This window comes from Taudactylus pleione, unplaced genomic scaffold (genome assembly GCF_031769625.1).
Source record: "Taudactylus pleione unplaced genomic scaffold, aTauple2 ptg000258l, whole genome shotgun sequence".
Taxonomy (NCBI): Eukaryota; Metazoa; Chordata; class Amphibia; order Anura; family Myobatrachidae; genus Taudactylus; species Taudactylus pleione.
The window spans coordinates 697,158-769,246 of NW_028284660.1; the positions used below are offsets into that span (position 1 = coordinate 697,158).

The window sequence follows — 72,089 nt, forward strand, 5'->3', positions numbered from 1 at the left end:
TGCGGCTGAATCCGAAGTACTACGACGCAGCGGCCACACTTTCACGCCAAGTTGCGTTGTGCTTCGTATGCAGATAAACAAGTGTCGCGTATCAAATCAATCTGCAGTCTCGTGAAGTGGTTTTGTCAGATCACGACTAAGATGTACATAACGCATGGAAGAGACACTAAACCGCTCGGTGCGGATTCACCTGGTGTGTCTTGCACCGCATGGCGTATTGAGGCTAGTTGTATAAAGACACATCTGTACCTTAAGTAAGACCAAAGACAATCACATCACACATAAGAAAATAAATAAATCAGTGGTGATCTGAAACATATCGGTGGACGAAAGTCTAATGGAAAAATCGGTTTCTGATCATGATCTGAGTGTATTTTTTTTAGGGCAGTAATCATCCCATTAGCTCTAATGGGTAACACCGTTTTATTGCTGCCCCAATGTTTGTAATATCTCCCATTATGTTGGGAGATGTTGAAAAGTGATGTAGACCTGGGGTAAGCAATCTGTGGCACTGCACATCCCAGCATGCCCTGCATAGTTTTGCTGTTAAGGTTGGCTAAAACTGTGGCAGGCATGATGGGATGTTTAGTTCCACAGCAGCTGGTGTGCCGGAGGTTGCTCACCCCGGATGTAGAATACGCATTAAACCAGGGTGAGGCAATAAGCGTGCCCCCAGCTGTTGTATAACTACACATCCCTGCATTTGCTGCCATAGTTATGCCATGCTAGAACTGTTGTAATGCATGCTGGGATGTGTAGTTCAACAGCAGCTGGAGTGCCACTTATTGCCCACCCCTGCAAAAACGCATCCGATCTGCAGTTTACATTGTAAGAAAGGTTGGTATCTGGAAATAAATCTGCCCATCTCTCATCCTTGTACACGGACCTCGTAATATCAGCATAGGATTCATTCGGGACCCTCCCTTATTCCCGGATACTTAAATATATACCAGACTAGTGTTCATTCTAGTACCCTACACCGGTCACAACTTGTGCAGTTCCTCTTTCCTGCATGGGGTCACTCTATGCTCTGGTGCTTCTAGCACACTCAGCTGATGCAACAAACTGCTGAGATACAGACCAGAGTGCGCTAGAAGCACCAGAGCAAAGCAACTCCCCAGGCAGGAAAGAGGAACTGCACGGGTTGTGACAGGTGCAGGGTGCTAGAATGGACACTACCAGACATCTACACACAGAATGAGGCAGTCATTTTGTAAAATGGATCAATATTCCCAAGAATGCAGAATATCCATTAGGAATTAATGACATCAATGGGGCCATGAGGCAGGTTGGCTGGTTCTGCCCACAAAATGGCGATCTTCACTATACAACTATATTCAACATAAGAGGAGCCAAATGCAGGCCTACATTTGCAATAACGGAGTACAATCTCCCCGACATGGACCAAGGCACCATACAGAACTCAGGAAGAGTCTCAGTTAGTATTTTTGTGTTTTATTATACGACAACGCGTTCTGTATTAAAAAGAATGGAGGTAGGGTGTCTGTCCTGGGTGACACCCCTCCTGCCCCCCTCGGGCAGTGTGAGGGGATTGGAGCAAATAAAATTAAAGACAAAACAAAAAAAAAAAGTATTTCCTTCTGATTCCAGGATGCAATTTGCTCCTGTGCACAGGGTGAGTTTCTGGCCTTTGGGGTACTCGATGTGACCCTGAACCCCCCCGATGGAGGGGCGGACCTCATTATGAAGCAGCAGCACCATAGGATCATCCTTCACTCTTTTGAGGTCACAGCGACACCTTGCAGGATTCCCGTGACCCCACAAATAATGTTCCGGGAGTGCGGTTTCCACTCTGCCGAGTCTTTTCCCTGGATGTTGTACGGTGCCCTTCCCTGGGCCCTCTGCGCTTACTTGGGAATGTTTGGGGTGGGTGGATGCTTTGTCCTCCTGACCAGAGGAGGGGGATTGTTATTGCTGAGCCAACTGCTGAAAAAAAAAAGAGAAAAACTTTGTTAGACAGATGCCTGGTAATAGGAGCGTCCAACTGAACCACCAGCATTTTGTATTTAAAGTACTATTACAAGGATTTGGTAGGAACTCACCTGCTGGGGTTGGGGTTCACCTCCTCGGCTTGCCAGTCGGCTCAATATGTTCCGCTCTGACATCTGGAGTCGAACAGCCACGGGTGGAATTCGGGCGATGGTAGCTGGGAGACGGGTGACATCTGCTTTCATATCACTCAACAGTTCTTCCAACTGCTTAAGTACTGCGGGGATAGATGGAATGATACAGTTAAAAAAGCAGACGTGATAGAAAAGGAGATCTAGCCTACTTACACTAAGGGATGAAATCAGGTCCTACTTAAAAACAAACAAATAAAAACAACGATCCTCAGAAACTCACTAACATCTCCCATGTTTCATCAGAACAACATTTTGGCGTTTCAGGTTTATTTACAAAGGAAGCCTGGTATCCGGATGGAAGATCTCAAGTGTCTAGGTAGACCGTCAATAGGTTGACACCAAATGGTCAACATGTTTGTTCAGGATTATTTTAGGTTATGGTTAAGTACTAGGGGGGAGGGTTACAGTTAAAATGATAAAAAAAAGCGTCAACCTTTTTCTGTGTCGACCATTTGACTCGACCATCAGGTGTTGACCGACTGAATGTCTACCAGGGGTGGGCAATAAGCTCCCCTGCAGCTGTTGAACTACAAATCCCAGCATGCCCTGCAACAGTTTTAGCATGGCCAAAATGTGGCAGGGCATGCTGGGATGTGTAGTTCTACAACAGCTGGAGGTGGCCCCTAATTTCTAGATACTGTCAATTCTTTTATACCACACCCAGGTAGCATAGGAGGGCATAAGAATGCAGGGAACAGAGCGCTAATCTCAGAGCATGCGCCAGCTTTACACGCAAGCAGCTCAGTATGTAACACAAAACATTGGCTCTCTACCCCTTCAATGACTCATGTGTAGGAGGAGGAGGAGGGTGGAGTTAATGGAAACAAGACCTGTAGATACAGTCACTACCTTTGTGTAGAACGGCATTTGCTGGCTTGTTCCCTGCCATAGACTCTTTAGATAAGTGCTGGTGACTTTCTGCCAAACACTCCACCTCTGCGAATCTCGTGTTCAGAGCCATGGACGGGTGGGAGGGGTCTTCGGACATGTTGAGATAAGCAGCTCGTCTCAGCTGTTCCTCTATGACAAGTGCCTGTTCAAGGAGCTGTGTGGGAAAGATCAGACCGAGAATCAGCAAGTTGTACCCATAGGAAGGGAGGTTATCCAGCATACTCATAGGAGAGTGTGGGGAGGTGTAGGCTGCTCATTGCTATACAGAAAGAGCAGGGTGACTATCGGCAGCATCTTCCCAGGGGGAAGGAACGTAGGCTCAGCAGTCCCTCTGCGTACAGTACGAGGATTACACTATGGCTGGAAGGTCAGAGGGAAGCACGCCCTGCCTCCCTGCTGATGGAACGTAACTCTGGAGTGTGGCCCAGGATTGCTAAAAAGGAGGAGAAAGCAACAATATAATTGTGCGGCAGAAATGCCGGACTTACTTTAAACCGCCGGGCTAGAAACTTGTTTTTGATCTCCAGGAAGTTGCCCCGATTTACTTCCCCTTTGAAGGGTTCGTTGAGGATGGCATATCGCACGTCGTTCTGGATGTCCTGCCAGCGTGCATAGCCGTGACTGAGAGAGCGCCGCTCAGGAAATCTAACACAATGCATAATGCCCACAGATACGCTTTTCATTTATAGCGCATATTATACGGTCTGTTTGCCTCACCACAAACACCAGGCCAGTTTACCGAATAGAGTACCAGACTGTGCTATCAATGCAAAATATACTGGAAAAAACTAAAAAAAACAAAAAAAAAAACAAAAACTAAATCTAAAAATGTTCTGAAAAAGGTAAAAAACAGAAAACAATGGCTCAAGAAGCAGCATAAGAGGCAATAAAAGAGACTCACAAATCCATACAATATAAAGCATGGATCTATCTTATATATGGTAGCCAGGGGTAAAATAGAAGAGAGAAAAAAAAAAAAGTGTAAAGAAAAAGGAGGCGTTCATTCGAATAAATTCTAAAATAAAATTAAACTGGCAGTTGGAAGAAAAAAAAAAAAAAAAAATACAAAAAGTGCACCAACACTTGTAGATCTGCACCTGTATTGTGCGGAGCTCAATGCCTATATAGGAGTACACAAAGCAGGGTCACTGAAGCCCTTTCACAGTAAGGACAAAGGATACTTTATAATACCGGACAAAAGCCAATAATCGTGCCTTCGGTGCCAGATCTCATACGTCTTCTTGGTAACGGTTGCGGCCCTCTCTTCGTTTTGCCATAAGGAATGGAGCTCTGTGGGAGAGAGTGCAAAGAGTGAGTGCCACAATACAGCCATGCGAGTTCTCTAGTTGCTGTGCGGAGGTAAAGTTGAGACTCCTAGCTCCACCAAAACACACTTCTCGGAATGAATGGTCTACATATCCCTCCTTTATTTATGCAAAAGTGTAGATCACCCAGGCCTCCCCCTGCGTTACCTGTGAAGCCACCATCGGCAATGTTGAACATGAATCTTTGTTTGATGGCTGCAGCTTTCCTAATCTTCTCTTCCGTGGCTTCTTTAGGCGTTTCTCCATTCTGTAATGGAACTGGCTGGACCTCATCTAGAAGAAAAAGCGGGTGTGTGAGGAACATGCGCCACAGAATGGAGCACAGGACAGATGCAGAGGACAGGAACATTAACCTTTCTTGTCATCAACAGTGATCACTTCATCCACTTTCTCTGGCTCCGCTGTAAGAGAAGGAAAGAGACTTAGACTGATGCCTGGTGGACCCATAGTAAATATCCATTGCCGTCACCTTATTTCCTCACCTTTCTGTTCAGGCTCCACGGGGGGCTCAGCTGCCGGAGGCTTCTCCTGAGTGGGAGTCTCCGTCTCCTCAGGCTTCACCTCAGTCTGAGCAACCACCGGAGGAGAGCGGGACTCTGGTACAGGTGGGGTGCTCTTGGGAAAGGAAAAAAAAAAAGCAGAGGTAGTTAAGTGGAGTGTTTGAAGGACAGGCAAATGTGTGGAGAGAACAAGCATTTATCTACACTCACCTCATTGTTCTCCTCAGGAGGTTTCACTTCAGGTTCTGCGCTTTCCTCCTTTACCGGCCCTTCTTCAGTTTTCACACCCTCTTCTGTAGAGAAGTAGAAGGAGTATTAAAAACAAGAGATATGGTAAGAACTTACCTTTGTTATCTCTGTTTCTACGAAGTCCATAGGGTCCACAGGGTTGACCTTGGGGGTATAGCTGGATCTGGATCCACGGGCACCACGCAGTTAAAGCTTTGCTGCTCCCAGGATGCACTTGGGTCCGTCCTCCTCTATACCCCGCCCCGGCCACAGGCACCTCAGTTGGTAAGCAGCTAAGGCCGGAGGAGGAGACTAAACAGAGAGAAGGAAGACTGGAACACACAAGAAACCATACTCACAGAAATGGGAGACGGAAAACCGGTGACCAGCCACACAGCCCATTTGAAGCCAGGTGCGTCAGGGCGGGCGCCCTGTGGACCCTATGGACTTCGTAGAAACAGAGATAACAAAGGTAAGTTCTTACCATATCTCTTGTTTTCTACTTCAGGGTCCATAGGGGGTCACAGGGTTGACCTTGGGGATGTCCCAAAGCAGTTCAACTAAGGGCGGGGACGCTCCTGTGCTGAAAGGAGTACCCGGCGCCCAAAGGATGCATCCTGAGAGGCGAATGTGTCAAACGCATAAAACCTCAAAAACGTCTGAATTGAAGACCAAGTAGCCGCCTTACACAGCTGAACAGCGGAGGCGCCACGTCTAGCAGCCCAAGAGGGACCCACAGAACGAGTGGAATGAGCCTTAACAGAGGCTGGCACAGGTAAACCCTCCTGCGCATAAGCCTCACAAATAACTGAACGAAGCCAACGGGCTAACGTTTGCTTGTTGGCAGGCCAACCCCTCTTGTGAAAACCGAAGAGGACAAACAAAGAATCCGACTTCCTAACCGAAGCAGTCCGGTCCACATAGATTCTAAGTGCCCGGACCACATCCAAGGAAGCCTCACCAGCAGAAAGATCAGGTGACTGAAAAGCTGGCACAACAAGTTCCTGATTAATGTGGAACTTTGAAACCACTTTGGGCAAAAACTCAGGACTCGTGCGGAGCACTGCCCTGTCCTGGTGAAAAATCAGAAAAGGAGGGCGACAGGAAAGCGCCCCCAATTCTGAAACCCTCCTGGCCGAAGCAATTGCCAGGAGAAAAATGGTCTTAAACGTCAGCCACTTGAGCTCCACCGACTCAAGCGGCTCAAAAGGAGGACCCTGCAAGACCCTCAGTACCACCGTCAAGTCCCACGGAGCCACCGGAGGCACGAAGGGAGGCTGGATCCTGAGAACACCCTGGAAAAAGGTGTAAACATCTGGCAGTGTAGCAATCCGTCGCTGAAACCACACGGACAAAGCAGACACATGAACCTTCAGAGAGGCCAGGCGTAAGCCGAGGTCCAAACCCGATTGAAGAAATTCCAAGATTCTGGAAACCCGGAACACCTGCGGATCATAGTTTCTGGATTCACACCACTGAAAATAAGTGCGCCACACCCTGTGGTAAATCCGCGCGGAGGCAGGCTTGCGTGCCCTAAGCATGGTACCAATCACTGAACTGGAGAAACCCCTAGACCTCAAGACGGCTGTCTCAAGAGCCACGCCGTCAAAGACAGCCGACCCAGATCCGGGTAAAGGCAGGGCCCCTGAGACAACAGGTCCCGACGCTGAGGAAGAAGGTACGGAGCGTCGATGGAGAGGCACCTCAGATCGGAGTACCAAGGACGTCTGGGCCACGCCGGAGCCACCAGCACGAGCGTGCCGCCGTCCTGCTTGAATTTCCGCAGAACCCGAGGAAGTAAGGATATCGGAGGAAACAGATACGCCAGGTGAAACGTCCATTTCACCGACAGAGCGTCTACCAGACAGGCGCCTGCGTCTCTTGTCCTTGACCCGTAAACGGGCAACTTGTGATTGTGACGGGAGGCCATCAAGTCCAGCTCCGGCAGCCCCCACCTGTCCACGAGTAGCTGAAACACCTCTGGGTGAAGCGACCATTCCCCGGGATGCACATCGTGACGGCTGAGGAAGTCCGCCTCCCAATTGAGGACTCCGGGAATGAAGACTGCCGAGATCGCTGGAACGTGACACTCCGCCCAAGCAAGAATGCGAGACACCTCCGACATTGCTGCCCGACTGCGAGTTCCCCCTTGGTGGTTGATGTACGCCACCGTGGTAGCGTTGTCGGACTGCACCTGAACCGCCCTTCCGTGAAGAGCGGGGCCGGACGACTGCAGGGCCCTGTACACAGCCCGCAGTTCCAGGATGTTGATGGGGAGAAGTGCTTCTTCCGCGGACCAACGACCCTGAAGCGATAATGAGCCGGTCACTGCCCCCCAACCCCGAAGACTGGCATCCGTCGTGAGCAGGACCCAGTCCGGGATCCAAAAGGGGCGCCCCTCGACCAGATGCACCGTCTGAAGCCACCAAGCCAAAGACTGCCGAACCTCCGCGGACAACACCAGCATCTGAGAGCGGATCCGGTGAGGTAACCCGTTCCATTCCGATAGAATCAGCGCCTGCAGGGGCCGGGAATGGAACTGGGCAAATTCCACCATGTCGAATGTCGACACCATGGACCCCAGAACTCTCATAGCTGAATGGACCGACAGGCGGCAACTGCTCAGGCAACTGTGTATCCGCAGCTGCAGGGAGGAGACCTTCTCTGGAGTCAGGAAAATCCGCTGCTGACGAGAATCCAGCAGGGCTCCCAAATGAACCATCCGCTGTGATGGAATCAGGGAGGACTTCTTCCAGTTTATCAACCACCCGTGTGCTTGAAGACAAGCAATGGTCAGGTGGAGATGTCGAAGAAGCACCTCCGGGGAGCTCGCCAGCAGCAGAAGATCGTCCAGGTATGGCAACAGACGTAGACCCCGAAGGTGGGCAGCCATAACCGCCATCACCTTGGTGAACACCCTCGGAGCCGTGGAAAGGCCAAAAGGCAACGCCCGAAATTGGTAGTGATGGTTCAGGATAGCAAACCTCAGATACCGCTGATGTGCCGGTGCTATGGGCACATGGAGATAGGCGTCCTGGATATCGAGGGAGACCATATAATCCCCGGGTTCCATCGCCAGAATGATGGAACGTAACGTTTCCATCCTGAACCTGGGAACTCTGAGGTATCTGTTCAGAGACTTCAAATTCAGGATAGGGCGATGAGAACCATTGGGTTTCTGTACCAGAAACAGAGTAGAATAGTAGCCCGTCCCGCGCTGAGACTGCGGAACGGGAACAATGACCCCTGCTTGTAGCAAGGATTCTATAGCTACCTGAATCTGACCAGCTTTGGTCTTGTCCAGAGAAGGACTCGTACAGAAAAACTGGTGGGGCGGCCTGAACCGAAAAGACAGGGCGTACCCCTGAGAGACTACTTCTCGAACCCAGGCATCCGTGGTGGTATTGTGCCAACACTGGGCGAATTGGAGAAGTCGGCCTCCCACTCTGGGGTCCCCCAGAGAGAGGCCCGTCCCATCAGGCAGCAGGCTTATCCTCCTGCTTGGAAGAAGGGCGTCGAGCACTCCATGCTTGCTTCTTGGGCTTGGGTGCGGCCTTGGTCGCCGAATGTCTCGGGAAGGACTGGCCCTTGGCCTTACCCTGAACCCGAAAGGACCGAAAGGCAGAGCTCCTCACTTTAGCCGGCGCAGAGGCCGAAGGGAGAAAAGCCGACTTGGACTTAGCCAAAGTATCCACTATTCTGTCCAAATCCGGACCAAATAGTAAATCACCATTAAAAGGCAAGGCCTCCAGACCCTTTTTTGAATCTGCATCAGCCCTCCAGGACCTCAGCCACAGGGAGCGCCGAGCAGATACCGCTGCAGCCGACACCCTAGAAGTGAGCAGGCTGGCATCCAAAGACGCTTCCCCAATATAGGAAGCTGCATCCCGCATCTGTCCCACTAACGCTCTCTGGATATCCGGAGCCTCATCAGGAAAGGTATCCTCCAAGGCATTGGCCCATGCCTCAATGGCTTTAGCCACCCAGGAGATAGCCATGGACGGGCGAGCCACCGCCCCGGAAAGAGAATAAATGGACTTTAAACAAGTCTCCACCTTCCTGTCCGTGGGATCCTTCAAAGAGGAGATAGACGGCAATGGCAACGTCGCGCTTTTGATCAAGCGGGTAACGTGGGAATCCACCGCCGGCGGAGTTTCCCATTTCCTGCAATGAGCTTCAGGAAAAGGATAGTTCGCCGCCAACCTCTTCTGTGGATGGAACCTCTTACTAGGTAATTGCCAGGCCGCCGCCATATGATCCGATAATTGATCAGACAGGGGGAACACAGTTGAGGTCACCTTGGCCTTTTTAAAATTAGGAAACTTCGACCTAGGAGCCGGCGCATCATCCTCAACATGTAGGATAGCCCGCACCGCCCTAACTAAGGCTGGAACATTAATGGAAGACTTAGCTTCCACCTCCTGCCCCATGACATCAGAGTCAGAGTCCTCATGGATTTCTCCATCATCTGAGGACACTTCCGAGTCCGACAACTGCGCAGCTAGTGAACTCACAACCGGACGTTTAGACACCCTTGGTGGCACATCACCTTGCAACATGGACTGAAACGCCGAGGATGAAGCCGCCAGACTCTGTACGGAGCTGGATAGAACATCCACCCAAGGCGGAGGCTGCAAAGGCACTACAGACTGACACGACCCTGGGGAAGACTGCACATACACAGGCAGTCCCGAGTAAGGACCCACAGTCTGGGCCCCGGGGGAAGACCGCAACATTTGTGGAACCCTCGGGGAATGGGGGATGGTGGGCTGCGGTAACGCCCTAGAAGGGACCGATAACCGGTCCGCAATAGACGCCAGCACCTGTGAAAACATCGCCCAAGGAGGGTCCTGTGATACAGGGGGGTTGGAGGGGCCCGGTACCAGCTGGCACCGCCCGCACACCTGCCGGGCCGTAGGAGAAGGAAAGGGATAGGTATAAGCTGACAGTAAAGGAGAATAAGTCACAGACAGGCAGCACTAGCAATAGTCACATACAATGCAGAAAAGTTATACTCACTGCACCTTCCGCTACAATCAACCGCCCAGATTCAGTGTCTGGGAGGGCTATAGCGCTGTGTACACTGTCCTTTAGCAGGGGAGAGGTACACAGGGGGACCGGTCCACTTGATACCGCCTGGGAGTCTGCGATGTGCCAGTAAAGATGGCCGCCGGAGACCTCAGAGGAGGAGTGGCCATAAGATAAGAGCAGCTCAGCGACGCCAGACTGCTAGTTGAAAAGCGCGCTGAGCTGAGGGGAGGAGCCGCTAGACAGGGAAGGCTGCCTCCCCTGGCTAGCAATTAACCCCCGGGTTGCCGGTCCCGCTACCAGCCTGATACCCTGGTGGTCTAGCGGACACGCGGGGTATTCCTCAATTGAGGGGGAGCCCGCCGCCGCCGCTAGCGCCTCCGGTCTGTCCCCAGAGACCGGAGGCTCCTGACTGCATTGAAGTATCCGCGGGCCGCCGCACGCGGCGACCCGCGGCTTACCTGATCCCCGTCGCGTCCGGCAGCAGTCAAGGGAGTCCCCAGAGCCCGGCTAGTACAGGCTCTGGGGTCCCGCCGCGATCCCCAGAGCTGTACTGGCGTCGCGGCGCCAGCGGGGAGAAGGAGCGGCAGCGTGGACGTCCTAAAGGACAGTCTGATGCTGCCGCTCTAACAGTGTAAAAAAAGAAGAAAAAAATAAAAAATTTCTCTTTTAAAATAAAGCTTAGGGGCTGCTCCTGCAGCCCCACTGCGACAGGTGACCCGACTCCGGCCGGGCACCAACTAAAACTGAGGTGCCTGTGGCCGGGGTATAGAGGAGGACGGACCCAAGTGCATCCTGGGAGCAGCAAAGCTTTAACTGCGTGGTGCCCGTGGATCCAGATCCAGCTATACCCCCAAGGTCAACCCTGTGGACCCCCTATGGACCCTGAAGTAGAAACAGCGGTACAAGCGCCAGACAAGATTCCCTAATCCAGCTTTACAATGTCCTGTCGAGCCTTTAAGGGAGAGCACTCGTCTGTGTGCAGCCCTCCTAAACAGACAGGCTTACTCTACGTCCAGCCATGGCCCCCCGCACTCATAGGAGGGAAAGGGGGGGCAATCTGTCATATCAGCAGGACGAGAACGGCAGGTCATAAATTCCTATAGAAGCTCTAAAATCCTAGGAGGTGTCCAGTAACGACCACTCTGAGTTAGATTGTGAGATGTTGGCTATGAAACTTACCATTTGCTACAGCTGGAGCTGGGGTATTCGGCTGTGTGTCCCCGGGTGTTGATGGGGTGGGAGTTTTTGGAGAGGGAGAGTCAATGGGAGAGGTTTTCTTGTTCTCCTCAGACTCGGCGAGTTCTGGCATACTCCAACGCCCATTGACATGCTCAAATTCTTGAACCTGGTGAGGACAATCGTGTTGAACAGAGAATACAATTCTGGCTCCTACAACAAAAGTCTGTGCTTCGCTTGTACGTCACACTGACTGGGTACTGCCATCTTATATAGGCAAACACATTCTAATTTATCTTTGTATATAATTGTGTTACTTTAAGTCCTATAACGACAATACATTTTAATCTAGTTTCTGTACTAGTTAGACTGCTTGCAGGCGTTTGCTGTCCAGGAAACATAATAGACCTTTTCTCCGCAATCCCTTTAACTTTCCAGGACTTTCCCTGTCAATCTTATGGCTGTATGATAATCCTCTCACAATACAATAGTCTGAGGAGTGGCCAGGTGGCAAAGACAGGTGTCAAGTCATTGGTGATGTGGTTTATAGAGATTCAAAAAGGGCTGTAAATATATCAGACAGCAGGCAAAAGGTATCGCCCGCCTGATCATAGTCTGTATAGAGAATCTAGAACAGGCCACGGTGCTGAGAAAAACAAGAGATATGGTAAGAACTTACCTTTGTTATCTCTGTTTCTACGAAGTCCATAGGGTCCACAGGGTTGACCTTGGGGTATAGGTTGGGAACCAAATCCGGGCACCACGCAGTTAAAGCTTTTAGCTCCCAGGATGCACTTGGGTCCACTCTCCCTATAACCCCACCCCCAAGCCAGAGGCACCTCAGTTTGTAAGTAGCCAAAGGCCGGAGGAGGAGAGAAAAAGAGAGAGAAAACTGGAACACTCGATAACCATACTCACAGAAATGGGAGACGGAAAACCGGTGACCAGCCACACAGCCCATTCGAAGCCAGGTGCGTCAGGGCGGGCGCCCTGTGGACCCTATGGACTTCGTAGAAACAGAGATAACAAGAGATATGGTAAGAACTTACCTTTGTTTTCTACTTCAGGGTCCATAGGGGGTCCACAGGGTTGACCTTGGGGATGTCCCAAAGCAGTTCAACCAAGGGAGGGGACGCTCCTGTGCTGAGAGGAGAATCCGCCGCCAAAAAGGAAGCATCTGGAGAGGCAAAGGAAACCAATGCCTAGAACCTTAAAAAGGTGTGGACAGAAGACCACGTGGCCATCTAGCAAGGCAAAACAGCCAAGGCGCCACAGCGAGCCACCCACGAGGGTTACATGGCCCGAGAAAAAACAAGCATCAATAACAGAAAGGCCTACCCATGGGTAGGCCCCTGAAGAAGACATACGAGGCCGTCCAGCCAACATTTGGCCATAGGCCGGCCATCCTTTCCTGTTAAAACCAGAAATTTCAGACCACCAACAAGGAGTCCGATTAACGGATCACATAAATCCACAGAGGCCGGACTACAGTCAACGAGGCCACACCAGCCGAGAGGACTGGGGACTGAATGGCCTCACCATAAGTTCCAGAATAATATGGAACCTAAAAATCACTAAGAAGAAACACAGGGTGAGAGCAACTCACACCCTGACAAGATGCCCTCCAGAAGAGGGAGCCACATGAGAACGCTCCCAATTCCGACACTCACCTGGGTGATATAAACTCCCTGAGAGAAAGAGAGAAAGCCAAAGCAATAGACCATGTAATGGCTATCACAACCAGCGGTTCCATCGACTGTCCCCGAAGGGAACGAAGAACCACTACTAACTCCCAAGGAGTCCCTAGGGAGGACAAATGGAGGCATAATCCAGAAAACACTCCAAAGGATGAACTGGATATCAGAGCGGAGCAATTCCATATCTTAATCATACTGACAGTGTAGAGATCCGCACTGTCAGGAAGGCCAGGCCGAGGGTGAAACCCAAGCCAGCCGGAAGGAATGCTCGAATATCTGGAAATCCTGGACCCCAGAGGATCATATCGACAGGTATAATACCATAAGAATTATGGCTGCCACAGTTTGGGGTAGGTCCCAGCAAAAGCTGATCCATGTGCTCTAATCATTCCAACGATGACAAAGCCAGGGAAGCCGTAAGACCACTGTAGGGACGCAGTCAAAGACAAACTACCCAGGTCCAAGGCAAACCCCAGGACCCTGAGACAACAGGTCTGGGCAGTGAAGCATCAGGAATGGAGTATCGATGGAGAGACTCCGAAAAACCAAGTACCCCTGACATCTGGGGCAATCAGGAGCCACCAGCAGGAAAGCATCTCCGTCTCGATTGAAACACTTCCCTCGAGGAAGAATGGAGACCGGAGAACACAGGTACGCAAATTGGAAGAACCACTTCACCGACAAAGAGTCACTGAAGGTTGCTTCAGAATCCCCAGAGTTGGACTGTAACACCATAGTGTGATAGAGTCAGAAGGCCATGAGGGTCACCTCAGGAGGACCCCCCCCCCCCCCTGCTAACCAGGAGATGAAACCTCTCTTGGGGAAGAGACTAGTCCCCTGGATGCACGTCGTGACGGCTGAGGACTCCCGCTTCCCAATGGAGAGCACCTGAAATGAACACTGTCGAGATGGTCGGGAGGAGACCCTTAGACAATGTCCGAATGTATGACATACCTGACATTGCCACCCAACGAACAGTATTGCTAAAAAGAAAGCCACTGTTCTGACCCTGTCGGACTGAACTTTTTCAGGTTCACCGGGAAACAAGGGCTATGCCAGAGTGAAGGCCCAAGACAGGCTAAAGTTCCAACAAGTTAATTGACAGGGTGGAATCGACAGACATCCAACTGCACTGAAATGGATGCGAACCAGACACTGTCCTTAGCAAAGAATAACCTGGACGAGATGGCCATAGTCACCCGAAAAGGGACCGACTTGCCTCCGGGGAGAGCATCATCGTTTGAACAGTGATCAGACAGAAAAAACTTGTTCCATCTGGAGATAAGCCAATTATGGAAAGGCCTGGAATGGAACTAAGCCCATTCCACCCTTCCAAAGGCAGACACTGAATAGTGGACCATGCATCCCAGAGTGTAAAGACATATGTCGACTGCGCAGACATCCATGTACTCCTAATGGAAGAGTGGAGATGCCGTCTTACGCCAGAAGAATTCTCAGATTCTGAGAATCCAGCAGGGCTCCTAGGTGAAGAATACCCAAAAAGGGATGCAGGGAGGACTTTTTCCCCATTGATTAAACGTCTGCACCCTGAAGAAGCCACAGTCAACCTGACCCGGCTGTAAAGTACCCCGGTGATCCTGCTAAGAGCAGGAGGCCATCCAGGTACAGGAGCATTGGGATATACTGAACAGAAGAACTGTGAGAAAATCCAAAACGCTGGTAAACCCCTGTGGGGCTGAGAGCAGTCTCAACAGGCAGAGCCCGAAAAATCCTAAGTGCTGTGATACAGCAAACCTCAGTCCATGCTGAGGTAAGGTCTCTGTAAGTACCCGTAGGCACGCGTCTGTATCTCCAGTGATACCATAAAGTCCCCAGGTTCCAAACATAGTATGATGGAGCATAGGGATTGCCTCCTGAGCCCAGGTAGCTTTAGGAACTGGTTCAGGGAAATGAGACAGAGAATAGGCCAAAGAGGACCATTCAGCCACCGCACCAGAAAGAAAGCAGAACAACCAGTCCCTCGCTGAGAAAGTGGGGATGGCCCAATTAGCTCCGCTTACCGCAACAACTGTATAGCTTTCTGGATTTGTAAGGCCCTGTTCCGAATAAGGGCCTGAGTACCATCACATGGAAATAGGCCGCCTGAGCAAAGAGAGTGCGTACCCTCCTACCCACGTAGCCGCGGCAACTAGACACTAGTACCGGGCAAACTAAGAAAATCGCCATCTCCCAGTGGTAGGCCTGTCTCGTCAGGCTGACGATATATCCGTAGGTTCAGAAGCAGGATCGGCTGGCAGTCCAGGCCTGCTCGGAACTGGATATGTCGGCCCTTGTAAAGGCCGACAGTCTATGAAGAAACAGACCTTTAGGCTGACCCAGAGGACAAAAAGACTTAATAGTCTGAGGCCCTATAGTGAGCATAGCTGAAGGCGGGAAATTTGTACTGCCACTGTCAAGGTCAGGACCCAACAAGATCTACCCTATAGATGGTATCTGCACCTCTGCATTCCCAGAGCGCAGCCATAGGGTATTACGGAGGATACCGTCGCAGCCGGAACTCTGAAAGTTAGGAGCTGGTATCCAATATAGGCATGTCCACCTATGACAACTGCATATATTACGAGAGCGACCAAATACATTTGAACCCCAGACGTGTTGGAGGGGAAAAAACATTACAAATGCATCAGCTCAGTATGTAATAGTATTAACCAACCATGCTATAGCCATGGTAGGATGGGTAACAACCCCTGAAAGCGAGTATACTGATTTCAGGCAGAGTTACCACCTACGGATCAGAAGAATCCGACCACGCAGGAATGGGAGGCGTAGTAACGTCTGTAATCAGACGAGTAACATGCCCATCCACCCCAGGAGGGGCTCATGATGACCCTCAGGGAATTTGGGACAGGAGACCAAACACTGTTGTAATACCTCATATCTGGCAACAGCCAGAGTCCCGCCGTGCGATCCCCCCGCTAGTCAGCAACAGGGAACCAGAAGGCACGCCATACTGAGGGTGTATGATACAGGTGCAGGTCAACATTCACTCTAACCAGAATGGACCTGCCACCAGCCCAAAGCAGGGATAATAATACTTGAGATAGGCTTCCCCCCGTGTAAGAGGGAAAGAGCCCAAAACAGTATCCAGTTCACGGTAGAGCCAAGTGGGAAGTAACCACAGGGCGTCAACCACGCCAATTTGCGTTTCATAGAAAAACGACATCCACCCAGTGTGGCTGTTGTGGTAATCCCTGCAAGGGGCATGACAGACTATTGTGGCACCAGGGGGAATTCATATACTCGAAAAACCCCTGTAGGGAGCGGTAGTCTGTGTCACTGGGGAAGAGTGCAAGAAACTGCGAGATACCCTGAGATGAAAAAGGGGTAGTATGGTGAAGTAACCCCAAGTGAGGTACAACAATGGGGCCCGCCCGGCGATCCGCAATTAAGAGGATCCCGAGAAAACAAACCGCCCAAGGGGGTCGTGAAAGGGGTCGGCACCCGATGACGCCACATACAGAACCCTTTAAGAGTTAAATCCTCCGCACTAACACCTGCAGCACATGGCTTGCAGGATAGTAAAAATGGGTGCAGCATAACGCTCTTGATCAAGCAGCGCTATACTGGTCCTGACTGATACTAAAAATTAGCTGCAGGGACCCATTTTCAGCGTATGCAACACACAGTTCCACTCAAAATATGGCAACGTGCAGCACGCAACAGTATGTGACAAACCTCACAAATATTAACAAGTATATAAATGTGAGGTCTCAGAACCACCCCAAGTACAGCTGTATTAGGGCAGATAAGGAAAGGGATAGATATACACTGACAGGTGAGAGAATACAGACAGTCAGCACTAGCATAAGTCACATACAATGCAGATATATACATATATACATAAACATGTCATATAATATACTATTACACTGCATGCAACTTACCCAGATTCAGTGTCTGGGAAGGCTACAGCGCTGTGTACACTGACCTAGTGGTGAGGTACGCAGGGGGACTGGGCCAACTGCCATCTCCGGAGATTTCTGCTGCACCACAGAGAAATGGCCGCTGGAGACCTCAGAAGAAGCGTGGCTCACGGAGGAAGCAGCTCAGCGACGCCAGACTATAGATACTGAAAGGCGCGCTGAGCTGAGGGGAGGAGCCGCTGTAACAGGGAAAGCTTCCTCCCCTGGCCGGCTATTAACCCCCGGGACGCCGGCTCCCTGCACCGAACACTAAGTCCCTGGTGGTCTAGTGGACACACGGGGTATGGGGGGCCCGCCGCCACTGCCGGCGCCTCCGGTCTGTCCCCAGAGACCGGAGGCACAGGACTGCATTTCAAATGCGCGGATCACCGCAAGCGGTGATCCGCGACCTTACCTGCTCCCCGTGGATCCGGCAGCAGTCCTGGGCGCCCGCAGAGTCCGGCTAGTACAGACTCTGGGGTCCCGCTGAGATCCCCAGATCTGTACTGGCGTCTCAGCGCCAGCGGGGTGACGGAGCGGCAGCTTAGACGTCCTATGGACAGTCTGACGCTGCCGCTCTGAAGAATCCAAAGGAAAAATAAAAAACTCTGTCCTTTAGAAAAAATAAAGCTTAGGGGCTGCTAATCAGCTCCCCACTGCACTAAACGGTGACCCGACTCCGGCCGGGCACAACTTAAACTGAGGTGCCTCTGGCTTGGGGGTGGGGTTATAGGGAGAGTAGACCCAAGTGCATCCTGGGAGCTAAAAGCTTTAACTGCGTGGTGCCCGGATTTGGTTCCCAACCTATACCCCAAGGTCAACCCTGTGGACCCCCTATGGACCCTGAAGTAGAAATATGAGGTTACAGTCTTTTAAGCCCCATTACAGCATTTTACACGCAACATACTGGAAGCGGCAACCTTACCTTCTTGCGGATAAGCGACATCACGCCAATTCTTGTTAATACATGTTGGCGGGAGAGACCTTCTCTTGGGACTCCATCTGCAAATGTCTCCGCCCCGTCTGCACCCGGCTCACATAGATGACGCATGAACAAAGACACATATGCCCTAGAAGATGTAGACAAAACGCGTGACTACACTTGAGGGGACAGCACACTGTCCATTTAAAAAGGTGCTCAGATTCTCTTACTTAAATTCCTTCTCCGATTTGCCACGTAGATCTCGGACGAGCCATTGGGTAGTGAAAGCATCCTGCGGTGGCATGCCGTAACGCATAATGGCGTTCAAGAAAGCCTTTCGCTGCCGGGCATTGAAACCTAGTACCTGAAAGAATGACAGTAGTCAGCTAACAGTCCAGACTGTATTGGTAAAACCACCACTTGCATAGCATACATTTTAATTGAAAACAGACTGCAATGCTGCCCAATATATACACTGCAGAATACAGAAAGGTCCGATGCTGGCGGTCATACAAGGCATCATCTAGCACGAAGGTGCAGAAGAGGACGTCCGTTAACAGAGTATACCAACTCAAGTTTCTATAAACTAGGGAGCCATTACCAGATTCACAGCATCACAATGGTACCCTCCACCTGAAATACCCCAACAGGTTCTACTAATTGTTCATACCTCGATGTTGCCTCCTACACGAGCCAGGAGGGGCGGAAGAGGTTTGTCCTTATCGTTTCTCAAACCTTTTCTGTTGGGCCGACGAGCTGCTGTACAAATAAAAGAGGTAAGACACTTGTGTGCAGCAGCACGGAGTGGGCAGGGAAGTTGCGGGAGTAGGAAACAAAATAAATAAATAAAAAAAGTACATGAAGGGTGCAACAAATACTGACCCTCTGAGCGCTCATCGAAATCTTCATCTCCTTCTTCGGAAGCCACGGAATAATCAGATTGGTTATCGGACTGATCATCCTGCCAGTCTGTGGGTGAAATTGGAAGTCAGTATAGTAGTTCAAATTAGATGGGAGGGACAATTAAATATTTCCTGTGCATGCACAAAGGATTATATATAAATGAAAAAAAAAGAAAAAGACCCTCGCCTCTGTCCTCTTGGCTGCCATCATTGTAGTTGACTTGTTTACGGATTCTCTTTCCTTTGCCCAGGTTCCGGGCCAGGTCTTCCTGTTGCTGTTCGTAGTGGTGGCGGAGAAGCTTCTCCCAGTAGTCAGGATCCACGCTCTCCTCCTGCTTGATGATCTCACGAACCACCTCCTCTTCATCCTAATCAGAAAAACCATGACAAAAACTGCTCTTACCAAGCTTTAACCTCAATTGTGTGCCAACACAGAGAGAATGCAATAAACTGTACTGTAGCACAAAGACTAAACGAGCCCTATTCTTCCGAAGTGTCCAGTCAAGCCTTTAAGGGAGTGCACATTTCTCTGTGTGGCCCTCCTAAACAGACAGGGTTAGTGTACGTCCAGCTGTGGCCCCCATCTAATCATACTGGAGGAAGAGGGGGGGGAACAGTGTTGTGAGAGCTGGACAGAGAAGGCATGTGGTTACACATGAGCAGATCTCTGTATAGACCATAACAGATAACTCATCAGTCCCTCCCAACCAGCCACAGAAAAGCACACGAGTTTGGACACGGCATGTCCAAGTCACTTACGGCCATCTCCTCTTCCCGGACCACGTATTGCGCCACTTTAAAGGAGCTCAGATACTCGTTCATTCCCTGTATTTCGGTGTCTTCTATCTCATCCTGGTTCCTGTCAAGCAGTCTCGATATGGCTTTGTCGTCATAATGAATGACGCTGATGTCCTCACCCTCCTTGTTTTCACCACCTGCGATGACACAGCGTTAAGGGACAGAAGTCACTCACAGGGCATATCTCCAGGGTCTCCACCGTTGGCATTTCAAGCATTACCTACCTTCTGTTGCTTCATCCTTGAAGAGCTCTTCAGTACCAAACTTGAGGATATCATCCAGTTCCTGCTTCGACATGGAGCCCGTTTTGGAGCCGAGACCCGGCCTTACGACTAAATGAGTGAGCATCATCTTCTTCTTGGCTACCTGAGTGATCCTCTCTTCTACCGATGCACGAGTTACAAATCGGTAGATCATGACCTTCTTGTTTTGGCCAATACGGTGAGCTCTACTGAAAGCCTAATGGCGGAAAAAGGCCAAATCAGAGCAGTCCAGAAAGGGAGGGGGGGGGGCGGACGGGGGACACCATCTTCCACAGCCGAGGAAGGTCTTTGCTCCTTACCTGAATATCGTTGTGAGGGTTCCAGTCAGAATCATAGATGATCACAGTATCTGCTGTGGCCAGATTAATCCCCAAACCTCCAGCACGAGTGGACAGGAGGAAACAAAACTGCTGGGCACCAGGAGCTATAGGATAAGAGAAAAATAAACACTTACAGGACCAAGAGAAGGAGGACTCCAATAGGTTAAAATCATTTGATAACCTTACCCCTCCAGAAACCCCCCCAAACATAAACCAATGTTTTCCCCCTAAAAAGGAAGATCCCTATTAAATATTGTGCAGGCGGAGCACTTGGGTCTTGTTGGCTGAACAGATTCCAGATCAGTTAGGCTACATGGACAGATTCTTTCGGTAAACAGACTCCACACGCTGAAAAAGTCATAATTAGCCAATACATGCACCCTGATCCAGGCACAAAACGATACTCACCATTAAATCGATCAATGGCTTCCTGACGCATGTTTCCAGTGATTCCTCCATCTATCCGCTCATATTTATACCCCTCATGCTCAAGGAAGTCTTCCAACAAGTCTAACATTTTGGTCATCTAGACAGAGACGGGAGGTCAAAACAAATCCCTTACAGAACACTTCTACAGGCACTCAAGTAGCGGATGAAAACCACATTTTTCTTTTTTAAGAAACCATTTATCATCACAGGAAGAGGGCAGTGGTACATAAATCAGGAACATACAGTTGCTTTATTTTGGCCAAACTGTCTTTACATTCTCCAAAAATACAGAATGTGCTGAGAATTATGGTACATGTCTGCAGGCCGATCAATACCATCATGGCTATGAAAATCAAATAAGGAAGCAAGTAGTGCTAACCTGGGAGAAGATGAGAACTCTATGTCCATCGTCCTTCAGCTTTCTCAACATCTTCTGTAACAGCAGCAACTTCCCGGCCCCTTTGATAAGGGCGCTACCATCGTACATTCCATTGGGCATCTTGGGCGCTTCCTGCAGAAAATAGTGTGGAATTAAGGTAAAGTGGGCACATGGAATAACAAGGTGTGGGCACATGGAATAACAGTCTCCCCTCTTACCATAGCAGCCACTGGGAAGAGGTACGGGTGGTTGCAGCATTTCTTGAGGTCCATCACTACATTGAGCAGAGACACTTGGTTGCCGCCTCCTCGAGTGTTTAAAGCCTCAAAGTTTCTCGTGAGGATGAACTTGTAATATTTCCTGAAAATAGGAGGGTATTAACAATTTGCACCAAGAACTCAGGGCCTGATTCAGACCCGCTCGCAAGCGCGTCGATGGTGGCCCAGTGTGCACGCGCATGACGGCTCCGTCGTGCGCATGCGCGAGACCCGGATAGCGACGGGGAAGCAGTTGCTCCGGGTCTCGCTACAAAGGGGGCGTGCTGTCGATGTTGAGTGACAGCATGCCCCCTTTAGTGGGCGGGCCGGGGGCGTGTCTGCCCAGACGGAGGCGTTCCCATGGGAACGCCTACCGTCTGGGGCGGCCCCACTGACATCACAAGTGATGTCAGTGGGAGTGCTTTCGGCTCTGATAATGCCAAAAGCACTCTTGGGCTTGCGGCAACGAGACCCTACCGCAAGGGTCTCATCGCAAGCCCGATGGTCTTGACCATCATCATGGATGCTCGCATAAGCTGTGGGTGGTAACATTAAAAAAATAAAAAATAAATAACCTGCACCGATACAGATCATTCAGAGCGTCCGGCTCTGAATCAGGCCCTCAATGCAACAGAGTCAAGAGGACTCCGAAGTCTTCCCACCATTACTCACTTCTGCATGGGGCTGAGCTCCACACGTACAATGAGCTCAGTCTTCGAAGGCATGTTCTTGAAGACATCAGCCTTCAATCTTCTCAACATGTGAGGACCCAACATGTCATGGAGCTTCTTGATTTGATCTTCCTTCGCAATGTCTGCAAATTCCTCCAGGAAACCCTCCAGGTTACTGTAGACAGCAATCAATGGTTACCCCGAAAATAGAAGTTGGGGGGAGAAACAACAACAACAAAAAAAACCAACACCACACCCCTCTAAGAGGTGAGAACAAATAATCTTCATGGTTACGTACTTGAATCGCTCTGGGGTCAAGAAATTGAGCAAGTGGAACAATTCCTCTAAATTGTTTTGCAGGGGGGTTCCAGTCAGAAGCAGCTTGTGCTGAAGACTGTATCCATTCAGGACTCTGAAAAACTTAAATACAAAGAAAAACAAAAAGTTGGCCATGAAAAACAGCGGCACATTCAGCCAAGTGTTTGCCGAACAATGACCTACTGCCTCCTTACTTTGGACTGGTTGTTTTTTAGGCGATGAGCTTCATCAACTACTAGACAAGCCCAATCTATGGATCCCAGGACAGCCATGTCGATGGTAATCAGCTCATAGGAGGTTAGCAGCACATGAAACTTCACAGATGCCTCTTTCTGTAGGATAAATGAAGGTGGTTAAGCCCTCCAAGCTCTCCAACCGAAGAGTAGGTCAGACAGACCGATTGAGTGACATACCTTCATGCGTGAAGCTTTTTTGCCACCACGGATGGCGTTGTCTTCAAATGAAAACTCGTTCTCTCGAATGACCGCACGGCTGTCCTTGTCTCCAACGTATGTGACAACATACATGTCAGGGGCCCACATTTCAAACTCTCGCTCCCAGTTAATGATGGTGGAGAGTGGGGCACTGACCAAGAATGGACCTTTCGAGTGACCCTGGCACAAAAAAAAAAAAAAACCAGTACAATGAGGATCAGGTCAATGGTTGTTAGGTCAGAAAGTAGTGAATTAAGGGTGGAAGGAAAAAACAAAAAGATGGACTATTATAGCAAGACAATGAGTGTGTTGGGATAGTGAGTGCCAGCATCTAAGACTGGCTGATAGAACATTGATGAGGTCCAGACAGACTTGCCTCTTTATAGAGAGAATACAAGAATACTGCGGTCTGAACGGTTTTTCCCAGACCCATTTCGTCTGCAAGGATGGTGTCAGTACCCTGTGCCCATGAGAAACGCAGCCAGTTTAATCCCTCTAGCTGGTAAGGGTGGAGTGTGCCTCCGGTAATGTCCAAGTACTCTGGCTGGCGATCATACTTCACTGTGGGCTGAGAGAGAAGAGACTATGAGCATCAAAGCAGGAAACCACCACAAGACTCCGGGCTTCACAAGACGCGGTAAGAAACTCACATCAACGGTTGGGGTGTCTGGTGGTCGCTCAAGTTTTCTAAGTTTAACTTTCTTCACCTTCTTAACAGGACGCCCTTCATCTCCGCACATCAGCTCCCTAGTCACAGAAAGACGAGATATAGATGGATGCACAAAAGGAATTAGCAGCTAAACGGTTACGGGCACTCATCTTAACCCACCTGTGGTTCCAGTAGCCCTGTTTGTAAATATCAAAATCCTGAATATCTACATCTTCCAACTCCCAGGATGCTTGGTCATATGCAAGGTCCCTCCACTTGATCAGGTAATGGACATTTCCCTTCTTGTCAATACTGAGTAGAAACACAAGAAAAAGAGTTCAGCCACCAATGGCTTTTAAATTTTTTTTTCCAGCTCATTGATTAATTTATTGTAAATGAAAAAAATGGGCAAACAGTCTGAATGGTTATAAACATTTTTTTTTTTTTTTTTTTAAATTTATGTCCTGTGAACTTTCTCACCACTGTCTGCAATCCAAGATGTTAGCAGTGTTAACAGTATCTCTAAACCAGATATGTGCTGCCTGCCTTGCATAGAATACCAAAACGCGAGATCACATGATCATTCATTTCTAAGGGGGTCAACCAGAAGGCCATATATTGGCGAGCCATTTTTAAACCTTTTCGCCCCAGTCAAAGGTGCTTAACAGTCAAGGAGAGATGTCTCTCAGATTATTGTATTTCAAACTTTACGTTGACCGCCAACGCGTTTTTACCTGTGGTTCAAGACTCTATGAATCATCATCCATTCCGGCTTGATGCCATAACGATAGAATTTCTCCTCCATCTCCAGATACTTTGGGTCTTTGTTTTTTCTTTTGCGGCTCTTTTCTTCTTCGTCTACTCCGTAATCCCCAGCTGGAGGCTCGTCCATGTCGTTTTTTCGCTGGTAGTTCCTGAACATAACCTGGCAGTGCAGCTCCAACTATAACCACAGAGGAAGGGCGAGAGTGGAGAGTGAGGAAGATCAAACCGCTTACATACGTTATAGTCCCCCAAAAACATTATGCAACTCCATTTCTACAATGCTAGGTCGTTCTATGAAGCCCCCAAGAAGTAAATGCCATTTACCTGCAGTTCGGTCACCCAAGAGCAGTGCAGATAGGACATCCCCTGCCACTTGACAAAAAACTCTCGCTCTGGTCGCCCTTCCAAAGGCTTTAGAGTAGCTGAAGGATCTGCTAGTTTGTGCGTTGAAGAGGGAGAAGGTGGCTGTCCCCATTTCCAGATCAATATCTTCTGGATTTTACCCTTAAGAGAAGGGCACTAGGGATAAAGAAAGCACACACACCACAATCCATTACACACAGTAATGAGATTACATTTAGAGATCATAAAAGGCGGGCATTGTGAAAGCACTTACGGTGCACCGAGGGCACAGCCATTCTCCATTGGGAATTTCAGGCAGTGGTGGATTTAGACAATGAATATGATAGGAAGAGGGACAAGCGTCACAACAAAGTAGTTCCCCTCCATCTTTGCAGACACGACAAAACTCCATGTGGTGGTCCTCCTCTTCAGGGTCGCCTACAGTCTCATCCAAATCTTCGTCGATTTCAGAGTTATCCTCTTTAGCTTCCCACTGTACCCCCTCTTTCTCCTAGGATATGAGAAAGACTGGTTAGGACTCCTCTACCCCAAGCACATGGTCGCACAGGTAAGCGAAGCACGTCACTTACACAATGGGGGCAGCTCCATTTGCCCTCAGGTGCTTTGTCCATGTCTGGGTCTAGACAGACCATATGGTAAGCTCGGGGACATGTGTCACACAAGATGATCTCTCCCCCTTGCTGGCAAACCTCACAATAGTCCTGGTGGTCTGTCTCGTAGCCATCTATGCTAACAGTTATGGTATCCTCTTCACCTAGGAAAAGTAGAAGACCTCAGTTATTTAATGCTGCCCATTGTGTACATTGCCAAAGTACAAAAGTTTGAGCATTCACCTTTCTTCTTCTTCTTGGCGGCTTTCAGTTTCTTGCGGCTTCGGCTGCTCTTGCTAGTGGATCCGTCAGATACGGACAAGCTGTTCATGCTGCCTTCATCATAGTCTGAGTCTACATCAAGGTCTTCCTCCTCGCTCTGAGAGGGGGGGAATGGGAGCACAAGCCTCAGTTAATTTGTCATACCACAAACCCACAGCCCTGACTTCATCAAAGAAGACCCTTAACCACCCCATCAATAAATACTCACAGAGGAGCGCTTGCGTTTTGAACCAAAGCCCCCGAGTTTGATCTTCAAAGGGGCCACTTTCTTGGCTTTGGTTTTCTTAGTTTCTGGTGGACGGACAATCTTTGGTTTCTTCCTGGCATTGGGTCCTAGAAACCAAAAAAAATATAAAATAAATATAAGCACTATATAAAAGTTTAACTATACACTACTCGCCTACCGATCCGAACATTAATGTTGTTTGCATCACCCTTTGCCGTGGGCTCGGTCCCATTGACAACTCCTCCCGATTCGCCAACCACTAATCCTCCTCCCGTACATGCTCCTCTCAATTACTCCACTTCTCATATTTAATGCTATTCGAAGAGGTTTTTCCATTCACCTTTTCCTTCCTTGGTCTTTGCCTTGCGTAGGGGAACTTCAACTGGTGGCGGAGGTGGGACCAATACCTCAGTAGAAGCCACCATACTTTCAACGACGGCCACAGCAGCAGCAGCCGCAGCAGCCACAGATGCTCCGGAGCTGCCCTTCAGGGGATTGTTGGTACTGAACTCTCTCCACTTAGCTCCTAGAACCATCATCATCTTAGAGACAGCGATTTTAGGGTTCTTTGCTGCTATAAGAGGCCTAAACAAAGGAGGAATGGGCGTCATAACAGGAGTGGTAGAAAATAGGATGGAAAAGCGTAGGGAAGTGAGGCTGTGTGGCCAGATACACAGAGAGAAAAGAAAAGGGCTTACCTGACAAACTGACTGAAAGCCTTGTAGTTAGTCAGCGTTCTGTAGTCATCCTCTGTGAACACATGATCAATATCTTCCATTCCCCAGTCTTCCAAAAGTTGCCCTGAAGACTTTGGTTCCTGGCGGAGGACAGAACATAGTCATGAGCTGCAGCATAACATGGCATGTCCAAAACGTGGCCAAACACTAGTGAGTGGGGGGACAGAAGGCTACTCAGTGCAAGATCTATGGGCAGTTATAAACAGGTGTGGATTAACAGATAGACAGTAAAAAGGTAGACAATGTCTAGATAGACACCAGATGTTAGACAGTCAATAGGTTGACTGGGACAAAGGGTCGACAGGGTCAAATGGTCGACACATGATTTTTTATATCCCTAATCCTAACCGTCGGGGTAGGTGCATGACCCCAACGGTCCCTTCTAGTGCCTTATCCTAACCCTCCCTTCTGGTGACTAACCAAAAAAAAAAATATATCACTTATTGACTATTTTCATGTTGACCTTTTGACCCAGTCGACCATTTGTACCAGCCGACCTTCTTACATGTCGACCTTTAGTGTGTCAACCTTTTGTCCCAGTCGACCTATTGACTGCCTACCATCTGGTGTCTATCTAGACATTGTCTATCTTTTTACTGTCTATCTATAGTCCGACACCCAATTTCTATGCAAGAGTCAGCGAATGATATTCATACAGCCTCCTATCCACCGCAATGGATAATATGTCACAAGTGTTCATAGCCAGACACCAATTCTTACATCAGCCATTTTATTTGAGCCAAAGTTTTATGAAAGTGGTTCTATGCCCTCTAAATGTGCTGCTTTTATTGAATTACAAAAAGGCACAGTATGTCAAAGACCACCAACCAGATTCATAAGAGCGTCAATAGCGCCAAAAGAGACATTATATTAACGCTTTACATCTATACCGCAGCTGTAGGAATGGCAAGAGAACACTGGTATATAACTGTATATTACAGCATGAGAAGGAGAAAGGATACACCTACGCTCAGATCCCCTTACCTTAGAATCATCGTCATCATCTTCCTCCTCATCACGTTTCACCTTTGTTTTCTTTTCCTTCTTCTGCGCCAACTTTTTCTTCTTCTTCTTACCAGGCGTGTAATCACTGCCCTCGCTATCGGAACGAGCGGGGCCACCGTCATCCTCCCCAAAATCATTCCCTTCACCTGAGCTGTCATCTACGTCCTGGAAAGAGAACGAGCAGCATCTCATCAGCTCTGGGACAAGGACCATCATCGCAAATGCAGACCCCCTCCCTCCACTCAGCTGTAGGGGCTACAGGAGGTATACGCGGCCCATAACCTGGGCACCACCAGCGAAAGGTGCAGTCCCTGTACACTCACCTCCTTTTTCTGTCTCTTCCCCTTGGTTGCTTTGGCTTCCCGAGGTTTTTTGGGTTTCTTCTTTTTCTTTACTTTAGGCGTTTCCACGTCAGAGAGATCCTCGTCCAAATCGTCATCATCTGAAAGGAAGGGAGGGTAAATGTTATATACACAGATGTGGACCGGATGGGAGGGGGGAACGGCATCTGTGCTTCTCAAATGCCTTTTCATATTGGGTGTAACTGAGGGGAATTGGGGGGTTTAGGAGCAGCTGAGGAGAGTAGGAGTACCCGGTGTATACACACAAGGGTTGGAGGTCTTAGCACTCACTATTGTACAGGGAGGGTGTGTGGAGGGGTCTGTCTTATTAGTAAATGGGGGGAAGGGAGGAAGTGATGAGTGTAGGGGGTGACGTGGGTGTCTGGGGGAATAGTAGTATGGTGCCTATGCACGAGGGAGGTGCGGAGGGGCCATCCTAGTGGTAATAAATGACCCCCCTCACTAGTACCCATGAAAGCATGATCCACGCATAAGGATATGCCATGTGTCCTAGGGAAGGGAGAAAACAAAGTCACACCTGACCAAACAAAAAGGACTCTCCAGTTTGAGCAATAATTTAAGGTTAGGAATAGCAATAACAGGTCAAAGGGCTACTAAAACAAGAATACAAAATGAGGTGATCGATATAGAATATATATATAAAACTATAATATATCATGATCTGCCAAGGTATAGGGACAGTCACATATTTTTGACTATTATTAACCTCTGCTATAGCTCATCTGACATTCTGTTCAGGTAATGTCCAAAAACTTTATACCCAATTGTGGATGGTATTCCTAGCCCTCATCTGTAAGCAGTCTTGTATTTTAGATATAGAAGTGGACCAGCAGAAGGAGGAATGTGCATTGGAGCACTGGGAGGAGGGATATTAATCCAGTAACACCACACAAGAGGAGTTGCCAAGATGATAAAGGAACACCTCTACATTAGGAAGGAGGGGAGGGGGGGGGGGGGGAGAGCAGAGAGGGGGTGGGGCGGAGGACATGATGACGATAGCATTATGCACACAGAATCTCTTCTGGGACACGAGCAGAGGCAGATCAGACAGATTTAGCAGCCTACGCTGCCACTGGTCAGGAACGGGAAGACATCCAGGACACACGTAGAGAAAGGGGCCATTCCTTGCAGTGCTGCAGCCATTTTGTTTATGTGATTTGCTAGATCCAGCTGTGCTGACCTGGCAGGAAGCGCTGGCGCAGATGGCATATGAGCAGAGCTGCACCACGCATTATCAGCCTACTTCTAGGAGACAGAGAGGCCCCATACCGTGTATCAGTATACAGTCATTCCTCTCACCGTCTCTGTATGAATATGGGTTACTCCTTATTGTGACAATGAACCCAGCCAGAGCGTAGTTTTACACCTGCAGAGATCAATGCCCAAGGCCTCATACCCACCGTCATCAGTAGCGTGCGTTGTACGGGTGTTTAACAACAGCTCCAGGAACGGAAATGGGTCTGAAAACAGAAACAGTTGTTTCCGATGGCCTCATCCCATCTTGCGTCGTAACTCAGCTTTTCCTGACTTCTGCTAACCTTGTCTGCACCATTTGCTGGCACCAACCGCAAGCGAACAATTGGGAAAACGTTGGCAATATTCAGTTAGCTCCTGAGTAAAAAACGCAATTACCAACTACGTCCAACCTGGGTTAAACACCAGTGAGTAGGAGGCCTTAGAGAATGGGCATCTGCGGGTAATAATGACATCTCATATAAACCGTGACTGCATCTATCCACACGTCACAGCTCTCCACAACCAATCGCTCGGCTTCTGTGGTCTACCAGAAACACACCTAACTAGAGTGACCGGTTACGGACAAAGATTGGGAAGAATGGTTGTTTCTTCAGGAAACTACAGAATACTCCCCTACATCCCTGTCACTGGGTCTCATTCAGAGCCGCTCGTAAGCGGCCGTTCGCTCGTTCCGAGCGATGTTCGCACATCTGCGCATGCATACGGTTTGTAATACGCATGCGCGAACCAGTCAGTGCGGCCGAAAATCGTTTGTTCGCTATATAGCGAATGCCTGCTATTTTGAGTGACAGAGGGAGGCGTATGTGTGTGGTAACAGGGGAAGGTGCTTGAAAACGGGGAGTGGAATTCAGAACGCAGGCGTGCCTAAAGGTCAAAACGGGCGTTTTAAGGGTGTGCATAATTAAAACAGCAGCGTCATTGACCACGTCACTTGGCTGTTTTATAGTCAGAACTGCTCGCAATATAGCTGTAGGAAAAACCAGCCACAAGAATTGCGAGCAGTTCATACCCTGTTCGATGTACTCGATTAATCTTTTAAATAGCGGACATGACGTATGATGCGAGCGGCCAGGGGGCGCATTTGTCAAAATTACGACCACAAGTTTTGTTCGCTCGTTCAGACTTATAGGCGTGAACAGACCGCAAAGAGCGAACGGTTCATTTGAATAGTCACCCCCTTTTCCTGAACGAGCGAGCGCAAATAGCGTCCGGCTCTGAATCAGACCCACTGTTCTTTTGTTACTTATAACCACAGTATGTGGTTTTCCCTTTCTCCTCGGATTATAAAATACTCCTCCATGTATGCTGTATAGCACCTCATACCATTTGTAAGCATTGCATTCCAGGTATAGTTAAGCTGGGCACTGGTCACAACGTTTGCACTATATTTTACGGTGTCTAATAAAAAGGACTTCTCTAAACATATCCAAAGAAGAGACATGACGTACTGGTATTTGTAATGTACCGGTTATCACAAGTGGGCATTGAAAGACTAGTCATTTGCAGCAGGTCTAATCACACGCGAGCAGGCAAATGGGCATACACACTGCACGATATACCAGATTTGTCATTCAGATTTTCCCAGAAACGACAAATCAGGCTGATATCGTGCAAGTGTGTACCCGGCCGTAGTAATGCAGCAGTTCATCCCCTAGCAACAGACACGCTGCAGAATTCTGTAGTCAGATGATCGGTCTCATGCATACCATGTCACATGACCGCGTTCAGGAGCAGTTAGGGACACCTGCATATTCATTAACCTGATGTCTGACCACTCACACCGGGGTCCAATAACCAGGTGTACCCTGCGAGAGACCACTCACACCAGGGTCCAATAACCAGGTGTACCCTGCAAGAGACCACTCACACCAGGGTCCAATAACCAGGTGTACCCTGCGAGAGACCACTCACACCAGGGTCCAATAACCAGGTGTACCCTGCGAGAGACCACTCACACAGGGGTCCAATAACCAGGTGTACCCTGCGAGAGACCACTCACACAGGGGTCCTTATGCAGGCGTAACCAGCCAGAAACCACTCACATCAGTCTCCATTATAAAGTCCATATAGGTGAGAAACCAGTCACATCAGATGAGTCCACTGACCGATATATTGTCCTTTCCATTGTGTGGGTGTGTACGGACAATATGTCTTAACGCCATCATTCACAGATATATCACATTTGCCCTGCAGCACAGCAGATGCCGATATATCCTGCAGATCTATCAGCACTTCTTGGTGTGTGTGTAAAGGTGACCAGTCGACCACCCATGCCCTTGCTTCAGGTTCTGCACTAGGATCACAACTGGACGGGGTTTCCCCACTGGTGGATATGTCAACTGCCGGCTGGGAAATCTAAAAGCCCATCCAGTTGAGATCTCAGTGCAGACACATCGGTCAAACGAATGGCAAGTGTGTATGCACTTCATAGGTCGGCAACACGGCCGCCACGTCGGCCTGGTGTGTACCCAGCTTTATAATTTAGCCAGTAAGACACTAGACACAGTCTGCGTCTTAATCCAGGAGTAAATGGCGACAGTAACATGCTTGTATTACTCTAGCTGTATATGATGAGTGTCACACTGCATACACAGAGACAGTTATATTACAGTCCTATCCAAGGAGGAAATTACAAGTTATACAGTTTTATCCTATGTGTATATAGTGAGACAGTCACCCTGGGTATATTTCTAGGTGTATATGGTGTGACAGTCACTCTGCAGTATATTTCTAAATGTACATGGAGAGACAATCACTCTGCGTAATCAGTCTTATTTCAAGCGTACCCAGCACAATACCAGTCACATACTATAGGTGTGCCCAGTGAGACCGCAGTCACATCAGCCTTATATTATAGGTGTACACAGTACCTCATACTATAGGTGTACCCAGCGAGCCAGTCACATACTATAGGTGTGCCCAGCGAGACCCCAGTCACATCAGCCTTATATTATAGGTGTACACAGTACCTCATACTATAGGTGTACCCAGCGAGCCAGTCACATACTATAGGTGTACCCAGCGAGCCAGTCACATACTATAGGTGTACCCAGCGAGACCCCAGTCACATCAGCCTTATATTATAGGTGTACACAGTACCTCATACTATAGGTGTACCCAGCGAGCCAGTCACATACTATAGGTGTACCCAGCGAGCCAGTCACATACTATAGGTGTACCCAGCGAGACCCCAGTCACATCAGCCTTATACAGAGTCTTATTCCAGGTGTACCTAGAGTGACACCATTCACATAAATGTGGTATCTTCTTAGAGGTTCGGGCTGAAGGACTTAAAAGGCCAATATTATATTAAATGAAGAAGTCTATTGCATTTAATATTATTGCCATTTTAAATCCCACACCAAAGCTGTTAACAGCTTAGTAAATATACCTCAGCATCTGACAATAAGTACACCCAGCGCAATACCAGTCACATCAGTGTATTCCAGGCGTAAATGGCGACAGTCAAAAGGCCATTTATTCTAGGTTAAATGGCTAGATGGTCACACTGCTGTATTATTCTAGTGAGAACAGTCATATAATGGTCCTATCCAAAATGTAAATGGTGACAAACATGATCATACTAAGTGTATATGGTGAGACCATCACCTCGCCATATAATACTGCAGGGTAACTATCTCTCCATATATACCTAGGATTATAACGGGTGTATATAGCAAGACAGTCCCCCTGCAGATTCATAGGCTTTGTCCAGGTGTACCTAGTGATAAATAGTCACATCACCATCTTATTATAGGTGTAAGTGAGCACTGCCACCGTGCAATGTACTTCTAGGGGGATATGGGGGGTGGGGGCAATTTCATTGTTTTTTTTAAAGGCGTGCTAATTAACGTGCGCCCAATGTTGCAAATAAATTGCTTTGGGCACCCATTACTGCGCATGTTGCAGACAATTAGACCAGGTTTAGCCACATAAAACGGCTAAACCCATCTAACGTCCTGGTTAGAGCGCCCAAACCAGACTTTTCGCACATTTCTGCCGCCTCCTCAGGATGGGGAGAGCAGGAATGTCGGCACCTTTTCGAGGCCAAACAATGCAATAATTGAATTGCCCCGTGTGTCTATGGAGAGCCACCGTGCAGTATTATTCTAGGTGTATATGGTGAGACAGCCACAGTGCAGTGTTATTGTAGGTCTATGTCTCCCCATATACACCTAGAATAACACTGCACAGTGGCTGTCTCCCCATATATACCTACAATAACACTGCACTGTGGCTGTCTCCCCATATACACCTACGATAACACTGCACTGTGGCTGTCTCCCCATATACACCTAGGATAACACTGCACTGTGGCTGTCTCCCCATATACACCTACAATAACACTGCACGGAATGGGTATGATATACCGACGGCTAAATAGCTGTTCTAATCCCGATGCTGGAAGCTCAAAAGTAGAAGATCCCGACAGGGGAGATAATTGGCTATTCCTAACCCTTCCTGTTTGGTGCCTAACCCTTCCCCTAGTGACTAAACCTAAACCCCCCCCCTTACCCGGGGACAGAGCTGTCTGGACATTTGGCATTCCCACGTACGGTATATGCCGAAACTGGTATCCGGATGTCCTCCGGGATATCGGCGGCGGGATGCTTGCGACAGCATTTTGTCGGCCGGCATTCCGTCCGCCGCCCATTAACTACATCCCCACCACACAGTGGCTGTCTCTCTATATACACCTAGAATAACACTGCACTGTGGCTATGGGGAGACAGCCACAGTGCAGTGTTATCGTAGGTGTATATGGGGAGACAGCCACAGTGCAGTGTTATCGTAGGTATATATGGGGAGACAGCCACAGTGCAGTGTTATCCTAGGTGTATATGGGGAGACAGCCACAGTGCAGTTTTATCCTAGGTGTATATGGGGAGACAGCCACAGTGCAGTTATTGAAGGTGTATATGGGGAGACAGCCACAGTGCAGTTATTGAAGGTGTATATGGGGAGACAGCCACAGTGCAGTTATTGAAGGTGTATATGGGGAGACAGCCACAGTGCAGTTATTGAAGGTGTATATGGGGAGACAGCCACTGTGCAGTTATTGAAGGTGTATATGAGGAGACAGCCACTGTGCAGTTATTGAAGGTGTATATGAGGAGACAGCCACTGTGCAGTGTTAAGGTCCCCATGCACGGGGCGATTTTTCACACGATCTGGCAGCTTTAGACTGATCGGAACGACCAATCGTGTGAAAAATAGGTTTTCCCATAGACTATTCCGATGCGCGTCCCCGGCGTCGTGTATCAGCATTGTAGATCAGATGGTTTTGCAGAAAGATTTCAAAGGAACAGTACGATGTGACACATGTTAATACATCGGATCGTATGGTCGTTTGTAGAATCGAACCATTTCTAAATACAAATCGTACAGAATGTCAAGGGAATCGTATGCGAGATTGGATATGGGGGCCTTTATTCTAGGTGTATAGAGAGACAGCAATGTCAGCGCCTTTTCGCGGCAAAACAATGCAATAATTGAATTGCTCTGTTGGGCGCCCACACTGACAGCTACGTGGCACTAACAATTGGATTGTCCCCTATGTGTCTATGGAGAGCCACCATACAGTATTATTCTAGGTGTATATGGGGAGACAGCCACAGTGCAGTGTTATCCTAGGTGTATATGGGGAGACAGCCACAGTGCAGTGTTATCCTAGGTGTATATGGGGAGACAGCCACAGTGCAGTGTTATCCTAGGTGTATATGGGGAGACAGCCACAGTGCAGTGTTATCCTAGGTGTATATGGGGAGACAGCCACAGTGCAGTGTTATCCTAGGTGTATATGGGGAGACAGCCACGGTGCAGTATTTGGGTACACACTTTTACGATTGCAGGCTGATCGGGTAAAACTGTCCTGATCGGCCGTGCAGTCTGTCCCCAGTGTGACCCCCTGTCCGCCGCGTACACACGGTGCAGACATAGCTCAGTGTGTACGGGCTTCTATGGGATCGGGAGATCGGACAGACGAATATTAAAAACTGTACATAAGATGCGACCTCCCGAACGTTGGAGGGGTGTTAATAGCCGTTTATCGGCTAACTTTCCTGTAACGGGACAGGGTACACACCTATACAATCCAATGGCCGTTCTCTCGATATTAGATGAACGGCCCGATGATTGTATAGGTGTGTACCAAGCTTAAGTCTATGTGTATATACACAGACAGTCACCAAGCAGTTTTTAGTCTAGGTGTATAGATTGTAAGCTCCTCTGGTACATAGACTTATGTGAATGACTGACATTCTCTGTAAAGCACTGCGGAATATGTGCAAGCTGTATAAATGTTAATATATTGTGAGACCATCACATGACAGTATTATTCTGGGTGTACATAGCGAACCATCCACACTGCAGTATTATTCTAGGTGCATATTGAGAGTCGGTCACATGGCAGTATTATTCTAGGTGTATATGGTGAGAATACCACACTGCAGTATTATTCTAGGTGCATATTGAGAGTCTGTCACATGGCAGTATTATTCTAGGTGTATATGGCGAGAATACCACAGTGCAGTATCATTCTAGGTGCATATGGAGAGTCGGTCACATGGCAGTATTATTCCATGTGTATATGGTGAGCCAGCCACACTGCAGTATTATTCTAGGTGCATATGGAGAGTCGGTCACATGGCAGTATTATTCCATGTGTATATGGTGAGCCAGCCACACTGCAGTATTATTCTAGGTGCATATGGAGAGTCGGTCACATGGCAGTATTATTCTAGGTGCATATTGAGAGTCGGTCACATGGCAGTATTATTCTAGGTGTATATGGCGAGAATACCACAGTGCAGTATTATTCTAGGTGCATATGGAGAGTCGGTCACATGGCAGTATTATTCCATGTGTATATGGTGAGCCAGCCACACTGCAGTATTATTCTAGGTGCATATGGAGAGTCGGTCACATGGCAGTATTATTCTAGGTGTATATGGAGAGTCGGTCACATGGCAGTATTATTCTAGGTGTATATGGAGAGTCGGTCACATGGCAGTATTATTCTAGGTGTATATGGAGAGTCGGTCACATGGCAGTATTATTCCATGTGTATATGGTGAGCCAGCCACACTGCAGTATTATTCTAGGTGCATATGGAGAGTCGGTCACATGGCAGTATTATTCTATGTGTATATGGTGAGAATGCCACAGTGCAGTATTATTCTATGTGTATATGGTGAGAATGCCACACTGCAGTATTATTCTAGGTGCATATGGAGAGTCGGTCACATGGCAGTATTATTCTATGTGTATATGGTGAGAATGCCACAGTGCAGTATTATTCTATGTGTATATGGTGAGAATGCCACACTGCAGTATTATTCTAGGTGCATATGGAGAGTCGGTCACATGGCAGTATTATTCTATGTGTATATGGTGAGAATGCCACAGTGCAGTATTATTCTATGTGTATATGGTGAGAATGCCACACTGCAGTATTATTCTAGGTGCATATGGAGAGTCGGTCACATGGCAGTATTATTCTATGTGTATATGGTGAGAATGCCACACTGCAGTATTATTCTAGGTGTATATGGTGAGCCAGCCACACTGCAGTATTATTCTAGGTGCATATGTAGAGTCGGTCACATGGCAGTATTATTCTAGGTGTATATGGTGAGCCAGCCACACTGCAGTATTATTCTAGGTGCATATGGAGGGTCGGTCACATGGCAGTATTATTCTATGTGTATATGGTGAGACAGCCACACTGCAGTATTATTCTAGGTGCATATGGAGGGTCGGTCACATGGCAGTATTATTCTATGTGTATATGGTGAGACAGCCACACTGCAGTATTATTCTAGGTGCATATGGAGGGTCGGTCACATGGCAGTATTATTCTATGTGTATATGGTGAGACAGCCACACTGCAGTATTATTCTAGGTGCATATGGAGGGTCGGTCACATGGCAGTATTATTCTATGTGTATATGGTGACAATACCACACTGCAGTATTATTCTAGGTGCATATGGTGAAACAGTCACATGTGACAACCCCTCAGGTCACTGTGCAGTTGCTGGGTAGGAGAACAAAAGCCCGGGAAAGGCAGGGACAGCAGCTCACATATGGGGGAGGGGGGAGGACAGGAGGAGGAGACAGGGACAGATACCGGAGGAAAAGGTATATGCAGAGCAGTTCCTTTAGGAGAATAGGGCAGAAAGACACTGAGCCGGAGAACAGGCCGATATCAAGGCCTGCGGCCCAGTGTTCCTCTGTGAGAGGAGATGCAGAAAGGCACATGCAGAGGGGAGGTGGGGGCTTCCCCTTGTCTGACAGCCCCCTCCCGCCCATACTGCACACGCAGCTCTGTAAGGGGGAGGGGGGGGTTAGCTTTTGTTTCTTTAGGACAGGACAGTTAATGGCTGCTTTACTTTCCTACTTTGACAAGATGGCAGCACCCCAAAACCATCCGCACCACAGCTGTACCTCAAATTCGCCAAACTCTGGAAGTTTGCGTGAATTTAGGAACCTCAGACACCTCCAATAATATTACAATATCACCTCAACAACCAGGTTGTAAATAGATTGAAGGTATGATTTGTAAGTCCTTCATGCGATTGATTATAAATGCATAACGTTCTTATAATCTCCTCAATATACAATTAATGGATCACGGAAATGGATCATTCACCCAAAGAGATAATAAAATACAATGTAAGAATACTTATTAAAATGTGTCCAATACTGCATCTCTTTCAGACTTGTGTGTGTTTATATTTCAGAGCCAACCCATATACACACACGTAAACATTAATATGGTGTATTTATATAGTGCCACCCATTTTCTAAGCGCTGTACAGAGAATATAAACACACTGAAATAGCAGCAATTACTAACAGGCCTGGCAAATTCAATATTCACAAACCAGGCTAAAGTACATAGCCAAGACATCCAAATAGACAAACATCGTACATCATCCCACACACCCAATCCACAGCATCAGGACCCTGTATACAGACAGAACGGTATACACAGAATAGAGAGATGACAACTTCTTCCACCAAACAGGATACTGGACAACACTCAAGCCACAAAATAAACAGCATTTTCTGGGCAAATGTGTTATCACATGTTATGGGGATACAGTCTTTATCCCAGCGGCCGCGATGCCGGCACCGGAATCCCGACGCCGACATCCTGACCGCTGGGATACCAAAGGTAAGTAGCGGGGTGGGGAGGGGGAAGTGTTAGGGGGTTAGGCACTAAGGGGGAGTGTTAGATTCAGGCACCAAAGAGGGAGGGGGGTTAGCATACCAAACAAGTGTCGGTATGCTAGCCCTGTCGGGATGCCGGTGTCGGTATCCCGACAGCCGGCATCCCATATAGATTCCTGGGGAGGATCCAAAATGGTCTCCACTGACCGAGTAACTACATCTAGTCATAACACTGAACCAATGAAAACCAACATGAAGAATTGGAGAGGTCCATGAATAGTCTCATGGACCAATTAATACAATCGCTGAATTTCCAAGCAGGCAAATGCCACTTGTTTTAGCTCGCACCCCATATAAATATGAGCAAACTACAAGCAAGATTAAGGGACAGAAATCTGCACAGCTGCAGAACCGCACGCTGAACTGAAGAGGCACCCCAAAGAGGAGATTCCAGATTCATGGCTGAATATTACACGCTAGGGTTATGTGGGATATTACATAACCATGCACAGATTTATAATGAAAGCAAAAACAAAGCCTCCATCTCCACTTGACAGCAAATGTTTGCCTGCATTATAGTTTGAGTCTAACTGACAAGGTCGCAACTACAGGTCATGATGTGACAGACCTTTGTTTATTGCCGCCACAAACTGGGAATGGCCGATCGGTGGTCTTATATCGATCTTCTACTACATCGATTCGATATTATGCACAAATGGAGGAGACCGGACTCATCACGCATACACAGTTATGGGGGGGGTTTGAAGAAAAAATTTCACATATGCGCCATGGAGGAGAAGACGCTGGGGAACAAGTGAACAGATCCCCGTCAGGATCACGAATTTAGGATCGATCCTGTTGATACATCACACCTCAGCGGGAATTCGAGCTGACAGTTATAAAAGTTTGAGCATCGATGCCCATCCCTACCACTGACTGGCATTAGTTAAAAATTAAGGTTGAATATTAGTAATAGTGAATATTTGTTCTACAAAATATATATTTCCAGTTCTCTAGGTGTTCTCAGTTAGCCTGAAGTAGAAGACTTCAATGTACTGAAGGATCCACTGTGGACCACTCTCTCCTTAGAAATTCAATAGGGAATCCCTCACCTGACACAAAGCCCAGGGCTGAACAGCTTCTCAACAGACAGTCGAGGTTTTAGTGCTGGAGGACTGGAGACACTCTAGGCCAATCATTCAGTGATCAATACCACCTCATCTCCGTTCCTGTCCTCCAACGCTCAAAAGTCTCTCCCGGATTCCCAGCAACCTCTCGGGATGCAACTACGAGGGGCGAGGGGGTTCCCTGACTTGCATCAAAGACTTTCAGGTATCTGCAGAAGTTGCATTCTGATCCAAACCCCATTACACTGCACACTATTGGCGCATCAGGCGCACATCCCTACCTTGATGGAGGCCGCTGTTCAGCATCACTTCTATTTCACCTTCACTGCCCGGGGAGGAGGGTCCCAGTCCGGAAGCCATCGAGGAGAATTAATGGCACAATGAAGCAGAAATTAATATCCAAGGGGTACCGGAGAGATCACTGCCTGGCACATGAGAGGAGGCTGCAATGGAGACAACAGTCTGTAAATGGCAACACTTACAAAGATACAGAGCTTAAGCAACGCAGAACCATGGATGGACAACTGAGAGCAAGAGGTTCCAGGGAAAGAAACGCACCATGTTATTTCAATTATTGAGAAAATAAGTATAATTTTTTTTATTTTACCACACACACATATAGGATCTTCAGTTACACTCTATCACTCTAAGCCCAGGCCCCATGTAATGAACCCTGAGCCTATAAGCCTCCACAGTTCAGACAATAAGAGAAAATGACATTTAAGAAACTTAACACAAAACCCCCTATATTGCTGGGAGTGTGACGGAGGCGCATCCCTATGTCCCAGGCTCAGGCCATCACTAATGGGGACATGAGACGCTGCTGCCGGTGGCGAGGCCATGAAAGGCAGCTCCTGGGGTCCTTTGTCAGGCCAGCTGGGGGTAGTAGTCCTCCTGGCCAGCAGCACAATAGCTGTAACTCTCAGGAAGGGACACAATGGTGAGAACTTTCAGTGCATAGTGCAGGACACATACTACTGGGAGCGCAGAGCTAAGAAGTTACATCGAGAAACAATGTATCACTTTGTGGGGAATTCTCTAACCGGGATCTCACCCACACTATGGAAGCAAGGACACCTATATACACAGTCATGCGATAGATCTATAACATGCCCCCAATGAGAGATATATATATATATATACACACACACGCACACATACATACATACACTGCTCTGTCCGCCCCCCTCCCCCCCAGGACATATAGAAGTCCATAGGCGCGCACACAATAGGCCGGTGTACAGAGACCCCCCCTATAGTATCCATTCCAGCCCCTCTGCACCATACCTATATGTGCACTTCCCGTTCCCGGGCAAAGTCTCACCTCGGCCCGGTATATTACAGTGTACGGAAAGCCACACGCTCCCTCCTGACGGTATACACTCCCGCTCCCTCTCCTCCTGTGCACCGGCAATGATGGTGAAGGCCCCGCCCCTTCCCTCGTCCCGCCCCGTTACCATGGCGACCACCGCGTTGCCCTTAGAGATGGGCGGCCTGCTGACATCCCATAATAACGTGACTTGGTCTGACATCCCATAATAGTCCGTGCTGAGGCATCCCATAATAAGCCCAGGGAGCCTGGCATCCCATAATAGTCTCTCTCTCCCTCATCATCACACAGCACAGGCCATAGTAACAGGAGGGAATCTGGCATCCCATAATAAGTCAGCCCTGGCATCCCATAATAAACTGAGGGAGATTGACATCCCATAATAGTCCACTGACATCCCATAATAACTTCAGGGAGCCTGACATCCCATAATAAGTGTGGGGGGGGGGGGGGGGGGAGAGCCTGACATCCCATAATATGCTCTCATCCCTGGCATCCCATAATAACAAGGCATCCCTGTCACACTGTCACACAGTGCCAGGTGTCCCTCAGTGCCAAGCCCCTGGGACCTGGCCACAGTCACTGCCACAGTACTACATCCCTTACTACCTGCCTGGCACCTACCTGTACCTGGGGCAGATAGTAGTAGTACCTCACTTCTGCATCCTTCATTACTACCTGGGATATTGCTGCTATACCTGCTACTACTACTACTATATGCTATAGCTACTTCCCCTAGTAATGTGCTTCTGTATAGCTAGAACTGAATATTGCTACCTGCTTCCCTATCTCTGTTGTTTAAGTAACCAGGTCCTGAATCTAGTTATGTATAGGTGCTGCTCTCAGTAACCGGTACCTGAGTCTCATAGTAACTGGGGAGACATTGTTATGTATAGGTGCTGCTCTCAGCAACCAGGACCATAGTCTTATAGTACCTGGAAGCGACATTGATATGTATAGTATAGGTGCTGCTCTCAGTAACCAGGACCTGCGTCTCATGGTAACTGGCAGAGATATTGTTATGTATAGGTGCTGCTCTCAGAAACCTGGACCTGAGTCTCATAGTAACTGGGTAGACAGTGCTATGTATAAGCGTTTCTCTCAGTAACCAGGACCTGAGACTTATAGTAACTGGGGAGACATTGCTATGTGTAGGCGCTTCTCTCAGTAAGCAGGACCTGAGCCTTATAGTAACTTTGGAGACATTGCTATGTAAAGGCGCTTCTCTCAGTAACCAGGACCTGAGCATTATAGTAACTGGGGAGACATTGCTATGTATAGGCGGTTCTCTCAGTAAAAAGGACCTGAGCCTTATAGTAACTGGGAAGACATTGTTATGTGTAGGCGCTTCTCTCAGTAACCAGGACCTGAGTCTCATAGTAACTGGGGAGACATTGCTATGTATAGGCGCTTCTCTCAGTAACCAGGACCTGAGTCTCATAGTAACTGGGAAGACATTGCTATATGTATGTGCTTCTCTTAGTAACCAGGACCTGAGCCTTATAGTAACTGGGGAGACTTTGCTATGTGTAGGCGCTTCTCTTAGTAACCAGGAGCCTTGCCTTATAGTAACTGGGCAGACATTGTTATGTATAGGCGCTTCTCTTAGTAACCAGGACCTGAGTCTCATAGTAACTGGGAAGACATTGTTATGTGTACGCGCTTCTCTTAGTAACCAGGACCTGAGCCTTATAGTAACTTTGGAGACATTGCTATGTGTAGGCGCTTCTCTTAGTAACCAGGAGCATTGCCTTATAGTAACTGGGAAGACATTGTTATGTATAGGCACTGCTTTCAGTAACTAGGACCTGAGCCTTATAGTAACTGGGGAGACATTGTTATGTGTAGGCGCTTCTCTCAGTAACCAGGACCTGAGTCTCATAGTAACTGGGGAGACATTGCTATGTGTAGGCGCTTCTCTTAGTAACCAGGACCTGTGCCTTATAGTAACTGGAGAGACTTTGCTATGTGTAGGCGCTTCTCTCAGTAAACTGGACCTGAGCATTATAGTAACTAGGGAGACATTGCTATGTATAAGCACTGATATCAGTAACCAGGACCTGAGCCTTATAGTAACTGGGGAGACTTTGCTATGTATAGGCACTTCTCTTAGTAAACAGGACCTGAGCCGTATCGTAACTGGAGAGACATTGCTATGTATAGGCGCTTCTCACAGTAAACAGGACCTGAGCCTTATAGTAACTGGGTAGACATTGTTATGTGTACGCGCTTCTCTTAGTAACCAGGACCTGAGTCTCACAGTAACTGGGAAGACATTCTTATGTGTACGCGCTTCTCTTAGTAACCAGGACCTGAGCCGTATCGTAACTGCAGAGACATTGCTATGTATAGGCGCTTCTCACAGTAAACAGGACCTGAATCTAGTTATGTATAGGTGCTGCTCTCAGTAACCGGGACCTGGGTCTCATAGTAACTGGGGAGACATTGTTATGTATAGGTGCTGCTCTCAGCAACCAGGACCATAGTCTTATAGTACCTGGAAGCGACATTGATATGTATAGTATAGGTGCTGCTCTCAGTAACCAGGACCTGCGTCTCATGGTAACTGGCAGAGATATTGTTATGTATAGGTGCTGCTCTCAGAAACCTGGACCTGAGTCTCATAGTAACTGGGTAGACAGTGCTATGTATAAGCGTTTCTCTCAGTAACCAGGACCTGAGACTTATAGTAACTGGGGAGACATTGCTATGTGTAGGCGCTTCTCTCAGTAAGCAGGACCTGAGCCTTATAGTAACTTTGGAGACATTGCTATGTAAAGGCGCTTCTCTCAGTAACCAGGACCTGAGCATTATAGTAACTGGGGAGACATTGCTATGTATAGGCGGTTCTCTCAGTAAAAAGGACCTGAGCCTTATAGTAACTGGGAAGACATTGTTATGTGTAGGCTCTTCTCTCAGTAACCAGGACCTGAGTCTCATAGTAACTGGGGAGACATTGCTATGTATAGGCGCTTCTCTCAGTAACCAGGACCTGAGTCTCATAGTAACTGGGAAGACATTGCTATATGTATGTGCTTCTCTTAGTAACCAGGACCTGAGCCTTATAGTAACTGGGGAGACTTTGCTATGTGTAGGCGCTTCTCTTAGTAACCAGGAGCCTTGCCTTATAGTAACTGGGCAGACATTGTTATGTATAGGCGCTTCTCTTAGTAACCAGGACCTGAGTCTCATAGTAACTGGGAAGACATTGTTATGTGTACGCGCTTCTCTTAGTAACCAGGACCTGAGCCTTATAGTAACTGGGGAGACATTGCTATGTGTAGGCGCTTCTCTTAGTAACCAGGAGCCTTGCCTTATAGTAACTGGGAAGACATTGTTATGTATAGGCACTGCTTTCAGTAACTAGGACCTGAGCCTTATAGTAACTGGGGAGACATTGTTATGTGTAGGCGCTTCTCTCAGTAACCAGGACCTGAGTCTCATAGTAACTGGGGAGACATTGCTATGTGTAGGCGCTTCTCTTAGTAACCAGGACCTGTGCCTTATAGTAACTGGAGAGACTTTGCTATGTGTAGGCGCTTCTCTCAGTAAACTGGACCTGAGCATTATAGTAACTAGGGAGACATTGCTATGTATAAGCACTGATATCAGTAACCAGGACCTGAGCCTTATAGTAACTGGGGAGACTTTGCTATGTATAGGCACTTCTCTTAGTAAACAGGACCTGAGCCGTATCGTAACTGGAGAGACATTGCTATGTATAGGCGCTTCTCACAGTAAACAGGACCTGAGCCTTATAGTAACTGGGTAGACATTGTTATGTGTACGCGCTTCTCTTAGTAACCAGGACCTGAGTCTCACAGTAACTGGGAAGACATTCTTATGTGTACGCGCTTCTCTTAGTAACCAGGACCTGAGCCGTATCGTAACTGCAGAGACATTGCTATGTATAGGCGCTTCTCACAGTAAACAGGACCTGAGCCTTATAGTAACTGGGGAGACTTTGCTATGTATAGGCACTTCTCTCAGTAACCAGGACCTGAGCCTTATCGTAACTGGGGAGACTTTGCTATGTATAGGCGCTTCTCTCAGTAACCAGGACCTGAGCCTTATCGCAACTGGGGAGACTTTGCTATGTATAGGCGTTTCTCTCAGTAACCAGGACCTGAGCCGTATAGTAACTGGGGAGACATTGCTATGTGTAGGCGCTTCTCTCAGTAACCAGGACCTCAGCCTTATAGTAACTGGGGAGACATTGCTATGTGTAGGCGCTTCTCTCAGTAACCAGGACCTGAGCCTTATAGTAACTGGGGAGACATTGCTATGTGTAGGCGCTTCTCTCAGTAACCAGGACCTGAGCCTTATAGTAACTGGGGAGACATTGCTATGTGTAGGCGCTTCTCTCAGTAACCAGGACCTGAGCCTTATAGTATCTGGGGAGACATTGCTATGTGTAGGCACTTCTCTCAGTAACCAGGACCTGAGCCTTATAGTAACTGGGGAGACATTGCTATGTGTAGGCGCTTCTCTCAGTAACCAGGACCTGAGCCTTATAGTATCTGGGGAGACATTGCTATGTGTAGGCAAGTGTTTCCCAACCTCAGTCCTCAAGGCACGCTAACAGTCCAGGTTTCAGTGATATCCATGCCTGAGCACAGATAGTTAAATCAAAATAACTGAGGTACTTATTAAGACACCTGTGCTGAAGTATAGCTACCCTTACAACATGGACTGTTAGTGTGCCTTGAGGACCGTGGTTGGGAACTCCTGCCCTAGAGGATAAGCATTTTTTTTCACAGCACCCCTAGGCCAAAAGTTTGTTATTGAGAAGTTCAGCTAAAATTATTAACTTAAGTAAATTCTGCTTACCAGTCATCCCTAGGTCCAGTTATGTGGTGGTGGACAGTGTTTCACTTCTGTTTGTACACGTATTATATAATTGGCAGCCTCCAGCATTGGTTTTGCCTATCACTTAGACCATAAAAATTTTTTAGTTGATCCAAGACCACCAACCATCCCTCAATTGCCCCATGGCACTTGTAGGGGTGCCAGGGCACACAGTTTGGGAGCCGCTGTATTATACTATATTTGCAAAACTTTATATAGTGCAATCCAGGTGTAAACCAAAGAATAAGTGAACCCAGTGCTACCACCAAGTTTGAGGATACTGGGATAATGTTTGCTAAGCCTTGGATGTCACAGGCAGTGTTTGAAAAATGACAGTTAGGAGCTGGTTGGCTAGCACATAATCTCCGTGGATTTTTTTTACATTTTTAAATCGAGTAATTTTTATTAACATTTGTTGAATACACACCCAACAAAAAATAATAGTAATAATAATAACAAAAGTGACAAGCATGGAATGAAAAAAAAAAATTCAGAGACGGATGCACTGAAAGAGCGCTCGCTCTGCATCAGGGCGTTTTTATTTTTTTTTGGAGCGGCCTCCCGGCCGCTCGCATAGCTGTGGGTGACCACCCACAGCTATAGCGAGCGGCCAGGTTGATGGTCAAGACCATCGCGACCATCTGGCTTTGTGACGAGACCCTTGCGGTAGGGTCTCGTGGCCGCTAGCCCCAGAGACCTTCTGGCTCTAATAGAGCCGGAAGCTCTCCCACTGACATCACTGGTGATGTCAGTGGGGCCGCCCACAAACGGCAGGCGTTCGCTTGGGAACGCCTCCGTTTGTGAAGCCACCCCCCAGCCACGCCTACCAAATGGGACGAGGTGTCAATCACCATCGACAGCTCGCCCCCTTTGGTGCGAGACCTGGAGCGACGGAGCACCCGTCGCTAGCCGGGTCTCGCGCATGCGCTTGACGGAGCCGGCTCCGTCGTGCGCATGCCCAGTGGGCAAACATCGACCCGGTTGCGAGCACTCAGCGCTCACGACCGCGTCTGAATCAGGCCCAGCGTACAGTTTAAAGGCATAATATCTAAATCAGGATATACAGTATCCTGTATATAGTAAGAGAGCATACCAAGAACCCGAAGGCACCACTCAAGTCCCTGGAAACATGGGAAGTCTCACTCAGTTATCCCACCAGAAAAGATTCTAAATAAAAGCCACATATCAGGTCATTACTGTTTTAGTTTACTTTTCTATTTTTTCCTCAAAATAATAATAATAATAATAATAATAATAAAAAGATAAAAAAAAAATATATATAAAAAAATAATAATAATAAAAAAAGGTAACCATGACTGTCGGAATAGCAGATCTTAAACAAAACAAATACACCCAAAGTAAACCTTCCCTATAACCCCCCACCCTGTATAACCTAACCCCAACTCGGGTATACCTTGAGCCCACAATGCCCACCCTCCCTAACTACACTAACCTAACCCAAACAACTCCCCCCCCCATATAGAGGATAAATAAATGTCGGAAAAATGACTGAGGCTATTTAAATGGCCAAATATAACATGGATCAGCCCCAACTCCCCATGCAAAAAAACAGTTATGGAGCACCCTCCAAATACAAAATCTAGCTCTCCTGCACTATACAAAACTGTAGCTCCCGCCATAGAGAAGCAACAACATTTCTCAGGTTTAAATAAAACACAAAGGATATGAGTAAAAATAAAAAAAGAGAAAAACAGGATACAAAAAAATACACATCAAAAATGACAATCAGTAAGAACTAATAATGGGCTGCAAATCATTAGTCCGGCCAGGCCTCGGCCCCATGAAAGGATGGAATTAAAGGAACAGTCCCGTCCCAGCTGACTCGAAGAAAAACAGGAAAGCACATAACATACTTAGATAATAAATCCCACAATCTCAGTGGACCGTATAGGAGTATAGAATGAATCTTCAGAAGGCCCATATGTAGGTCGAATAAATCCAGGACACAGGTGGTCATGGCTACTGTGAGGACTGTAAAATCAGAAATCAAGTGAGTATCCGGATTAGCCTTGTCATAAAACTTCCGAGGGGTACAACAGGGAGAAATTATATCCATTGGCATAGTATCAAGCTTATTGAGAAGTCTCTGTGTAGAGACATTGATAGCCTGGAGGATTAGTTGCAAGGATCTATTCATGTTGAAAATATAAAGCCACGGGTAACTATAGATTGACTGTAGACCAGTGTTGGCTAACCTTGACACTCCAGCTGTTATGGAACTATATATCCCAGCATGCCCTGCCACAGTTTTAGCATGCCCTAATAGCAAAACTGTAGCAGTGCATGCTGGGTTATGTAGTTCCATAACAGCTGGAGTGTCAAGGTTAGCCAACACTGCTGTAGACAGATGTAATATTTTGGATGTACCACAAGGTCCAGCAATCCAGCAGCAGTGAATGTCCCAGTGTAGGATTTCAGCACAGCAGGGAAATCAAAAGAGCAGCTGTGAGGAAGCCCCTGTGGAAAGATGGCGGCGGCTAGCACACCACCACGAGCTCACCAGCAGAAGCCACAAAGGAGACAGACAAGTGAAAGTCACCAGGCTGCAGGTGTGCTGGGGAATCACCAGATGTAAACACTGAATGGCCTCCGAATCAGGAGATATTGAAGCAGGGCCGCCACAGCACCAGCGCAGGTATGTAAGCAGAAGAGCACAGGATACATCCACGAAGCAGACCCAAAATGGCGGCCGCGGACATCAGTCTCATCCCATGCCCCCCCGGACAATCCAGTCGAGAGCAGAAGAGCAAGGGACACGAGGAACGTGACCCGACCAATGGAGATCACTGCCAAGGACCGAGAGAGCAGAGAGAGGTCAGCCGGAAACAACACCGAAGGACAGTCAACGAAGGCAGGAGCACCACAGCACGGGACCCGGCCGGAGAGAGATCACCAGCCCACAGAGGACGGCACACCAGAGTACCTCTGGAAGTGCAGGAGAGAGTACCCCACCGATAAACCGAAATTGGAGAGGGTACTTCCACGGATGCAGGATAATTAACCAGGATTTAGCGGGAGAGCTGGCAAGAAGCATCCTACACCATGCTACTCCAGGCCACATCTCCGTTGATTTTATCTCCATCCAAGGCTTAGTAAATAGACCCCTAAATATTTTGTCACTGCCAGTTGACTGGACTGTCTGTAGGTCTGAGCTATGTGTCGCTTCCTGGCCTTCCCCGGGGCCTCACCATGATTTAACACAATCTCCAGGGCAAATACTGGATGAAAGACACACCCCTTTATTGTATAACAAAAAGACACAACACGAAACGATAGCATAAAAGCCACAAATACCAATGCATACCTCCCAACATTACCCTCTCCAGGAGGGACACAATGCTCTTATCCTGGACATCCCTGGTAAGAGGTGGGTCTGCAGCGCAATTCAAAATTCAAATAGGGGAGCCTCACCAACTGTCATTTCAACCACTGCCAAACATCACTGGCTGGGACTCACTGGCAGTTGGTGTGACTCCCCTATTTGAATTTTGGACTATACTGCAGCTCCACCTCTGGAGCCTCCAACAATCATAAATTACCAGGGAAGTCCAGGACCAGAGCATTGTGTCCCTCCTGGAGAGGGTCACGTTGGGAGGTATGAAAATGTGTCCACCAGACTGCACATTACACACCCTCCTGTCCAGGGCCAGCAACAGAACTATCGGGGCCTGGAACACTGATGTTTCTGGAGGCCCCACCTTCTCACCACCACCCCCGATCCCGCACATCCCTCCCCTGCATGTGTAATATATGAAGCATGATACTGTTAACTGAAAGATATGCCAGCCCTTAAATAAAAATACACTATGGACCTCATTCAGAGCCGCTCGCAAAATGCAAGCGCTCGCTCTGAATGAGGGCGGCCGCTTCTATGAACTCTGGCTTCCGGCTCTCACAGTGGGCACTATGGGAGAGACATCATGACATTTCTCCCATAGTTCCGAGGAGCGGTCGGACGGGACAGCAGGGGACCCAGGAACAGGGCTTAAGGTAAGTATTGTATTTTAATTGTATTTTTTTTGTGTAGGAGGCACTACTACTGGGCAGGGCCGGCTCCAGGGTTCTGAGCACCCTGTGCCGGCTCTTGAGAGAGCGCCCGAATTTGGGGGCGTGGCCTGATTACCATACACCACGTCCCCTGTGTGACGTTATTTGGAGGCGAGCCTGCATGGCACGCCTCCAAATAACGTCAGGCTGGGGGTAAAGCCCAGCACTCCGTCACTGGCTGGGCATCCATTCACTCTCTGGGGGTCCGGCAGCCTGCTGATTTGACCACCTGCAGGCCACTTCGGCCCGCGGGTGGAACAGCGGGATAGTGCTGTCCCGCTGAAATCGGGTTGCTGGGGAGGGGTGCCGCCCTCTACGGGTGGCGCCCCTGTGCGACCGCACTGGTCGAACACCCCTAGAGCCGGCCCTGCTACTGGGGGCACTACTAATGGGGGCATTGCAAAGGGGGCACTGCATAAGGGGCACCATTACTGTGGGCACTGCATAAGGGGCACCACTACTGGGGCACTGCATAAGGGGCACCACTACAGTGGGCATTGCATAAGGGACACTACTGCTGTGGGCATTATGTGTAAGGGGCACACATGTGGGCATTTGTATAAATGGCACTACTGCTGTGGGCATTATGTGTATTAGGGGCACTGGCACTGTGGGCATTGTGTATTAGGGGCACTAATGTGGGCATTGTGTAAAAGGGGCACTACTGTGTGTCATAACATGAATAAGGGACACTACTATGTGGTGTAAAGTGAATCAGGGGCACTATGGGCCTGATTCAGAGGCGCGCTATTTGTGTGTGCTCGCTCTGAATCAGGGCGTCCCTATTTTTTTTTTTGACCGGCCTCCAGGCCGCTCACACAGCTGTGGGTGACCTAACCTACCCCAAGCACTGCGAGCAGTTCAGGCTAAAAAACAACCAAGTCACGTTTGCAATGATGCTACTTTGCTAATTATGCACACCCATTAAACGCCGTTCTGATGGTCAGACACGCCTGCGTTTGCACATCCACACCCCTGTTCACAAGCACCTTCCCGTTACCACCCACAAACGGCACTATCTGTCACTCAAAGCAGCGACCTGAAAGTGGCTTGCGAGCTACCAAAATCAGATCGCAACGAATTAGTTGTGCACGCGCACTGTGAATTATACGAATGCGCAGATGTGCGATTATCGCTCCCAGCGAGCGTGCCCTAGCGAGAGACTCTGAATGAGGTCCCATGTCCCTTTTTTACGGCGTGCGTTGTCCCATTATTAAAAAAGTGCCAATGACGGGGGAAGGGAGGAAGTTCCACCACGTCTCTAGAACCACTTTAAGCACTGGTGCAAACCACTGATGTTCGCCATTGATGGTTATTGTGCCATAGATGGCAATCACAGATGGACCCACAGATGGCCATCCCCAGTGTTAATCGGCTTCTCATGGAGTGGAACCAAGAGTCCAAGGTGAGGTGAGACGGCCATATGCATAGGCATGTGGAATACAAACAGGGCATCCAAGTAGCAAAACAGATGCTTTGATTGTGCCCAGCTGCGAAGATCACGGTGACCTCACCACATTACTACCTAGGCCCCTTATGGCTATGGGACTGGCTGCTACTGCATCAGGACCGGTATCATGGAGTATATACTGGGTGCAACCATCCAGTTACCATCTCTTCAAGTCTCCCAACTGCACTCAGGACCTTGTCTGAAATACAGCGACATTTCCATGTTTAATGACACTTACAGTAAATGGAAATATGTATATCGTCAAGTATATCATCAAGTATTCAAGCCCATGATGTATGGCCATCATGTACTTGAATATTTGACAGCACAGAGGAGGCAGAGAGGCCTCCTAGTCTGGCAGGATGAGGCTAGAGGCCTGCCACGCTCGGAGAACCCTGCAGCGTAGGGTAGTTACTCGGTTATTCTCAATGCTCTCTTGACCCGATTTGCAGTAACTCCGGAGACCTACTGATCAATGGGAAGAGTTTGCAGCCAACTGTGAATGGCATGCAACCAATGTTGGAGGGAAAGAAGGTGGTCATTACACTAGAGATAAAAGATCTGGAGCAATTATTGTTGAAACAAGCTCACCGGGAAAAATGTAATCGCCTGTGACTTTGCAGGCATTGGCGAGATCCCGGTCAGTCTGCCTGATGTTTTAAAGTGGCAATTTTTTAAAAGGCAAAAGGCAGGTTGGTTGGTTTTGGCTTTCGTTGGAGATCTTGACGATGCCTGCAAATCGCAGGCTATTACATTTCCCCTCCCAGGACTATGAATGGATGTATCAGCCAGGTCGCACTTGACAAAAAGCCCGGCCAACCCAGGAGAAGCAAGTTACCACGAGGGTTTAAAAAGTTGCAGTGCAGAATTGGTGTTCATTGTTGGATGTAGCCTGGTCAATGCCCAAGAGGTGACACTATGGTGGGACTGGTCGCAGAGCAGCAAGCACCAACTGCTGGAAGACATCGAGTCAAGGGGCCTGATTCAAAGATGGACACAGTTGAGCGATGTTTTCGCGCTTGCGCTAAAAGTCTAGAGATCCCTTACTGAGAATGTGCACACCAAAGCGTGCGTTAAAGAGACTGGGAGGTGACCTAAAGTGGGGCCGTTTCTAGGGTGTGTTATGGGAGTGTTACGGGGGGGGGGTGTCTGGGAAGGCTGCTGCGTTCTCAATCACAAAACCACAGCTTCAGAGGCCATGTTTAGTTGGATTTCAGGAGAGTGGCTAGAGTAGACCCTAGGCTACCGAAAATATGGATGGTGCGACCGAAGTTGCGTCGACATTGGTGCGTTTGCAAACTCCATCGCAAATGCACAGACCGCGCAGCCTGAAAGTGGGCGTCTTACCGCTCGTACACTCCCTCGCACAAAGAGAAGGCTGAGATTAGTCTTTGCATATTCCCGCCACTGCTATTGTGAGTGCAGCTGCATTACCAACCATCACTGAATCAGGCCCTTAGTCCTTACCACGTAGATAGAGAAGAGCATGACATTGCAGTCGTCATCAACGGGACCGTGAGAAAGACTAGCATGTTTGGCGGTTAGCAATATTGCCTAGCAGCACTGAGGTCCTGGGTTTAATTCCCACCAAGGCCCTAACTGTGTGGAGCTTGTTCTGCTTCTGTGGGCTACCTCCGGGTGCTCCGCTTGCCTCTCACAATCCAAAAGAAATGTTTATCCCGGTATCCTCAAACATGGTGGTAGCCAGCAGGGACTGATGTCAATTACCGCAATATTCTCAGGAAAAGTGCGGCAGAATAATCAAGCATTATATAATAACTAATAAATCATGGAAGTGTGTGTCATTTGCGTTCTGGTGAGCAACAGGGTATTTGCCGCATGTATGCTATTGTTTTGCGTGGACAGATCGGTCAGCTGGCAATGGCAAAAGCGCAGAGGTGAATCTATAACGGACGCACAGTGGCCGTGATTCAGAGCCGGACGCTCTGACAGAGCGCTCGCTCTGAATCAGGGCGTCTTTTTTTTTTTCAATGGAGCGGCCTCCTGGCCGCTCGCATTGCTGTGGGTTGCTATCCCATTGGGTTTGCGACGAGACCCTTGTGGTAGGGTCTCGTGGCCGCAAGCCCCAGAGAGCTTTCGGCTCAAACAGAGCCGAAAGCTCTCCCACTGACATCACTTGTGATGTCAGTGGGGCCGCCCCCAGACGGTAGGCGTTCTCATGGGAACGCCTCCGTCTGAGCAGCCACCCCCCCCTGCCCGCCCACCAAAGGGGGCGTGCTGTCACTCAACATCGACAGCATGCCCTCTTTGGTGCGAGACCCGGAGCAACAGATTGCCCGTCGCTATCCGGGTCTCGCGCATGCACACAACGGGGCCGGCTCCGTCGTGCGCATGCGCTCTGGGCCACCATCGACCCGGCTGTGAGCGCTCATCGCTTGCGAACGGGTCTGAATCAGGCCCAGAGTGCGGCCTAGGGGAGCACCGCGATGTACACTCTGCACCTAGGTTCTGTTTTAGAGATGTACGTTCTGCAGTTGAGCATTTCCTTGTAAACTGTGAATGTGTCTAAATCGCATTGCCCATGCCTCAAGGTACATTACCGTAGTCGTTTGTAGTCAGAATGGCAGCAAAGAATGCCGGCGCGTCCCCACCGTTTCGGGCGTGTCACAGCTTGGCATCTGCAATCCCGTGCGCAAGAAATATGGTTCCAGCATCTCAGTTTTCGAGGCCATTCTGCTGGACCTTAGACTTACTGAGGGCTGCGATAATCGCATGATCTGCGACTGATGCTGTCATTGTACGCAGGCACTTGGCTTTGCAAAGCCGTCAGTGGGCGTCTGCTCACTATGAGGGTCTATAAATGCTTTAATACCGCTGGTGCGTCTTTAGAAATCACCATCGTTCGCTCCATTGAAACTTGCACCAACATATTATACATACTGATTTAATAAGAACATTGGCCCTGATTCAGACCCACTCGCAAGCGGCTGTCCTTCGCTCGTTGTGTCTGATCAAAGGAGGCGTGCTGTCGATGTTGATTGACAGCACGCCCCCTTTGGTGGGCGTGCCGGGGGCGTGCCTCCCTGACGGGGGCGTTCCCTAGGGAACGCCTACCGTCAGAAGCCGGCCCACTGACATCACTAGTGATGTCAGTGGGAGTGATTTTGGCTCTGATAGAGCCAAAATCACTCCGGGCCCTGCGGTTGAAAACCTCAACCGCAGGCTCCGGCTCGCAGTGGCGATGGTCGCGATGGTCAAGACCATCGCGGCCATCAAACTGCACGCTCGTATAGGCTGTGGGTGGTGACCCACAGCTATACGAGCGTCCAGGAGGACGCTCCATAATTATGGAGGGCGGCCCTCATTCAGAGCGTGCGCTCTGCTCAGAGCGTACGGCTCTGAATGAGGGCCATTGTGTCTGGTGCAAAAAACTGCTGAACTGATTTTCATGAGAACTGCATCAGTTTGTAGTGGAACCGTCGAAAAATAACCTGCACTTTGTTTCATCTCGATCCATCGAATAAAGCTGAGCAATAACAAAAACAACATTTATTAGCATCATCAATGCAAGAGACAGGTGTGGCACCATGCGTGCGGCCGGTAATGGGTGGGGGAAGGAGTGCTTTGGGCCCACGGTCACTTGAAAGGTGATATCAAACTAGGGCCCTCATTCAGACATGCTTGCAAGCGCTATGCGCTCTCAAGCAGGTCGATGGTGGGGCACTGTGCACGCGACGCGCGCAGTGCTCACAAGGGTCTCGCCGCAAGCGCGATGGTCGCGACCATCACCTGGCCGCTCGCAAAAGCTGTGGGTGCTCACCCACAGCTTAGCGAGCGGCCAGGAGGCCGGCTAAAAAAAAAAAGCCACCGCCCTCATTCAGAGCGAGCGCTCGCTTTTTGCAAGCGGCTCTGAATGAGGTCCTAGATGTGAAAATGAAAAGTTTTTGCAGTTAAAAACTTTTCGCAGTGGCCTGTCTGCAGAGCTGGATGGTAGTGATCGCGGAGAGCTCCAGCTAAACAGCCCTTCAATCTACCCCTTTCATCAAGTTAGAGGTGCTCTGAAGCACTTTGGCCCGCAGGTTCCTGCTTACTGGACCCCACAGACCCACTTGCGGGGTCTTTTGAGCCACTAGAACACTGCTCCTGGCGCCCGGAGCTCTGAGGCCTAATTCGCGCCTGAAGCCGCGGCCTGGATTTGCAGCCGCTACCCGCCGGGACCAGCGCGGCATCGCGGAGCACTGGGGTAAGCCCTTTCACTAGCCCCACTACTCCCGCTAGCCCCTCAGCCCCAAGGAGGCCTCGTGTGCCCTCAGCTACCTGCCGGGGATCATTGGCTCTTCCCAGCGTGAGCGCTGCTGCGGTGTGGCTCCTCTCCCTCTGCTGACTCACCTGCCGCCTGGTGCAGCAGCTCCTGTGCTAAGCAGTGTCCCTTGAGGAGAAGACCTGCTTAACTATTTCAACAAAGGCAAAAATGCTATTAACCCCTGCTGTTGTAGGGAGTTGGCTCTGTCTGCGCTACATCCTAGCTGTCTCATCCAGCTGACTGGAGCAACTGAAGTTAAACAAAAGGGCCCTCTGCCTCCTTTACTTAGACAGTCAGATTTCTCACAGTACATTACTTGACTCTAATATTACCTGTCATATCACTAAAGAAAGCACTACTTCCTATAGCTGAAGATCTCTATGGTTCCTCTGCTCTATTAGGATGCTGATTTATACTTAGTCTGTCACTTAGGAGGAGAACCTTTGCCTAATGAGATAATTTGATCCATTCTATTTATACTTGCGTCCACCACCAGTGTCTTTTTCCTCCACCTTCTTTATTTTTCTACGTTTTTACTATTTTGCTCTGAGAAATCCACTATGTCTCAAAGACATAGAAAATCAGCGATGGGAGAGTCGGCTGACTTCTTTAAACCTAAGGACAAAACCAGACCAAACACTACACCTGTTCCCTCCCCGCCATCTACGGAGGTGACCTCAAACTCACGGAAGGTTCCCCTGCGATTTCTCTCTCCTCTAAAGTCACTAAAATGATTCAGACTACGATTCAAACGGAGCTTCGCTCTCTGATCTCCTCCTTCAAAACAGAGCTCGACTCCCTTGGTTCGAGAACAGATACCCTCGAGCGTAAAGTGGACGAGATTTGCCTATATCAAGACGTCACAAGCCAAGAACTCACCAATATGCGCTCGGAGATTGATCTTCTCAAGGAACAGATGGAGGATGCTAAGAATAGATCCAGACGGAACAACATCCGTTTTAGAAACATTCCTTAATCTATTGACTCGGAAGCCCTGTCTGAATACCTTGTGGCCCTATTTCACCAGTGCCTACCAGATGCTTCTCCAGAGTCCTTGCAACTTGATAGAGCTCATAGAGCGCTTCGTGCCAAGCCATCGTCTGATCAACCCCCCCGTGATGTAGTGGTCCGGTTTCATTATTTTAAAACCAAAGAACAGTTCCTTTCTTCAGTTCGTTTTTCCCCTACTGTTTCATTCCGAGGACATAATCTCCTAGTTTATCAGAACTTGGCTCCTTCGACTTTGAGGAAACGCAGAGACCTCATAAATGTTACAAAAGCTCTTCGTAACCACAAAATTAAATATAGATGGGGATTTCCATTCCATCTCAACGTGTCTCATGAGGGTCGTTCATACAGAATCAAGACCCCGGATGAGGGTTTTGCTCTACTTCCTAAGCTGGGCATTGCCCTCTCTCCGCCTGTGCAGCTGTCTGATAATGAATCTCCTCTACGCTCTGCTCCGACTCCGGAATGGTCCACCGCCTGAAACTGTTTTTTCTTGTGGACTTCAGGTGTTATCCTTCCTCTATTAATATTATTACTGATCCTGTTTTATTCTTTTACTGTCTGATTCTGTACTAATTTACCATTGTCTACTTTTTTTTTTTTTTTCACTGAGGTTTTGTTCTTTAAATTGTGAGAATTATCCCTGGGGTTTCCGGGTGGTGGGTCCATGTTATGTTCCTTAGATAGGATTCTCTGATGTTTACGCATATGATGGAACCGCCAATTCTTGTTTTTATTTGTCTGATCTAGGGTAGTCAAGTTACTATTATATTTTTATTTATATGTTCTTTTCTACTAAAGCATTGTCATCTGTTCCATGTTTTCCTCCCTCACTATCTATTTTTTTTTTTTTCTCTCCACTATTCCTCCTTTTTCTTTTTTCATTTCTCACTGGTGTGAATGGTCGCAAGGGAGACTTTTCCTTTCGCGTCATCTAATATATCTGTTTATATTGGTTCTCCTCGTCTTCTTTCTTTCTTTTCTACTTACTGGTTTCTCGCCTCATTTCTATATCATATTTGAAATATTGTACTGATAAGTTTTGTTTGCATTGTTCTATGTCTGTCCATGCTTTCTGGGTTACCCCCCCGAGCCCCAAGTGCACAGCAGTGGCGGGCTGGGCCGGGGGGCAGGGTGCCATGTGCTCCCCGGGCCGCAGCGTCATGCGGGCCGCGGGCCGGTGCAGTCTGTGTCACTGTGACACAGACTGCACCGCATGTGTAGCGCTGACCGGACAGAGTCCGGTCAGCGCTACACAGCACAAACACACAGCCGCCGGAGCCGGCAGCTGTGTGTTTGCTGTAATCAGCAGCCGCTGAGAGTCTGTCAGACTCTCATTGGCTGCCGCTGCTCCCACTGCGGGAGCCATCTTACGGCTCCCGCAGTGGGCAATGGGAGAGCCGTCGTCATGACGACGTCTCTCCCATAATGCAAAGCGGCCAGAGGAGCCGGTGGAAGCGTCGGGACCAGGAGCGGGAGTTTCAGGTAAGTGTTTTTTTTATTGTCTCTCTCTACTGGGGGGGGGGCTACTGGGGGCACTACCAAGGGGGGGATTACTATGGGGGCACTACCAGGGGGGGGATTACTATGGGGGCACTACCAGGGGGGGGGATTTCTATGGTGGCACTACCAGGGGTGGATTACTACTGGGGGCACTACTACTACTGGGGGCACTACAAGGGGGGACTACTACTACTGGGGGAACTACAAGGGGGGACTGCTACTACTGGGGGCACTACAAGGGGGGACAACTACTGGGGGCACTACAAGGGGAGGGGACTACTACTAGGGGCACTGCATAGGGGGGAGGGGACTACTACTAGGGGCACTACATAGGGGGAGGGGACTACTACTGGGGGCACTGCGAGGGACCACTGCTGGGGGCTCTATATAAAGGGCAATACTGGGGGTACTGCATAGGGGGGAGACTACAACTGGAGCCACTATTTAAGGGACATTGCATAAGGGTTACCACTATTGGGGGCACTGCATGGGGGGGTGGACTGCTACTGGGGGCACTGCATAGGGGGTACCACTATAGGGGGCACTATATAAGGGGCTTACTACTGGGGGCACAAGGGCCATTGAACAGGGGGGACCACTACTGGGGCACAAGGGGCACTGCATAGGGGGGATCACTACTGGGGGCACTACTGGAGGCCTGCATAAGGGTGTTATCTCCTGTGGCACACGGGGGCACTGCATATGGGCACTATGACAGGGGGCTGCCGCTAATCTTTATTTTTACCTTACATTAATCCCATATGGACCTGCCTCCTCCCTGAAACACTTGAGGGGGGGGCGGCGCCGTAGCACGCACGTTCTTGGGGCACCCTGGCTACACGCTACTCCTCTGCCAGGGCCGCCTGCATGCATTTGCCACCCAGGCTAAAAGTTGCCAGCCAGCCCCTGGTGCACAGGATGTGCTGTTTCTACTGTGCACCTTCTGCGGCCTGTTGATCAGTCGCAGTTCCTTCTCTACCCCCTATCCGTTACTAATAACCTCCCCTCTACCCTTTTCACTCTGCTGTTACCCCCCAGTTGGCTGTGGATGTCTTCCATGTTTGCTATCATGTGTTATGAGCCTCATCTGATATTATCCCGATGTCCCTGAAAGTCATTTCTCTTAATGTTAACGGCTTAAATTCTCCCCATAAGCATACTATGGCCCTTCAGTACCTGAAGCATCAACTCATTCACATAGCATTGCTTCAAGAGACTCATTTTTTTGAAAACCCATCCACAGTTAACAAATAAAACTTTTCCGCACGCCTGTTATGCGTCTACTGACCATAAATCTAAAGGGGTTGCCATCCTCATTCATCAGTCCTCCCCGTTCATTGTTGAAACCTCACACATAGACCCCCAGGGTCATTATCTTTTCCTTGTTGGTTCTGTTGGTAGCGTCCCCGTGACGATTGCAAATATTTATGCTCCCAATGCCTCCCAGGGTACCTTTCTCTCCATGGTCTTTTCTAGGCTCTTTAAAATAGCGAGAGGCAGAGTGATAATTGGTGGAGATTTTAACGTGATCCTCTCCTCAAATATGGATCGAACAGGTCCCTCTGGCTCCTCTTCTACTCAACTTAGGGAATCCAATAAATTAACCTTACTCCTTAAATTATACAACCTGTATGACTCTTGGAGGGTCCTGTATCCGTCAGCTCGCGAATATTCGCATTACTCCCACTCGCATAAGGTTTTCTCGTGAATAGATTTCTTTCTGGTGGACCATACCACAACTCCCATTTTACATAGCTCAGTGATCTCCCCGGTTTCCTGGTCTGATCACTCAGCAGTGTTGTTGGACCTAGAGTTCCCTTCCATTTGCCCCCATAGGTTTAAGTGGAGACTGGACGACTTCCTTCTCTTACGCCCAGATGTTCGTACTCAAATCCTTCAGGCAATCTCTGATTTTAATCAACACAATGACCCTGACCATACTTCACATGCGATTAATTGGGAAGCTCTAAAAGCTTCGCTCCGGGGCCATTTCCTTCAAATTTCTTCCACCCGTAGAAAAATAGAAAGGAAATCTGCAATCTGGAGGCTAAAATCTCAGTCTTAACTGAGAAGTGCCAGAGGTTTCTTAAAGATAAATTCTTTCGCCAACTTCGCTCAAGTAGAGCCCAACTGAACCAACTTCTCTCGTCAAAGGCGTCCCGTACTCTCAAATGGCTTCAACAAAGATTCTACAAGCGTGGAGATAAGGCGGATAGAATCTTAGCTCGTAAGCTCCAAACTAAGCGTACCAAAAACAGGATCCTAAAAATTCTAGACCCTACTGGTTCCCTTCAATATGATCCCAAATCTATTGCTAATATCTTTAGGGACTTTTACTCTTCGCTTTATTCTCTTCAAAATCGTGAGCTCTCCCCCTCCTCTCTTTCTGCAGCCACTTCTACATATCTTACCTCATGTAGATTGCCTTGCTTATCTGCGTCACATGTATCTGCCCTCAATGAAGACTTCACATATGAAGAACTGGAGCTGGTGGTGAAGTCCATGAAGTCCTCTTCTGCCCCTGGCCCAGACGGATTTACTGCAGCTTTGTACAAGAGTTTCCTTCCCTCCCTCTCTCCTCTGCTGTTGAACCTTTATAACTCTGTTCTGTCGGGTCAGATGTTTGATGAGGCCACCACCAGGGCTGAGATAGTGGTTATTCATAAGGAAGGTAGAGACCCCGACTCGTGCGCTAGCTACAGACCAATATCCCTTCTTAATGTTGATCTGAAAATCTTTGCCAAGCTCCTGGCTTCTCGCCTCGCCCGTGTTATTCCCTCCTTGGTCCACCGTGATCAGGTGGGGTTTATCCCCGGCCGGCAGGCCTTTGACAACACCCGGAAGGTCATTGATCTCATTAATTTTGCTAACACGAGGTCACTCTCTGCCCTGGTGGTGGCCTTAGATGCTGAGAAGGCCTTTGACAGGGTTGATTGGACCTTCTTGAAATCCACTCTCCATGCTTTTGGTTTCAGAGGGAATTTTATAAATGGTGTTGCCTCTCTATATTTTAACCCATCTGCTTTGGTCCTGGCCAACGGTTTTGCTTCTTCTCCCTTTAGTATCTTAAATGGCACCCGTCAGGGTTGTCCTCTGTCGCCGCTCCTCTTTGCCCTGATCATGGAGCCCCTAGCAGCAAGCATTCGCAACAATCCGACAATCACGGGCATTTCAGTTGATCAGTCTCACCATAAAGTGGCTCTCTATGCGGACGATGTCCTTCTCACCTTGACCCACCCCATCTCTTCTCTCCCTGCGGTCTTTGAAGAAATCCAATCCTACGGTCGCCTGTCAAATTTTAAAATAAATCAGGATAAAACGGAAGTCTTACCTATTCTCTTGGACCCCACGACTATTTCTCGTTTGCGCAGCTCCTATTCCTTTCGATGGTGTTCCCGATCTATAAAATATCTCGGTGTCCACCTCACCAACACTTACGATAAATTATTTGCTGCCAACTTCCCTCCACTCTTAGAGAGGATTCGTCGAGATTTGAACACCTGGGGAGCTCATTTTATTTCTTGGACTGGACAAGTTAACGCCATCAAAATGAATGTGCTTCCTAGATTTCTGTACCTGTTTCAGAGGCTCCCAGTCAGAGTCCTCTCGATCTTTTTAGCTACCTTGCAGCGGATGGTCTCCAGGTTTGTCTGGTCGGGCCGTAAACCTAGAGTCCGCTTTCACATTTTATGTTACCGTGGTAGAGAGGGGGGTTTGGGGCTACCAAACTTCCACAAATACTATTTAGCTGTCCACTTAACCCAGGCTGTTCTTGCACATGCTCCGTCCTGCACTAGGGGTTGGGTGGACTTAGAAGCTCAGCTACTTACCTTTCATTCCCCTTACTCTCTCTTTTGGATGGACCACAAGTTCATTTCTATTCCTCCAACCCTTCGCTTCTCTTTGTCTATTTGGGACTACTGCAATAGAGCATTTGCCTTGACTCAGAATCACCCCGCTATGACTCCACTATGGAATAATGGGGATTTTGTACCTGGATTGGATCCTAAATCTTTCTCCCCTTGGACGGCAAAATATATTAAATTCTTGAGAGATATTGCTCATCTTTGCCCGTTTCCTGAGTTCTCCAATCTGCAAGATAGGTTAGGAATACCTACAAGATACTTCTTTCAGTATCTCCAATTGCGTCATCTTTTTACCACGGTAATTGGCTCAGGGTCTCATCCATCTTATTCTCTTTTGGAGTCCCTCTGCTTACTCCGTTCCGGCTCTAAAGGGCTTATTTCCACTTTCTATAACCTTCTCCTAGGTCAAAACCGGCCCTTAAAGGAGCCGCACGAACTGGCCTGGGAAAGAGATATGGGCGTTCCTTTGGATCCTAAAGAATGGATCAAAATTCGCGAGCTGACGGTGAAGTCTTCCATTTGTGTCAGAATCAAGGAAAACGCATATAAGAGAATGTATAGGTGGTATCTGGTCCCTACACGAATTCGGGCCATTTTCCCTCAGTCCTCAGATAGGTGCTGGAGGGACTGTGGAGGTGAGGGTTCTCTGGCTCACATTTGGTGGCATTGCCCTAAAATTAAAGGCTATTGGGAGAAAGTACATAGGTTAATTCTACAGATCACGAGTATCTCCATTCCCCTGTGCTTATCCTTCTCCCTTCTCCTGCGTCCTATCAATAGCTGTGATAAACTCACCCAATCTCTTATTAGACATATTGTCAATGCTGCTAATTGTGCGATTGCTTCTTCTTGGAAAAAACTGGACCCTCCGTCCTTAGCTGCCCTGCAGGGCTCTATTTGGCATGCATATAATCTAGAATATATCACTTGCCAAATTCATGAAAATGTTGCTAAGTTTTCGGAGACGTGGGCTCCTTGGTTAGCGTATCAGGAGACGCATACTTAGCCTAGAATGACCTCCTGGAAGGGATTCCATATGCCAACTCTTCCCCTCCTGCCACTTTCCTTCCCTTTTTTTTCCTTACTAACACTTCGTCTCTCTCTCTTTCTTCTCTTTTCTGATAGTGATATCTCTTACTACATTTAAAAACATTAGGGGTTTGTTTCGATTTATAATTGCGAAGCTTGACTGTGTTTGCGTTATCTTATATGGCTTGGAATATTATGCCTTTTTGTGTCTTTTGACCCATCTATGCCATTTTTTCTTTCTTTCTATGCAATTGTATTTTGTTTATTGTACCCTCAAAAATCCAATAAACTCTTTTTAAAAAAAAAAAAAAAACTTTTCGCACCTCTTGCATGATTATGTCACTTATGCGCGTTCCTGTTTATCGGGCTATCCTATTGCAAAACCGGCTATAACCAATTTGCTAGATATTTATTGCATGGATGATGTGCGACAAGTACAGGCGAAAATGGGGAAATCAGCCTGTACCCCTAAAAAAGTTAAACTAATATAGGGTAACAGTATAGAATTCTGTTATACCCCTTTCAGACATACAACCCAGGAAACTTCCTGCTCAGACCCGGGAATTTCTCCTGTGCAAATTCCCGGGTATTTGGTCGAGACCCCCCTTTCACACTACAGTCTACCCGGGAAATTTCCAGGTAGACCCCTTTCAGACAAGAGCAGGGTTTTTTTGCTTACCTGCCTCTTCTATGCCGTCTGCTCCTCCTAGCCTATCCCCTCTCTGGCTGATGATGAGGATGATGATGATGTCATCATTCAGCAGCCAAAAGCCGGCCAATCGAAATGCAGTTTTTTTTTTAATTGTAATTTTTTTAACATTTATTTTAATTCCCTGGTGGTCCAGCGGGAGTGCGGGCGGCCCGCTGCAGCACAGCCGGCCGGTGCTGGGGGTGGTGAGCAGCAGCGCTGAGCGTCCTATAGTACGCTCTGTGCTGTCAGCTCAAAGCAGCAGCGCTGAGCGTCCTATAGGACGCTCTGCGTTGTCAGCTCAAAGCAGCAGCACTGAGCGTCCTATAGGACGCTCTGCGCTGTCAGCTCAAAGCAGCAGCGCTGAGCGTCCTATAGGACGCTCTGCACTGTCAGCTCAAAGCAGCAGCGCTGAGCGTCCTATAGGACGCTCTGTGCTGTCAGCTCAAAGCAGCAGCGCTGAGTGTCCTATTGGACGCTCTGCGCTGTCAGCTACATGCAAAAGCTGCTTGGTGCTGCCCGGGAGTAGTAAATTCCCGGGTAGCACCATTCAGACAGAAGCAGGGTAATTTCCTGGGACTTGAGTCCCGGGAAAAACCCCGGTTGATTGCAGGGGCGGCTACCCGGGAACGTGCTCCCGGGTAGGTACCTTTCACACAGACATTAGACCCGGGAATTTTGGCCGAGGCAGGCCAAAATCCCGGGAATCTCAGTATGTCTGAAAGGGATATTAGTGGCCACATTTAGAGGTTTTGGGGTTCTTACAATGTGTCAATGGCTGTTATATGCAGTTTTGTGAAACAGTGAAAAATTGGTAGCCAGTTTTTTTGGCCAAAATAAATGCTGTAGTTTAGTTAGGGGTACACAAAATGGGTGTAACAATACTTGTGTGTCATTTTAGGGCCCTTTTTGTAAAAATACACCTGTCACTGCCTCCTACAATATGTGAAACACCTGTCCTATCCATACAGCCCCCAAATAAACCTGTCCCACTACTTTAAACCCCCTTTTCCTTCACTTTTTACTTTCTCACCCCACAAATAACATGTCATTATTGGCCAAATTAAGCTCATTAAAAATATATTTTTTGGCTCATTAGTCATTAAGGAGAGTGTCAAAGTGGTTCTGCACCAAATCCCGACATTTGTAGTAAACAATAGGGGTTTTGCACAACTTATCACCAGCTCCAGGGTCCCGAAACAAGAATCGCGATAACTGCAATACAAGAACTCGTATCCGTGAAAACACCAGTTAACAGGAGCCCGATACCTATTTTTGGTGAAAAGTTTTCTCCGGCGAAAGCTTTTCGTGGAAAAATGTGAAGTGAGCAGAATGGAGGAGATTTTCCAGGGCAATCTCGGATTCCTGTGTAGGAATTCTGAAAGCATTGCGTCATTTGGCCCCGCCCTTACTTAAATTTGCACCAATCACGGCAATTTCTCATGAGGGGGTGGGTCTTAATGATGCAGACCATCAGGCTCCACCCCCATTCGCCACCCACCTGCTTCTCCTCCCCGGGTTTCTCCTGAGAGGGAACAAACAAAAGTCAGCAAGTATGGCGCACAGTGACATTGGTGTGAGTGGTGGGTGAAGGCGCAGCTGCCACCAGTCTGTATAGCGCTGCTGGTCACAGGGGGCCACTCCAACAACAGGGCCCCAATGTTGGTAGAAGTTATGTTATTGTGGGCGAAGCTGCGCACTCCATACACCATCAGCCCCACTGTTTCCCTAAATACATAAAGATAGAAAAAAAACATAATTTTGGGAGAAAACTAATAAAGCTATTTTAATACTTATAATTTATGGCAGCTGGTCATCATCATGCTGATGATGGGCCTATTTTTTTTTTTTTTGCAAAGGCCAGGAGCTGTAGGTCCATCTGTCCCATTGTTAACTGTGAGTTATCAGCTGTATATGCTGATATGATGTCACACTGTAATATATGCTTATATTCTAACCTAAATATCATATGAGGGAGAGAGAAAGAGAGAGAGGGAGAGAGAGAGCGCAATGGTGAAATGCAGGTAGGATGTGATTTATAAACTCAATAGCCTGATCATGTGACTTGTTATAGAACTGTCGGTTATCAACTGTATCTGTTAAACTTTAATATGGTATTTAGTTATGATGCCGAAGGACGGGATGCCAGCTGTTGAAATCCTGGCGTCTGAATCCTGACCCAGGACTAAACATAGGCGCCTAAATCCCGATGCCGGTTTAGATACCGACGCCAGAATCACGACAGCCGGCATCCCGAATGTAAGTATAGCAGGGCCGGGTTAGATGTTAGCCGCAGGGGGGTTAGGTTTAGGGACCATGGGGGGGTTAGGGTTAGGCTATGGACAGAGGGGGTTAGGTTTAGGCACTAATGGGGAGGGTTAGGGTGCGTGGTGGGGAGGGTTAGGTTTAGAGGCAGAAGAGTTAGGATACATCCATACCCCTGTCGGGATACTGAGCATTGGGATGCTGCTGTAGGTATTTTAACAGCTGGCATCCCTACTGCCAGGATTTCATACCCAACCCGATAATATGTCTACTGACCCTGTAATGTGAGCCTATTTGAACCTAAATGATAGATTCTAAATATATTATAAATATATAGATAACAAGTTAATTTACCATATGATTGTTACTGTTTATGATGTAACTTACATGATAAAAAGCCTTTGTGATGTCACTCAGCTTTTGTAGAAAGGTCACCATATTGTATAGAACTGTCAGTTATCAACTGCATCTGCTGATATGACATGCCACCATGTAAGGTATGCTTACTTTAACCTACTGTAAATGTTATATATGAAAATAATGTTAGATGGATGGATAGATAGATAGATAGATAGATAGATAGATAGATAGATAGATAGATAGGATAGATATGATGAAATGCAGATATGATGTGATTTATAACCTCAAAAGGCTGATCATGTGACTTGCTATAGAACTGTCAGTTATTAGCTGTATCTATTAATATGCCTATTGACTGCGTGGTGTAATCTTATTTTGACCTAAATTATAGATATATTATAACTAGATTGATAGCAATGACAAATGCATACATACAGGAGATGATTTTTAACCTCTGTTTACTTATCATGTGACAGTTACATCATAGACAGCCCTTGTGATGTCACACAGCTTTGGTAGAAAGGTCATCATTTTGTATAGATCTGTCAATTAGCAACTGTATCTGCTGATTTGACATGTCACAATGTAAGGTATGCTTATTTTTACTGAAATGTTATATGTGAAGATAGCTAGATAGATAGATAGATAGATATGGTGAAATGCAGGTAGGATGTTATGTATAACCTCAATAGGCTGATCTTGTGAATTGCATTAGAACTCTTAGTTATCATCTGTATGTGTTAATATACTTACTAACTGTGTAATGTAAGCTTATTTGAACCTAAATGATAGATTATAGATACATTATAAATAGATAGAAATGGCAAAATACATGGAGGAGGTGATCTTTCACCTCAGTATGGTGACCAGGTGACTTGTTATATCATAATCAGCCATGGTGATGTCACTCAGCTTTGGTAGAAAGGTCACCATTTTGTAGAGAACTTTCAGTTATCAACTATATCTGTCGATATGACATCTCACAACATAAGGTGTGCTAATTTAATTGATAAGAACAAATGGAATGTTTAGTGATACCACTAGGCCCCGCAATTTCCTGCCTGTTTTACCATGTCCTCATCCATGGATAGTTCATTGCTGTTCCGAGTGACCATCCATAGAACAACAGGCGGTGTTGGCATTAGTGGATTTGGGTAGTGAAATCACCTTGGTATCCAGCAGCGTAGTTCTAGAAAGCTTGACGACCCGGCTACCATCAGCACAAGACATATGCATCCACGGGGCTTGCGAGGATTATGGCGATGTCTGTCTTTCTGTTACTGCGAGGGGACAAACGGTGCAAGTGATGGCAGCAATAGCACCAAGGCTGCCCTACCCCAGTTCAGGGAAATTATAGTCAACTGGATCGATCCGGAAATGCCGGTAACTGAGTCACTGGCCGGGTGTCAGACCCTACTTGATCCTGTAATTCATACCCCGAAACCGGAGAGAGAGACCAAGAAGCAGCAATATCTGTAGCCTGAGCATCAGGCTTTGGCTGTAACTAGGCCAGCGTCATGTTCCAGAAGACAGGAAGAAGAAGTCCTGGCCGGTGAAAGTTGGGAGGAAACAGAAACCTTGCCAGCTGGTGGAGAAAATTGGTCCCCAGTTTCTAGGACTGTATCCCTCCAGGAATTTGCTTGAGACCAGCTTAATGATAGTGCATTTGGAAAATGATTACAGATATGTGGAGAAAGTGATTGGAGTATGGAAGTGTGAGAGAACGGCAGAGGGAGAACCATACTTTATAGTAGAAGCGGATATGCCATATAGGGTAGTGGTGGTACAGGAGAAAATAATTAATCAGCTCTTGGTACCACAGGAACACGTCCCTTTGGTACTGGCAGCGGCCCATACACACCTTATGGGAGGGGGGTGCATTTAAGAGAGGAGAAAACTCTAAATCGATAGCTTTAGAGATTTTACTGGCCGGGAATTTGCATGGCGGTCAAGAGATACTGCCAAGCCTGCGCCGTATGCCAGTGGACTGCCCCTAAACTAGATTACCAAGATCTGGTACCTCTTCCTATAATCCCAGTTCTGTTTGAACAGATTGCCATGGACCAACTGGGCCCCTTGGAGACTTAGAGAAGTCGCCCCGAGGATATCAATATGTCCTGGTAGATCTTGATTATGCTACACAATATCCTGAGGCAATACCATTACGAAATATTAAATCAAGTAAAATTGCAAGAATTACTATTGATGTTCACTCAACTATGAGTCCCAAAAGAAATCCTAACGGACCACGGCAACCCCTTCATGTCGTGCTTAATGAAGGAGTTGTGTAAATTGCTAGGGGTGCAGAGTCTACAGACCTTGGTCTATCACTTGCAAACCGAAGGGTTGGTTGAGCGGTTTCATAGGACCCTTAAGAAAGTGATTAGGCGAGCAGTGGCTCAGAATAAGAGAGACTGGGATACTCTGTTGGCTTACCTCATGTTTGCGGTACGGGAGGTACCCCAGGGCATCAACAGGGTCCAGTCCCTTTGAGCTTTTATTTGGGAGACAACACTGTGAAATTTTGGACATTCTCAAAGAGGGGTGGGTACAACTGGGACCCAGGGAACCAAATATGGTACAGTTTGCAGTTCAGTAGTACGATCGATTACAACAGATTGGTCCGTTGGTAAAGCAACACCTAGAGGAAGCACAGGGGCAGCAAAAGAGGAGTTACGATACCCAAACCACCATACGCACTTTCAACCCTGGTGATAAGGTGCTTGTCCTGGTGCCCACCCAAGAGAGCAAATTGTATGCGTATTGGCAGGGCCCTAATGAAGTGATAGAGGCCATAGGATCTGTAACTGATTAGTTAAAGCAGCTGGGTAGAGGGCAGATAGAACAAGTCTATCACGTCAACTTGTTAAAGCTGTGGGTGGAGGAAACCTCAACGCTAACGCTGGGAGCATTTAAAACTGAGGACTGGATAGTTCCCATGGAGTCTTCCCTGACACCGACTCAGAAATGACAAGCGTTAGAAATGTAGCTCAAAATAAAGATGTTTTCTCGGCTATTCCAGGGCATATCAAGATAATTGAACATGATATTGTCACCCCACCAGGGGTTATAGTTAAGCAACGACCGTATAGAATACATTAGAGGTGGAGGACATGTTGCAACTAGGGGTAGTGGAGGAGTCCACTAGCGAGTGGAATAACCTCATAGTTCTCGTACCAAAACCCTTGGGAGCCTTCCGCTTCTATAATGATTTTAGGAAGTTAAACAAAGTGTCCAGGTTTGACACATATCTGATGCCGCATGTGGATGAGCTAGTGGAGAAGCTGGCCAATAGACAGTATCTGACTACCCTAGATTTAACAAAGGGGTACTGGCAGATACTACTAACAACTTCAGCCAAACCCAAAATAGCTTTTCGACACAGGAAGGGCCTGCATGGGGCACCAGCCACGTTCCAGCGGGACAACGAATAAACTGCTGAATCCTCACCGAGAATATGCAAACGTTTACCTCGATGACATAGTCATAAATAGTCAGGAGTTCCAAAATCATTGAGATATCAAGGCTTTGCGGCAAATCCTGCCAAATGATCACTAGGCATGTCAGAGGTCACGTACCTTGGCTATTTGGTCGATATGGGGGAACATAAAACCCCAGGTAGATCAGATAGAGGCTGTGAGGGACTGGCCTATGCCAGAAAGTAAGTCTCAACTACGACTTTCCTGGGTTTGGTTGGTTACTACCGGCGGTTTGTTAAAACTTCGCTACCCGAGCTGCTCAGTTGACAGAACGCCTTAAAAAGAACAATCCAGACAAGTTAAAATGGCCCGAATCCTTGGAGGCTGCATTGAATTATCTGAAGGAAGCCTTGTGTACAGCATCGGTGTAGGAGGAGGTATTGAGGAGGTATTTTTATGCAAATAGATGCCTCCGTGACAGGTCTGGGGGCAGTGTTGTCCCAGAGAGTGGAGTGACCGGTTCTTTTGATCAGCCATAACCTCCTGCCGAGAGAAAAGAAATATGCTACAGTGGGGCAGGAGTGTTTGGCCATAAAGTGGGCAGTAGAAACCCTCCAGTACTACTTACTTGGTTGGGAATTCACCTTGGTCACTGACCATGCTCCGTTACAGTGGATGCACACAAATAAGGAAGTAAATGCCAGGGTCACACGTTGGTTCCTGGCGTTGCAACCTTTTAAGTTTGAAGTGGAACATAGACCTGGGGCTCTCCATTATATGTGCACTTCCCAGGGCAGCCCATTCATCTGAATTGGCGAAGCTAAGAAAGGGAGAATTAGGAAAAGGGAAATCTTTTCAGGGTGAATAGTTTGCTTTGTCAAGTATGGTAAAGCTAAGGGGAAAGGTTTGTGGCAAAGGGGGCAGTTTGCCACGTTCTGATGTTGAGAACAGAACTCATTCCCCAGGAAAAGGGGCAGACAGGATTAAATATCCTGTTGTTAACTGCAGGAAGTCTTAGAAATATAGACTGCGGGGGTCTCCCAGGTTTCCCCCCTCTACTTCTCTCTCAACCGGGTCTCCCCCCTCTACTTACCTTCAGCCGGGAGTTGGGAGCCAGCGGGAACGGTGAGGCCAGGCATCGCCGCAGCAGGCTGAAGCTCCGGGTCCAGGGAGCGTGATGCTGGTGTCACGGTCACGCTCCCGGCAGCAGCCTTAATAGTGGGCACTGCTGCTGCACTGCAGTAACGCTGCTGAGCACCACGGGCCTTGCTCGGCGGTGCAATGGGGGCGGGGGTGGCTGCGGTGGAATGGTGGTGCGCGGTGCAGGGATGATGCCCTAGTCGGCAGCACCCCAATCTGCTGGGCCCGCCACGGTGCCCAAGGCACGTGCCCCGCTTGATCCCCCCTGGTTATGTCTGAGGCATACAGAGAGTGAGAGACAGCCTCCAGCGAACCCATGAAGAAGCCCTGATGCAGACACAGTAGCCTAGTAGGAGTCAGGGAAGACATAGCTATCGGGAATTCAAAAAAATAACCAACCATCGGAACACCATCAAATGATTTCCATTCGATGGTTGCAAACATCGGGCTACCACCATCAAATGGTAAAAAGACTACCATCGGAGCAAAAACATTGATGGATTCCGCTGTCTATCCATACGCTGAAGCAGCAGGTGGACTTGGGCAACCACTCCTCTACCTTGAAGTCCTCCCTCTCCAGCATGATGTTCCTGCTCAGCCACATGCCTTTGGTGAACAGGAGGCAGCTCCTATGAAAGTCAGCACCGTTCTTGGACAGGAGCACCACGGCAAGGAAGCTCAACATCGAGACTAGTAAATACAGGGTACATTGTGCAAAGACTACATATTCAGCAGCCGGGGAGGGGTTCACATGGAGGCTACGAAAATATGCACATGTGCCCCAGCCCCGGGGATATGTTGCTGATAATGCTCATGGTAGCTGCAATACAAATCTCTCATCCATGATCCTCCTGCCCTTCCCAGCACATCCCACTGGCTGGGCCCCTGCAGCATCGGGGGGAGGGTTGGGGACTCTGGTGACCTGTAGGGGCAGGAGTGAGAAGCAGGGGATTGTGGTGAGATGGATGCAGGGGCCTGTGGTGAAATGCAGGGGGCTGTGGTAAGACCCAGTAACAGGAGTGAGAAGCAGGGGCCTGTGGTGAGAAGCAGGAGGCTGTTGTAAGATGCAGAGGGCTGTGGTGAGATGCAGGGGGCTGTGGTGAGATGCAGGGGGCTGTGGTTGAGATGCAGGGGGCTGTGGTGAGATGCAGGGGGCTGCGGTGAAATGCAGGGGGCTGCGGTGAAATGCAGGGGGCTGTGGTAAGACCCAGTAACAGCAGTGAGAAGCAGGGGCCTGTGGTGAGATGCAGGGGGCTGTGGTGAAATGCAGAAGGCAGGAGTGAGAAGCAGGGGATTGTGGTGAGATGGATGCAGGGGCCTGTGGTGAAATGCAGGGGGCTGTGGTAAGACCCAGTAACAGGAGTGAGAAGCAGGGGCCTGTGGTGAGATGCAGGAGGCTGCTGTAAGATGCAGGGGGGCTGTGGTGAGATGCAGGGGGCTGTGGTGAGATGCAGGGGGCTGTTGTAAGATGCAGAGGGCTGTGGTGAAATGCAGGAGTGAGAAGCAGGGGATTGTGGTGAGATGGATGCAGGGGCCTGAGGTGAGATGCAGAGGGCTGTGGTAAGACCCAGTAACAAGAGTGAGAAGCAGGGGCCTGTGGTGAGAAGCAGGAGGCTGTTGTAAGATGCAGGGGGCTGTGGTGAGATGCAGGGGGCTGTGGTGAGATGCAGGGGGCTGTGGTGAGATGCTGGGGGCTGTGGTGAGA

The 72,089-nt window shown here is 48.3% G+C and overlaps 1 protein-coding gene and 2 non-coding genes across 10 annotated transcripts; all 3 read right to left on the minus strand.

Moving 5' to 3' along the window:
• Positions 1-1,439: 1,439 nt before the first annotated feature.
• On the minus strand, positions 1,440-40,585 carry CHD4 (chromodomain helicase DNA binding protein 4). 8 transcript variants are annotated; one of them, XM_088480916.1, is made up of 40 exons: positions 40,471-40,585; positions 39,428-39,589; positions 27,549-27,667; positions 27,205-27,390; positions 26,182-26,300; positions 25,824-26,068; positions 25,466-25,590; positions 25,219-25,354; positions 24,955-25,139; positions 24,639-24,875; positions 24,347-24,541; positions 23,992-24,200; positions 23,438-23,569; positions 23,259-23,355; positions 22,985-23,176; positions 22,588-22,788; positions 22,369-22,506; positions 22,155-22,276; positions 21,858-22,031; positions 21,147-21,288; positions 20,929-21,060; positions 20,529-20,646; positions 20,100-20,224; positions 19,762-19,996; positions 19,499-19,674; positions 18,927-19,107; positions 18,720-18,806; positions 18,508-18,596; positions 18,068-18,201; positions 17,841-17,985; positions 11,299-11,464; positions 5,071-5,153; positions 4,843-4,975; positions 4,714-4,761; positions 4,508-4,633; positions 4,217-4,325; positions 3,524-3,656; positions 2,991-3,189; positions 2,064-2,227; positions 1,440-1,947 (listed from the first exon to the last, which is right to left on the minus strand). In XM_088480916.1, the coding sequence occupies exons 2-40, from the start codon at positions 39,504-39,506 to the stop codon at positions 1,930-1,932; spliced, it is 5,634 nt and encodes a 1,877-aa protein (XP_088337042.1). In that variant the 5' UTR covers positions 39,507-39,589; positions 40,471-40,585; the 3' UTR covers positions 1,440-1,929. The 8 variants fall into 8 exon arrangements, with proteins under 8 accessions (XP_088337042.1, XP_088337044.1, XP_088337040.1 ...); XM_088480918.1 differs by having other exon boundaries at positions 2,994-3,189; positions 18,508-18,593; positions 18,921-19,107; XM_088480914.1 differs by having other exon boundaries at positions 18,508-18,593; positions 18,921-19,107.
• On the minus strand, positions 11,057-11,196 carry LOC148514794 (small Cajal body-specific RNA 11). The gene has a single exon (XR_015879460.1).
• Positions 19,232-19,375, minus strand: LOC148514795 (small Cajal body-specific RNA 11). Its single transcript, XR_015879461.1, has one exon.
• Positions 40,586-72,089: the final 31,504 nt, after the last annotated feature.

Excerpts from the sequence above, each read along its gene's own strand:
- CHD4 (XM_088480911.1), bottom strand. The coding sequence starts at position 39,506 with ATGGCTTCCGGACTGGGACCCTCCTCCCCGGGCAGTGAAGGTGAAATA. Across the intron at positions 27,668-39,427 it reads GAACAGCGGCCTCCATCAAG|ATGATGACGATTTGGACGAG; the intron begins GTAGGGATGTGC and ends CCTTCCTTTCAG. Across the intron at positions 4,326-4,507 it reads TGCCGATGGTGGCTTCACAG|AGCTCCATTCCTTATGGCAA; the intron begins GTAACGCAGGGG and ends TCTCTCCCACAG.